At 42.6% G+C, this 53465-nt stretch overlaps 2 protein-coding genes across 4 annotated transcripts; one reads left to right on the top strand and one right to left on the bottom strand.

The window, feature by feature from the left end:
• The first annotated feature begins 3630 nt into the window (after nucleotides 1-3630).
• On the top strand, nucleotides 3631-30604 carry zfr (zinc finger RNA binding protein). Of its 3 annotated transcripts, none has more exons than XM_069683071.1 (20): nucleotides 3631-3718; nucleotides 3890-3971; nucleotides 8975-9257; nucleotides 10755-10893; nucleotides 11105-11323; nucleotides 15033-15277; nucleotides 15545-15748; nucleotides 17768-18086; nucleotides 19133-19323; nucleotides 19413-19532; nucleotides 19955-20100; nucleotides 20264-20420; nucleotides 20572-20774; nucleotides 20918-21068; nucleotides 21446-21587; nucleotides 24608-24705; nucleotides 25544-25639; nucleotides 27107-27218; nucleotides 28667-28764; nucleotides 28868-30604. In XM_069683071.1, the coding sequence occupies exons 1-20, from the start codon at nucleotides 3682-3684 to the stop codon at nucleotides 29048-29050; spliced, it is 3225 nt and encodes a 1074-aa protein (XP_069539172.1). In that variant the 5' UTR covers nucleotides 3631-3681; the 3' UTR covers nucleotides 29051-30604. The 3 variants fall into 3 exon arrangements, with proteins under 3 accessions (XP_069539172.1, XP_069539171.1, XP_069539173.1); XM_069683070.1 differs by having other exon boundaries at nucleotides 20572-20783; XM_069683072.1 differs by lacking the exons at nucleotides 24608-24705; nucleotides 27107-27218; nucleotides 28667-28764; nucleotides 28868-30604 and having other exon boundaries at nucleotides 20572-20783; nucleotides 25544-25632.
• A 1791-nt stretch (nucleotides 30605-32395) lies between these two features.
• Nucleotides 32396-44184, bottom strand: LOC138610332 (trichohyalin-like). Its single transcript, XM_069683069.1, has 10 exons — nucleotides 44050-44184; nucleotides 43098-43283; nucleotides 42702-42873; nucleotides 42263-42442; nucleotides 42031-42153; nucleotides 41760-41893; nucleotides 41644-41674; nucleotides 41465-41558; nucleotides 40882-40978; nucleotides 32396-40791 (listed from the first exon to the last, which is right to left on the bottom strand). The coding sequence occupies exons 1-10, from the start codon at nucleotides 44182-44184 to the stop codon at nucleotides 33829-33831; spliced, it is 8115 nt and encodes a 2704-aa protein (XP_069539170.1). The 3' UTR covers nucleotides 32396-33828.
• Nucleotides 44185-53465: the final 9281 nt, after the last annotated feature.

Raw genomic sequence — 53465 nt, 5'->3', positions numbered from 1 at the left:
CCGCCACCTACTGTACCGAAGTGTGTAACATCATGGTCTGATACTGTACTTCAGGTTAAATAAAGAATAAAAACAAAGGAATAATATTCCTATATTGTACGATACAGTCCTGTTTCTCTGAGAAAAATAATGAGCGCCTTGCAGCATTCTAATACATTTTCATCCATCCCTGAAATCCCTTCCAAATTCCATCCCCGTCCTAACCTGCCTATCTTGACATGTAATATGTTTCTCTCTGCGTTATCTTTCCTACACATCATGAAGACATGTTCAACATTTTCAGGTACATCACATACATCACACTTATCTGAACCACACTTTGGCATTAAATAAAGAGTTGATTTTAATCCAGTATGTCCAAATCTTAACCTTGCCACTGCCTCTTTTCTGCACTTCCCTTCACAAGACTTTATTTTTGTATGTTATAATAGTGCCTCCCTTTGACATCCTTGTCCCACTGCTTCTGCCATGAGTCCCTCACTGCTGTTGTTATTAGTGATTTGGCTTCACCTTTTTATAAAAGGAACTTTCAATATTTTATCTTCATCTAATTTCAATGCTCTCTTCGCAATCTTATCTGCTCTTTCGTTACCCTCCACCGCAACCTGAGCAGGAACCCAGCAAAACTGTACATTAGTTCCAACCCTTTGCAGTCTCAGCATTATTGTACATATTTCCACCAGTAAATCATCTTATTGTTGCTTTAGAATTCAGGCTGCTGAGTGCTGCAGCAGAATCTGAACAGATGACGACTCTCTCTGGCCTTACATCTTCTACCCACTGCAGTCCTAAAATAATAGCAGCTATTTCTGCTGTATACACAGACAAGCAATCATTAATTCTTTTACATATAACTATATCAAACTCTGGTATAAACACTCCTGATCCTACATGTCCACTTCCTGGATCTCTAGATCCATCAGTAAATATTTGAATATAGTCATTTACTTACTTTTAATATACTTTTGAACAATGTATCCAACGTTAACCATATTTCTTCTACTCCACTCCTTCTTCTGCTCTACAAGTTTCCTGTCCACGTTTGGCACTGGAAATATCCATGCAGGAACATTACCCCACACTCTACTTGGTCCATTCTCTAGTCTATTCAAACCATCTTCTTCCAACCAGATCCTTTACCTTTGAGTGGTTGTGAATATTCCCAACAATTACACAGCACCTTTGTTGTAGGTTGTTCCTCTCCAGCTCCCTTTAACTTAACCCCATATGCCAGCGACAACTTAGTACGTCTGAGATAGAATTGTAGCTCAGCTTCCACCAGCATTGCATTTGTAGGAGTTGATGTAATTGCACCAATACTCATTCTAAGAGCTCTAAACTGTATTTTGTCTAATTTTCCAATTCACTCTTGGCTGCTGCACCATACACCACACATCCATAATCAATACAAGATCGTATTAATTCCTTATATATATATCCAGTAGTGACTGTCTATCTGCTCCCCATTCATAACCACAAACTGACCTCATGAGATTCAGAACTTTTTTGTTTCAACCTGCTTAACATGATTCCTCCAGACACATTTCTCATCAAACCACAAACCTAAATATTTGACTCTTTTACTCTTTCCATATTTTGTACATATAACTTAAGTTGTAAATGCTCTATAGTTTTCTTTTTGTATACAGCCTATGGTTTAAAGCAGAGGTTACTAACTGGCGGACCGTGGTCCGGGTCCGGACCCAGAAGCTGTCCCATACGGACCCAGACCTACAGCCAAAAACAGAAGGATTATGATTCAAAACCTGACGGGCGCTTCTATTTTAAGCGGCGCAGCTTTTGTAGTCTTTAGTAGTAGTTTAGTGGATGAAACGTACAGACCAATTACATGCAAGTTAAGCCATCCCACGTGATACTACTCAGCCAATCAAGTCTGTGCATTCCAGGCAGTAAACACTGTGACTTTACAGCGCAGACAGAGAAAGACGGAGTAAGACGGAGAAAGGGAGAAATAGAGACGACTGTGCCGGAGAAAGTTGAGAAAAAGACGGAGAAAGGGAGAGATAGAGACTACTGCGCTTGAGACAAGCTAGAGCTCAATTCTCTCACTGAGCAAAAAAAGTGGGAGAGTTGAATATAAGAGGGGAAGAAAATGAACCTCTACAACTGTTCAATTGTAAAAATGTGTTGAGATTTATTATCTGCAAAATTGGTTGAGACTGTTGAGTCGAGATGTTAAACAGAAAAGGGGGAATTCAAACTTTGCCTTCCTTTATTTTATTTTTCTGAAGTTAAGCACTTTATTTGAACATGTACAATTTTCACATTTTCTTTATTTGCTCTTATTTTGAAATGCAGCCCTACTTTTATTTAGTAAATGAGAGAACATTATACATATTGGCAGTCATACATATATGTTCAGTTCTGTGTTACATGACAATAAAAATTGTCAAAAGGTTTTTGAATTGTACTGAATTCATTTGATTTGACTGAGGTATTTATTACATGCAGATGTGGATACAACTACTAGGCTACTTAGATATATATCACACTAAATAGTTAGCCATCATGATCTTCTGGACCTTTACTTCAAGAAATTTTCTCAAACTGGACCTCTTTAAATTTTAGTTGAATACCCCTGGTTTAAAGCATAGACTGTAGGTCTAAAGCAACAACAAAAAAAAACGCAGGAGATCTTCTTCTGTGGTTATCGGCGGACCGAAAACCAACAGCATTCTTGTACACTGCCACCTGCTGTTTCAGAATGTGTACGCTCTTTGTTAAAGTTCTTCTGTCCATACAGAAATTTTTTTCCTTTTATTTATTGTACAACAAATAAAATGAGGTGAGATGAGAAGAAGAATAAAAACAAAAACAGTCTACTTAACAAATTGATTTAATTCAAAAGTCAAAACAATATAATAATTTTAAATTTTTAACAAGTTTTGAAATTACTTTTAAGATATTAAAGGAGGTTAATCTGATGAGCCATCATTTTAATAGTTTTCTAGGATAATAAGTCTGTTAAATTTCAACAGAAGAGAAACTGGAATTATGCTCACCAGCCACTTCATTAGGTACACCTGAAAAATCTAATGTAATCCAATACACCAGCTCAGCCATAAGATTTGCTTTCATGTTGCCTGTAATGTACAGGCTTTTTTCTAAGCTGTAATAGGGGTGTTAATTCAATGATATTTCAGCGTCAAGCTCATCATTGGTGGTGGGGCTGTACTGAGCTGCATTATATTCAGGTGTTCCTAATACTCTGGCCCCCTCATGTATGTAAATAGAGTGGACAAAAAATTAATATGATTAAGTTCAGTACAACACCACCTTTAACTACGGCCTCAGTAATAAACATCAATGAATTTACACACTTCAGACTCTCAACAAAACAAAAGTCAACAAAAACTAAACTTCATAAAAGCAGAATCCATGGCAGTGCTGGCATTGAGCTACATTAGATTTTTCAGGTGTACCTAATGATGAAGTGGCCGGTGTGTGTATATACATATCAAAATTCAACTTGTATTTTGTTTATTTCTTGGTCTTGTAATGTTACTGTTGTGCGTACTGTTGCTTTAACAAAGTTGGTGAATAGAAAACATCCTCATCGCCCCTTCTTACGCGCATGCGCCGCCGTACCTTTTCCGGGAACGACATGTAATATAAGTAGGCTGGTCTGCAGTACGGGCGTCGGTAGAATATACGAAACCAATGATTCCCATATGTCCAGTGGTCTCCTTCACCTATGGTAAGTATTTTTAAAACGTGAACACCATTTAACAGTGATTCATAAAGACTCCACTAACTTCATGTCAAGCGATATAAAGATGTTGACGTTTACGGTTAGTCCTTGGAGCGCTCGGTTGAGCCTGTTGCTAACGGTTAGCTTAGCGTCATCCTGTGTATCTGTCCTCCGCAGTGCCCAGCCGGCTCGGTGAAGATGCCAAAATGGCTACCGGCAATTACTTTGGATTTACCCACGGCGCTGCCGCCCAGTACAGGTAAGGATACCAGAGATACTCGTTTGTCCTGTGACAATAAGCTGTATAGTGTTAATGAGCTCAGCCGTTAGCTCCGCTGTGTGATGTTCGGGGATGTAAAGGCTGAAAGGTTCCTGCAGCTGCCATTGTTGAGCTGGGGGAGGGGGCGGGTATCCCTCCGCTGCTGCAGTGGGAAGTCAGCGGAGGTTCAGACTGAAAATTACACTGCGTTAATAACACATCTGACTGCGTTGAAGCGTTTAATGAAGCTTAAATATTATGCAGTAAGCTGAAGTAATACAATCTTGCATTTAATGAGTAGCCACACACCAAAATACAACACAGCTGTTTAATGTCATAATATTATAGGCCACAAATAACACATCAGGTCAGCAGTAAAAGTCCACCGATGTTGAATTGTATTGATGGTGGTGGGCAAACTTGATTGCTAAAAAACGGTTTGCTGTGTTATCGTAGGTGTGAACTCACCTTGCATTGCCAGCCAACAGATTGTGCCCTTTCTGTGTGTGTTCTCAGACTGGATCAACCCTGTGTTTAAGAATCAAGGCTATACTACATAAAAGTGGTTATGTGATTCGTTGTTAGCCCATGTATTATTCTTTTAAGATGTGGATGTCCGGTTGTTGACTTAGCCCTGTCCACTTGGGACTTAGTATTCACTGGGGGACCTGATGGTTTGTTTGCTGTGTTTCATGCGGCACATTCAAAAGTGTTGTTTGCTTTATAGCGTTACCATTATTATTAGGCTACAATGCGATATCAGTTGAGCCTGTTGATTGATTATTCTTTCTCACATTGTGCTTTCATTCATGCAGATTTTCTTTCTGCCTGTCAAGTTGAGCCTCCTGAATTTGCATCTTAAAATGCTGTTCATTTGTCATTGCCATCGTACCCTCCATAATTCTCAAACAGTAAGGGCAGGAAAAAAGCATTGATTAAACAAACAGCCTGAAAGGTGTGTGAGGGAGATTTGGCTATCCAACCATCACTTCTCATGAAGGATCATTCATATTATGTTTAATTCGACCACACTGTAAGACAAAATAGTTCAGTTTGTCAGATCGGAGGTCAGGGTGATAAGCCGGCCGTCATTGAAATGCATAGCCTGGGCACTATACCAAGTCTATGAAAGTAATTACACTTTTCTAGTAGTTTTTAGTTATTAAGTGATTTTTTTAACCGAAAACCCAGCTGTTCCTGACCACACTCGCACAGTTGCACACATTCACACTGGGCAGGTTGCAGAGTGAAATCAGTCTGGCCTGTTAGCCTGAACAGCTGGGGAAAAAAGCTTTGCTCAGGGGCACCTTTGTCTTGTTAATGAGGGAGGGGCAGGTGCTGCTTTTAAACATTAGCCATCCGCATTTATCATGTAGTAACTACATTGGTGTCAGATATTTACTATGAGGAATCTCATATCTCTCAAATAAATCCGACGCGTCAATACTAGCAAGGTGTACAGTGCTTAATATTTTTTTTGAAACATTATTCAACTGAAAAACTTAAAGTAATAAATAAATAAATAATAAAATAAATGATATAATACATAATAATTTTTCTTTATTTTAATATTTATTTAAGATTAAAACAGATCAGATCCACTGTAATGTTAGTGCACTTCCACAACTTACTGAAAATTAACATACATTCAATATATAAAAATAAATAATTAATCAAAATAAATTAGATCAAATATAATATTCAACTTCCTCACTGCATTCATCATACAGGGCAGGCAGTGCAACTCTGGTGAAATGGTGACGCGATGGCATAGCTTAACGCTTGTCTAAAGTGTTGACCACTTTCTTGTATCCCTGGTTGTTAACAGTGCTAATGGGGCGCATGTCTTTTGCTAGGAAGAATGTAAGGGCATCTGTTATTTCTGTATGTCTATGTGAGCTGGGCGGGTAGGCTGCATTATAAAGGGTGGCCTTTATCGATGATTGTGTTGCGGTAGAAGAAGTCGAAGGGGCTTTACACTGTGTTCCAAATTATTATGCAAATTATATTTTTCTCAGATTTTCCTAAATAGTCGATGCAAATGACAGTCAGCATAATTTTCAAGTCATCAACCGTTAGTTTAATGAATTCGAATGTTATTGAACAAACCTCCCAATGATAACAGTATTTTTCAAAAATAAAAAACTTAAAATGCACTGTTCCAAATTATTACGCACGACAGAGTTTTATAACATTTTATAGGTTGTTATGAACTGAAAATGCTCGTCTTTTGAATTTGCAGCATTAGGAGGTCATATTTACTGAAACCAAAAGCTATTTCAATCAAAAACATTAACAGGTCAAGTTACATTTTAACATAGGACCCCTTATTTGATAGCAGCTTCATAGTTCTTGCATCCATTGACCTTGTGAGTTTTTGGAGAGTTTCTGCTTGAATTTCTTTGCAGGATGTCAGAATAGCCTCCCAGAGCTGCTGTTTGGATGTGAACTGCCTCCCACCCTCATAGATCTTTTGCTTGAGGATGCTCCAAAGGTTCTCAATAGGGTTGAGGTCAGGGGAGGATGGGGGCCACACCATGAGTTTCTCTCCTTTTATGCCCATAGCAGCCAATGATGCAGAGGTATTCCTTGCAGCATGAGATGGTGCATTGTCATGCATAAAGATGATTTTGTTACGGAAAGCACGGTTCTTCTTTTTGTACCATGGAAGAAAGTGGTCAGTCAGAAACTCCACATACTTTACAGAGGTCATTTTCACACCTTCAGGGACCCTAAAGGGGCCGACCAGCTCTCTCCCCATGATTCCGGCCCAAAACATGACTCCGCCACCTCCTTGCTGACGTCGCAGCCTTGTTGGGACATGGTGGCCGTCCACCAACCATCCACTACTCCATCCATCTGGACCATCCAGGGTTACACAGCACTCATCAGTGAACAAGACTGTTTGAAAATTAGTCTTCATGTATTTCTGGGCCCACTGCAGCCGTTTCTGCTTGTGAGCATTGTTTAGGGGTGGCCGAATAGAAGGTTTACGCATAACTGCAAGCCTCTGGAGGATCCTACACCTTGATGTTCGTGGGACTCCAGAGGCACCAGCAGCTTCAAATATCTGTTTGCTACTTTGTAATGGCATTTTAGCAGCTGCTCTTTTAATCCTATGTTTTTGTCTGGCAGAAACCTTCCTCATTGTGCCTTTATCTGCACAAACCCGTGTGTGCTCTGAATCAGCCACAAATCTCTTAACAGTACGATGATCACGCTTAAATATTCGTGAAATATCTAAGGTTTTCATACCTTGTCCAAGTCATTGACCTATTTCACGCTTTTCGGCAGCAGAGAGATCCTTTTTCTTTCCCATATTGCTTGGAAATGGTCGTCTGCTTAATAATGTGGAACGCCCTTCTTAAGTAGTTTTTCCTTGATTGGGCTCACCTGGCAAACTAATTATCACAGGTGTCTGAGATGGATTTCAGTGATCCAAAGAGCCCTGCGACACAATACCATCCATGAGTTTTATTGAAAAACAAAAAATGTAATATTTATGACACTTAAATACAATTTGCGTAATAATTTGGAACGCGGTGTACTTTTCTCTGTGTTTCCCTCCTTTATTGTTTGGTCATTGCAACTCGGTGATTGAATTTCAGGTGATTAAACAAATTGGTCAGATTCCTTTTGTGGAGCAAACACCACTGTGTAACAAATCTCGCACCGTATTTGTTGTCGCTCCTCGTCAGACTCTTTGAAGCAATATTTTTTTTTATAATCGTTTGAAGTCAAAACCATAATTGAACATAGAGCGCCTGCTATACCAACTGAGGCAAACCAGCGCCCCAATTTTTCCCGTAATTTAAGTGTGTGATTTTTGGTTAGTGGCGGCGGCAGTACATCATTGGATCAGATCACTTAACTCTCATTCTGAATTTAAGGTTAACTAGCGAATACTTTTGAACCGGCACCACTGGTTTTTGCATTATGAAGCTTGTAAAAATTAATAGGTGTAAAAAAATTCAAGGTGTGTTCATGTCAATGACAACGACGCATTTTAATATTTAATCACATTACAAGATTTTCAGCCAACTGTGGTCAGGTGAAGAAAATAACCCTGCTCACAGTAGTTTAATTCTCTTTGTGCATTCTGTGTGTTTTAGAAATGATTTGTCCTTTGTCTGACACAGATGGAACAGATGGTACCTTTCATCAACACCACCTAGCTTAACTTACTGTACAGTGTAGGCCCAAGTGTCAGAAAAATGCCCCATGTCTATTTTCTGGTCTGTCTATTTATTCAATGGAGAATAGATTCAAAATTGTGTTGTCACACCAAAAATAGGAAGCAAATCAGGGGCTTAAGAGGGTAATAACATTGACTGTATAAATAATGGACGTAGTCTCAGTGACGTCACCCGTTGGTTTCTGACGAAGCGTTTGGAAGACCGAATTGCGCCGCCGCTGGGGGTCGCCATATTGGAAATGCCAGAGACGGCTAATCCAGAGGCAGGCAAAGAGGCGAAGCGCGACCGAGCTACAGCCTGTGGCTGAGATCTATGGGCGGGCCGCATGAATCAGCCAGCTACTGCAGGGGGTGTGGTGAGGTGGATGGAGGAGGAAGACCGGAGGGTGCGGGATGGAGTGGCAATGTGCAGGAGGTCGGAGAGATAGGGAGGGGCGAGGTTGTGAATAGATTTGAATGTATACAGAAGGATTTTGTAGGTGATTCGTTGGTTGATTGGGAGGCAGTGGAGTTGCTGTAGGATGGGGGTGATGTGGTGGGAAGAAGGTGTTCTGGTGATGATCCGGGCGGCAGAGTTCTGGACAAGCCGAAGTTTATGGAGGGTAGTGTTGTACACACACACAGCAGCTGTTGCTGTAACTTCGGTCAGTTATGTGTTGGTGAAGTTGCTGATCGAAGACCACATTACATTAGAAGATAAGAACTCTTTGTGTTGTGTAGAGGTGATACTAATATATGATTTAAACCTCAGCTATAACCGACCCGTACCCCACTAGTGAACCTTTGTCTTTCTTCTTCTGTGTTTCAGTCAGCAGCCAGCTGCTGGGGTAGCGTACACTCATCCTACCACAGTAGCCAGTTACACCGTTCATCAAGCCCCTGTGGCGGCTCACACCGTAGCCGCGGCCTACGCTCCCACTGCAGCCACCGTTGCCGTAGCGAGGCCTGCGCCTGTTGCTGTGGCAGCTGCTGCTACTGCTGCTGCTTATGGAGGATACCAGCCAACACACGCTGCCACAGACTATGGCTATGCTCAGCGCCAGCCTGAAGTCCCCCCACCACCTCCACCCGTCACCTCACAGAACTACCAGGTACATCAACACATCTTTTTCAGGGCTCCACACAGATTATTATTGAAGTCTCAGAAGTTACGCTGGATTTGCATGTTTGTTTTAACTGCTATTAGAAAAGGGGTCTCCAACCCTGCTCCTGGAGAGCTACCTTCCTGCATGTTTGAGGTTTCTCTGTACTCTAACACACCTGATTTGAATGATCTGCTCGTTATTGACCAAATGAAGCGTCTCAGGGGATTGATAACGAGCAAAATGTTTGAATCAGGTGTGTTAGACCAGGGGTTCCCAACCTTTCTGACTACACGGACCGGACAGTAGCAATATTGTTTTTGACGGACCGGGGGTCGACGCGCATGCACATAAATCTCAGTCACACGCACGGAAATACAGACGGATCGTATCTGTGTTTATTCAGTGAGGAGACTGCATCTAAGTTTGTTTTTTTTAATACGGGACGAGCCGACACAAGGGACGGCGCGATCCATATGATCCATAGTGTGATCCTAGCAGTTTATCTGAATTTATAATGTGATCCGGCAGTGTGCAGTTTCTACTCATGCAGCGCAGTGACTGATCTGTGTGTTTCTCAGGGTCTGCCTGGGGCAGGATCACAACGCTATTAAGATAATAGTGTTGTGATCGGTCCCGTATTTCCGTGAAAACCCTTTTATAAAGCATAAAATACGTCTTCAAACTCTGTGACTGAGATGAGCCGGAGTTTATCAGAGTTATCATGCCGCGCGAGAGGAGACAGAAGTTAGGAGAGGAGCAGATATAACGCAGACCTGTGTGTGTTTTGATGCTCATACCTGAATCAATAACGTTGCTATACGTCCGTATTTCTGTGCACAGTTAAAGTATAAACTTCGTCTCCACAGGCTGTCATAAGCCCATATGCTGTGTAGTCCATATATTTCATTGATAAACACAGAGCTTTAGAGGGGCATCAGGCTTCTTGGTCAAAGTTTCATGGGATGCGAAGCCAGGGTTGCCAGGTCCGCGGTTTTTCCAGCTGAATTTGGCGACTTTTGAAGTGTCTTTAGAGGTGCGAGGCTCTGTGTGGCTGCACACTTCACACAGCCCATTCGACGGTTCTGACTCCGCGAATGTTTGGAATGTCACAGACACCTATTGGGTTTCGCGGCCCGGTGCTGAACAACCTGTGGACCGGGGGTTGGGAACCCCTGTGTTAGACTATCGAGAAACCTAAAACATGCAGGAAGGTAGCTCTCCAGGAGCAGGGTTGGAGCCCCCTGTATTAGAAGTTAATTGTGGTATAAAAAATATGTTTGGGTTTTTCGCTGAACACTTTCATGTGCTCTAGAGTTAACATAATGTTCATTTCCAAAGAATACATTTTAACAGAGCCACACGTTTTTAAGATTGGAGATTTTTTTTGCAGAATAACTTTTACATAATAAACTGAACGGTTTATAAGTGTCTCACTCTGAAGCCTTGAACATGTTGACAGGAGGAGGATTCCTCAGCTAACAGCTTCACTGTTTTCCTTTGCAGGACTCGTACTCCTACGTCCGCTCCACCGCTCCCGCTGTGGCTTATGACAGTAAACAATACTATCAGCAGCCCACCGCTACAGCTGCAGTAGCTGCTGCTCAGCCACAACCCAGCGTGGCAGAGTCCTACTACCAGACAGGTAAACACACTCTCAACTCATTCTGATTTACCTTCATCCCTTTCAAATATTAGACTCATTTGACACTTATCATGGTCTATGGGAGGGTTGTGAAGGATAGTTGTCTGACAAATGTTCATCTATTCAGATAGTTCTGCCTCTCTGTCATCTTCTGTACATTTAAAGAATACTATTGTGAGAGGTAATGTCTATTGATTTTTGTGTTTTCCAGCCCCCAAACCAGGGTACAGTCAGGGTGTAACATCGTACACACAGAGCCAGCAGACTCGACAGGTGACTGTGATAAAGCCAGCGGCTCCCAGTCCAGCCTCCTCCACCTTCTCCATCTACCCAGTGACCTCCACGGTCCAGCCTGTGGCTGCTGCCGCCTCTGTGGTCCCTTCATACTCCCAGAGCCCGACATACAGCACCAACGCTGTCACCTACTCTGGTAAGCTTGGAAAAGGTACTAACTATTGTTCTGGAAGAACAGTGAGTCTGTTTTTGGTGTTTTTAGAGTGGAACTCTTTACGGTTTTCTCCTTCTAGGCGAAATTAGATTTTATTTCATTTAAATTTCTCTTCCCTGATTCTTCTAGACATTATTATTTAAAATTGAAAATATTTACTGCATTCGTCTTATGTCTTGATGCAGACAGAAAGAATGTTATACCGTATTTCACCATAAGATTTAGCTTTTTTCAGAATTGGCTTTATTGGTCAGGTATGTACACATACAAGGAATTTGACTCCGCTTCGCTCTCTATGTACACTTAAACATTAAATATTAAAACTTAAACTAATATGTACAAGCCTACATTCAACACTTAATATTAAACTAGTATCTGCAAGCCTACGAAAGACAATGAATAGATGCTGAAACATATATGATGATATATGATTTAGAAAAAATATGTAATTATGTTACAGATGGGTTAATTTACATGAGGTAGATAGTTTCCAGTATTTACAGTAAAAAAAAACTGCATAGATTCGTGCCAGATGACGGATGATATTTAGATGAATAAAATGTGCGTCCATATGATGAGATAAACAATAGACAGTCTTATTTACAGGTGACGGGTTTTTCCACACTGATTGTTCTGACGCTCTGTGACTGTTCAGTGTCCGTCAGAGTGACAGCCTGTGGGAACAAACTGTTCCTGTGTCTGGATGTTTTGATGTACAGTTCTTTGTAACGCCTGCTGGAGGGGAGGAGTGTAAACAGTTTGTGTCCGGGGTGTGAGGGGTCTGCAGTTATGTTACCCGCTTCCTGACCCTGGATGACAGGTCCTGGATGGAGGGCAGGTCGGCCCAGATGATTTCTCCTGCAGCCCTGATTGTCCGTCGCAGTCTGTTCTTATCCTGTTTGGTGGCAGGTCCAAACCAAACAGTGATGGACGTGCAGAGAACAGACTGAATGATGGTGGTGTAAAACATGGGGGGGGGGGGAGGAGCTTGGTGATTTCACAAACTGTGGCAGGGGGTGCAGGTTGAAGTGGGTGAGGGGTGTGAAAACCTGCAGTAGAAGACGTTCAGGTCGTCAGCCAGTTGGGGGTTTTCCACAGGGTGGGGGGATGGTCTCCTGTAGTTGGTGATGTCCTGTAGGCCTCTCGACACTGATGCAGGGTCGTTGGCTGAAATCTGTTTTTAAGCTTCTCAGTGTAGCTCCTCTTTGCTGCCCTGATCTCCTTCATCAGTGTGTACCTGGCCTGCTTGTAAAGGACCACATCCCCACTTCTCTAGGCCTCCTCCTTGGTTTGCCGTAACTGCCGGAGTTTTGATGTGAACCAGGGTTTATTGTTGTTGTATGTGCAGAAGGTTTTGGTTTGCACACACACGTCCTCAGAAAAGCTAATGTACGATGTCACAGTGTCAATGAGTTCATCCAGGCCTGTGGCTGCAGCTTCAAAAAAAGCAAGCCTGTAACTCCAGCTTTGACTTGTCTGTCCATTTCTTCACAGTATTCACTACAGGCTTAGCAAAATTTAGTTTCTGCCTGTAGGTCGGGATGAGATGGACCAGACTGCAAAGCTGCACGGGGAACAGAGCGATATGAGTCCTTTTAAAACTGTGTAACAGTGGTCTAGGATGTTGGCATCCCTGGTGGGACACTTTATATGCTGCCTGTATTTTGGCAGTTCATGGCTGAGGTTTGCTCTGTTAAAATCCCCCAGAGGGATGAGCAGGGAGTCTGGATGTGTTTTCTCCACGTCTGTTATCTGGTCAGCCAGGTATTGTAATGCCTCGGTTACACAGGCCTGAGGTGGGATGCAAACACGGACCAGAACAAACGTCAACGGTGAATAAAAGGGTTTACAGTTAATGAAGAGAGTCTCTAAGTGCGGGCTGAACAACTTCTTCAACACTGTGACATCTGTACACCAACCTTCGTTTATGTAGAAGCATGTTCCCCCTCCCCTCGTCTTTTCTGAAAGCTCCGTTACACGGCCCGCTCGGTACAGCTGGATGCCCGGTAGATGTAGTGAGCTGTCTGGGATGTGTTCACTGAGCCAGGTTTTGGTGAAACACAGTGCACCGGATCTGCAAAATTCTGTTTCATGAGTTGAGGAGCAGCAGTTCATCTATCTTTTGGCCAGAGAGCGGAGGTTCACCGGGTGGATTGACGGGAGCGCAGTGCGTAATCCCTGCTGCCTCAGTTTCACGAACACTCCTGCTCGCTTCCCCCATCTGCGTCTCTGGCTAATCCCATATAGAGCTGCTGCACCTCCGACAAGAATCTCGCTGAAACTTTCTGGTTCAATGAAAACCGGTGACAAAAGTTCAGCAGAGGGCAGACCGATGTTTAAGAGGCCCTCTCTGGTGAATGTGACCAGAGAAGGGGAGTAGTAAAGCCAACAAATAAACAAAAACACGAAAAGTACTAGGCAGTACCGAGGCTGCCATCCGCGGCGATTGCAATTGCTCCACCATATGTTATTGTTAACTACTATTACTTTAATCTGCTGGCCTTGCTTCTCTGAAGCCCCTTTCACACATGCACTGTACTCCTGAACATTCAAGATTCAAGAAGTTTATTGTCATAAAAACAGCGGTTACACCATACACTGAAGTTACGTAAGTCAATCGATCGTGGATGACGATCTTTTTGACATGAAAAACACGTGATACAATTAGTCGCAAAATATACTTATCCCTCTCCCTGTCCCCCAGTCTGTGTCAGACAGTGAAAAATCTCCCGCTGTGAGGGACATGTGTGAAAGGGCCACTCTAGGTAATGTCAGGGTCAGACGGTCCTGAAATTGTCAGGAAAATGTCAGGAGTGCATGTGTGAAAGAGGCCTGAGTTATTTTTCCTCTCACACCTACACCTCTTCTGTACCTGCACACAGCACCTCTGTTTGTTTCTCTCTCCCTTCATGTGTCTGCTCTGTAAAACGTACAGCTCATGATGAATGTCAACAAAATTGCCACATAACACAACTCACATTTTGAATGTTTCTTTTGTTTTTCGTTTCGTTTGCGTTCGCGTTGTTACAGCAGTGGTTGGCTGCACTTGATGGAGGCTCACCTTTTTAAAGACATGGCTTGTTGAAACGATTAAAACTGACTTGGTTAAGAATGACACCGACACTACCCAGCTCCACTTAAAAGCTTTAAAACAGCGCCATAAGAAGGTCCATATTTAACAGGTGACGTGGCACCTTAATTGATGCATTTACAGGACGTACCAGAAGACGTCTCTCTCTGTATGTGTGTGTTTCTCTGAAAAGCATGTGTGCAGACAGGTCAGGAGGGGCAGAGCGCGAGGGAAGAAGGTTCAGTAATCAATCGTGTACGTAGATCATGGAAAGATAAAATACGAAATATGATACGTTAGTCGGCAACTATACTTGGGCAGCCGTTAATATACCTGGGCGGCCCTCTGATAGAACGTTTGCATGTGGATGTGAATACACAGTGCTTGTACATGAAATGGTTCCTTTTATTCATCAAGAAAAATGCAGTCTTTTGCGATGTGTTTATCACGATAATAATGAATTGCAGTTCATCTTTTATCCCCAATGCTAACATGATAAACTGAAATGGTGCACATGGTTGTTATGCATATAAACTTTACTTAGCTGTACTTTTTCACGGAGGCTTTAACATGAAAGGGCAGTGAGCAGATTGTAAGCATGCTTTGTTTGATCCTTTTCAGGAACATCATACTCGGGCTATGAGGCAGCAGTTTACTCTGCAGCCTCCAGCTACTACCAGCAGCAGCAGCAGCAGCAGCAGCAGAAGCAGGCAGTGGCAGCTGTAGCAGCCACAGCAGCGTGGACAGGGAACACCTTCACAAAGAAACCCCCCTTCCAGAGTAAACAGCTTCGACCCAAGCAGCCTCCCAAACCCCCTCAGATCCACTACTGTGACGTCTGCAAGATCAGCTGTGCCGGCCCCCAGGTGAGTTCATTACAGTCCACAGTTACAGCGTTTTGTTAAATGTGCTGAGCTATAAGCGCACACACATATTAAGCCAAGTTTTGCCAAGTCTTGCCAAGTCAAGGGCAATGGCTTTCAGTGATGTAAAATAATATAAAGTGAGAGCATATGTGCCTTCAACATGTCCATTTGTATTCTAAAAATAAGATATATTAATTAAACCAACAAGTACCTGTCAAACAGTTTGAATATCTGCTTTTTCTCCCTTTTATACACTAAATTCTTCAGACTTACAAGGAGCATCTGGAGGGTCAGAAGCACAAGAAGAAGGAGGCAGCTCTGAAAGTTTCTCAGAGCAGCACCAACAGCGGGAGTGGAGGAGGAGCTTTGGCACGAAATGCTCAGAACCAGCTCCGCTGTGAACTCTGTGATGTTTCCTGCACCGGCGCCGACGCCTACGCTGCACATATCCGAGGAGCCAAACACCAGAAGGTATGGATGTGAGTGGGTTTAGACACTTAATCAGTCAGGGCTCTGTCTCTTTTATATAATTATAGGTACAGAATATCTTGAATATCTTGGGGGCGGCTGTGGCTCAGTGGTAGAGTCGGTCGTCTCTAAATCAGATGGTTGGGGGTTCGATCTACATGTCAGATTGTCCTTTACTGACAAACATCAGTAAAGACGTTTTGAGTGATCGGAAGACAAAATAGTGTTGAATAAATGCACTCCATTTACCATTTGATTGCTCTTAAACGGACCACAATCACAACATCAGAAACAAGTTTTATTTTGCCTATTTAAGTGTTTGCTCTTAGTGCAAACACTTTTTTTATCATTCAACATTCATTTACATTCCTTACTTGCAAATCATGAAGCCTCAAAGCATTATCCATCTCTGTCTTATGCTGTGCCATGATGTGGGGGCTGGAGCCTAAATCAGCTCCCATTGGGGGAGACACAGAGACATTCACATTCACACCTACAGACACTTTAGAGCTGCCAAGTAGCTGAACGTCACGTCATTGGCAGGAAACTGGAGCATCCATTAAAAGCTAGGGCTGCCCCCAACTAAATAATTTCCTAGTCAACAAGTTTTTTTCATATTTATGATTTTTATTGATCAGAATGAGAATCAGAAATACTTTATTAATCCCCGGGGGGAAATTCGGGTGTTACAGTTGCTCAACATAGAGAAATATATGGCATAATAAAAGTAAGAAAAATGTCAAGTATGTGCATTTGAATATAATAAAATAAGAGATACTAATGACTTTTCTATTAGCCTCAGCTATACGACAATGATAATGGCAAAAGCAGTAATGATTCTGAATCTGGCTAAACAACCAGCACTGAATACTTTCCCTATCTCGGTATATCTTGGGCCCTCCCCAGCTTCGGCCCTCTGAACCTCAGTTGAGACTCCCCTGGTTTGTTTAGGCTGGTTCAGTTAACTAGTTAATAGCTACAAGCCATGCTAAAGCTAATTATCTACCTTGCTGGAACTTAACAACACATGAAAACATGAGCTTCACTGTGTCTGCTCTTCATCCTACTACTGTTTTTAACTCACTTCACATAACAAACCTACCAGACGACATCACATGCAGACATTACCCACAAAGCCACTTTCCTTAAAGGGAAATGCTCTGCTGGTAATGACTAATGCAACTTAAGGTGCTTTTCGACCAAAAGTACCAGGAACTTTTAGTTCCAGGAACTTCTCTTCAAGGAACTAAATGGTTCCTGTGGCCCATTGTTGTCTGCGTTTCCACCGCGGCCTAACATCCTGGGAAGATTGTGCAAATCAGTCCAATGACATATGGAGAAGCAATAAAAGTGCACTGCACTACACTACCAGTCCACAAGGCAGCAAACATAATGTTTAACAAAATATAATGACATCATTTATTACTACACAACTTATTTCCTAGTTCCTGGGGAAAACACCTTTAGTCTCTTCTCACTCAGTTTGTTAACAGAGACTGTGGAGTGAAGTGCTGGTGGTTTTGCTGAATAGAATTAGCTGTAGATTACCGTTCACAGCAAAAACACTGATTTCCGCTGGTTTGATGTGTGTCTGCTTCGATAGTGTTGGTGGTGTAACAGCTGCGGTTGTTGTCATTTCACGTTTTTACCGGTGTGTCCGCCATGTTGTATACCTGGCTTCTTCAGTTGCTGTGGTTACTAGCATTCGTGCGCATGACAGCCTCCTCTGCGAGGAGGGCTTTGGAGGCAGGACTGAGCGCTGCAGAGAGAGAAGGGGGGGGAACCTGGAGGTTGTAATCTTTCAAATGTTGAAGCAAAGCCCGCTCTCTTCTCCATCTTACCTACTGCAGCTTTAAGATCTTGCATAACAGAGAGGGAGAGGATAACACAGGCAAAGATGAAGTGTAAAAGAACACAATCTGAAGTCATATCTATATTTTTATGTCACATACCAAATTGGTGTTGGGATTATGTTTGTTGTGGATTATGTGCTCTCTCTGTACTCTGACTTCTCCTCTGCAGGTTGTAAAGCTTCACACTAAACTTGGAAAGCCCATCCCTTCCACTGAGCCCAGTATGGTCACCCAGACATCCTCCTCCACCACAGCTGCCCCCAGTAAGGCCACCACGGCCTCCCTGAACAGTTCCAGCACCTCAAGCTCTCTGTGTGGGTCTGCCTCCTCCTCCACTGCCTCCACCTCCAGCGTCCCCTACCTGAAACCTGTCAACATCGTCAGCAGTGGTGTGACGGGCATCAAGAACCCATTAGCCAGCAGCCTATCTGCTGCAGCATCTGCCTCAGCTGGGAAGAAAGTCAACACCCCCAAGATCAACTTTGTTGGTTAGTACCAGCATTTTTATGGTGCTCAGTCAGTCTCAGCTCAGTCTTAAGCTTTATTTATGTCAGACGCAGTGTCGCCGGGCACCAGGACGCAGAGTTTCTGTCCTGATTATATTCATAATTTCACTACCTGATCCAAGGAGATGGATGAATTTTTGGTTTTCCTCTTGCCAGAAGCTATCTGAATTTACTACTTCTACCAACATGGCTGTTATGCTTTAATTTTAGAGAGGAAACAGTAAACACTAAGGTCACAATAAAGTCAACTGTCTACCTATGAAGTCTATGATGCATTTATTCACGGCCTTATGGTCTGTCATTTTAAGAGAAAAATCCTTTTTCAGAGCCGTTTAATAAACCCTGAATATTTCATCTATTAGTTGTTAAGTGTATAACTTCCTGTGCTGTGTAGCTGTATTAAGCTACAAACCTTGGAATTCATTTTGCAATCAAATAGAGAAGTGCCTCTCCATCATGTAGACATGACTAGTATAACCTAAGAGCCGTAGGTCTGGGTACAGTTCTGAATTAAACCGGTACAGGTAACTAACAGAACCTTTTTACCTCCACCCTCTTTGTAATGACGGGATGTAATTCCAATTGTAAAAAAGTTACCCCAAACCTATTAATTTCAACCTTTTAAAAAGGATATAATTTAATTTGCATACATTTTACACAACAAAATAAACCCCTCCCTCTGAATTCCTAAGTATAACCTCCAGTCTGTCAGTCTAAACCAGTTTTTCATAAGTAAGGGTACTGTGGAGTACTGCAGGGAGTATTTCAGATGCCTAATTATATTACTTTAAAAATATCAATTGTTCTTAGCTGACAACTACGGAGTTACTGCCACTGTCTGACTGGCCTGGATTAAACATAAATCTGTACCCTGTAATACAGACATTATTCAGTCATTACCTCTAAAAGTATTGAGATCTGTACCTAACCCTACAAGTGTATTTACTCTCCTAATTTTTCTTTGTTCTTTAGGACTGTTCAGACCAAATGGTTTATGATTGAATCTTATTGTAATTTCTCAAATGCAGGTGGAAATAAATTACAGACCACAGTGAAGATGGACGAGGGCAGAGCGGAGGCCAAAGTAGAGTCTAAGCCTGCGATGCCCTCATCAGGTCTTCAGGACCCAAAGAATGACATCTCAGATTCTTTGTCTGCATCGGCCCTCGCTGCTCTGCAGAGTGACGTCCAGCCTGTCGGTCATGACTACGTTGAGGAGGTAAGTCTTCAAAGCATGGGCTGGAGCTCAGCTACATTTACTGAAAAATGCGTTTAAACCCAAGTGTGACATGTGGAACTCTTCTGTAGGTCCGAAATGATGAAGGCAAAGTCATCCGCTTCCACTGCAAGCTCTGTGAATGTAGTTTCAACGATCCCAATGCAAAGGAAATGCATCTGAAAGGTCGAAGACATCGCCTGCAATACAAGGTTTGTATCTGACATGTCTCCACTGAACTTAAAGAAATGCCTACATACTAGTGCAATAATCAGGAGGGTCGGAGAAGGAAACTAAGTTTTACAGTTTACACATTTAAGTAAAGTGAGGACTGTTCAGAGCTGCAGAGCTGAGTTAACCTGTTTGCAAGAAGTCATCAGTGATATAAGTCTTGGTCAGACTTCCAGGGTTAACTCTGGTTTGATAAATATGTAGCCTGTTAGATATTTTCATCATCCCTTTTCCTTCAAATGTTTATGACTCCTAAAATCTGGTAGCAATTAAAAGGCTTCTTTTGCTACACATTTTACACTGAGCCCCTGTGACATCAAAGTTTGCTGTGTATTTGAAGGAAGCTTTATTATTTCTCACTTATAAACTACATTATGCATTATTATTATTATTTGTTTTGCAGAAAAAGGTGAACCCAGATCTGCAGGTAGAGGTCAAACCCAGCATTCGAGCCAGAAAGATTCAGGAGGAGAAGATGAGAAAGCAGATGCAGAAAGAGGAGTACTGGAGAAGAAGAGAGGAGGAGGAGCGCTGGAGAATAGAGATGAGGTATTTTCTTATCAAAGTGTCTAAGTAATTACATTTCTAAAAACAACTCAAGATGCAGCTACGCTTTGGGGGGAAAATATCACGGCTTACCACATCTGGGATTTGCGTCTAAGTGATTTTACTCTTTCTGGGATCAATCAAGTTAATTTTATGTTATGTTCAGACGTTATGAAGAAGACATGTACTGGAGGCGTATGGAGGAGGAGCAGCACCACTGGGATGATCGTCGTCGTCTCCCTGATGGAGGGTATCCACAGGGGCCTCCTGGTCTACTGGGAGTCCGGCCTGGCATGCCAGGCTTGCAGCCTCAGGGTCCTGTGGTGGGTTTAATGATTAATGTTATTATGCAGTGTGGACAGTCTGTGGAATGTTTAATATATATCAGTGATAATAAAAACATTATACTTGTATAATAAATGACTAAACAGTGTTTCTGTTTTGAACCTGTTCTGATCCTTTTGTGTCTCTCAGCCTCCTCGTCGGCCTGACTCTTCAGATGATCGCTACGTCATGACCAAACACGCAGCCATTTACCCCTCAGAAGACGAGCTCCAGTCTATCCAGAAGATCGTGTCCATCACAGAACGGGCCCTCAAACTGGTCTCAGACATAATAACAGACCAGGACAAGGGCAAAGAGGAGGACAAGGAGAAGAAAGAACCTGCTAAAGACAGGTGTGAGAAGTGGGTCTCTTCTTATTTTTAATCCACTTGCACCAAATAAACCCATTTCTAGTTTGCCCTTTAAAAAGCAAATGTATTCATTTTTCAGACTGATGACATTATTTTATATTTTCCCCCTCCTGTGACTGTCTTAGAGCTCTGAAGGGAGTGATGAGGGTCGGAGTCCTGGCCAAAGGTTTGCTGCTTCGTGGGGACAAGAACGTCAACCTGGTCCTGCTCTGCTCTGAGAAGCCCACCAAGAGCCTCCTGACCCGCATTGTGGAGCACCTCCCCAAACAGCTAACAGTACTGTCTTTACAAAATACCACACCACAATTAATTTCTTCAGTGGCCACTTTAAGACTCATCATTGCCTTTGGTTTAGTTGTTTGTAGTGTTGGTTCTACCCAGCAGAGTATGTCTCTTCTAATTTCATGAAGCAATAATGAATTTGCAATACTTTGCATGAAATTGGCCACAGAATATGGCTATCCTGACTGTTCAGCTTAGAGCACACACATTCAAACTAGTTTTGTGAACAAACATCTATATCTGTTAAAGTGGCCATTGAGTGTAGATGTCACGAACCAGGTCTGCTCCCAAGTTCCTACTTTGGGAAATATGTTCCCCGTACTCACTTCGAAATCATGTTAGTGTATTAACATCAGCACCGTTTCTTTCAGATTGTAACACCAGAAAAATATGAGGTGAATGGATCAATCCAGGAAGCGGCCATCATTCTGACTTCCTGCACCGAGCCAAAGATGCAAGTGACGATCACACTAACCTCACCCATCATCAGAGAGGAAACTGGCCGGGACGGAGGTTGGAGAACCCCTCACAGCCCTTTCCTGTGCACCTCTTTTCTTGCCTTTCTGCTCTCTCTCTATGAAATCAGTTTCAGTATGTTGGTTGAATCCCTGAAGAGCAGCGTCCTGCTGGCACTCCACAAACATCGTTTTGTTGGGCTTAAAATCTGATCATCCTGGAAACTTGCTCTTCATTTATGATTCACTTCAGAAATCAAAAATGACGGGGCAACAAAGGACGTGCAAGCTCATCAGAACTTTAGTTGTGGTCTCTTTGCTGCAGGGTTTGTTGTGCACAGTCGATTTTATTTTTTTAATCCCACCTTTGTCTACAAATGAAACCATTAGAGGGATTTATCTTCTTTTACTAATTTGAGATGGGAGACCCCCTACCTAGTAATTTTGCTCTTTTTGATGATGTGGGACAGATCGCTCGACCTAAAATCTGAAAGAGGAAAGTGCCAGCAGTTCTGCTCTTAGGCTTTTTGCTCTGTAACTCCTACCTCTCAAATGCTCTCTTTATCCTTTAAACAAAGCATGATCAGTGTTTGCATTGTGTTAAGTCTAGTTATTCCCAGGTGAGATTCTATTTTGTTTCCTGTGTTCCAGGGGATTCTGTTTCCACTTTAATGTTAGTCATATTTTCATTGGGAGACTTGCATTACACTATCTTTCCTCCAAATATTCTTATGAGATGAGGAGTCAAAAAGTGCAGAAGGTGGAAGAATAGACATCAGGAGACAGCTCTGTTCTTCAAGCTTTAATTTGGCAAGAAGTGTGCAAACTTGTTGAAAGCTTTTCTCAAAACACGATTTGGCTGAAGAGATTGGATGTTCTTTTCCCACAGGAAACAAATCTTCCTTTTGTGTGCTGGTGATCAGTTCACCATGCTGAGTTCCCCTGTTCCTAAAGTGCTCCCCTGAGTTGATTGACATGTTTCCACACGTAAGACTCTAAATTGGGCCCACTGGAAGATAATATTTAGATCTGATGATAAAAGAATTTGTCTTTTGATTTCAATGAAAATAGAAAGACGAGGAAAAGTGTTTTGAAGATGAACCATTTTCATGACCAGTACTGTTTTAAAATCTGATGATCTCAAACTATTCTTAGGGGAGTATTGTTAAGTGCTCAGGTAAGAAGGCTATGTCAGAGGACTCTGTGGTTGGACCTGAGTACAGCCTCTGGATTGTTGGGGTCTTATTCCAACCTGCTGATGTTAGGTATGCATGCAGTGATATCCTAACCCCTTTTGTTTGCTGGTAGTTTCATGTTTTTTTCTCTTCTTCAGCACCCATTGCTTCCTCCTCTTTATATCTGTAGTGATATTTACCAGTCCAGAACACAGACCCCTTTACTTATCTAAACAAAAAGAAAACAAATCTCCTACATTGTCTCCTATCAGAGGTTAAGAAGGGCCCAACAGCTTCGGAAGGATTTTTGACCAAGGTTTTCTCACATCCCAAAAACTTTGCCACACCTACTACTGCCATGCCACTGTTTATCAGGTCATTCTCTGTTAGCCGTTTCTTCCTCTCTGCACCAGCTTCATGTCAAAGCCAGTTCAGACCACAGATTTGCAACAAGGAAAAAAACATTTCAGAACATTGAAACATCAGGAAAAGTTGCAGCAGTGTAAACTGTCCCGTCTCTGCTCAGACCAGCTGACGTCATCGCCCGAGACTCAGCTTTTGTGACAACGTGACAACAACCAGTCAGTCTGCAGTTTTAAGCTTGCAAGCCAAACATTACAACATTTTCAACCGATTAATTTCTAACTGTACAAAGTCACAATATTGTAATTTTTTTAGGTCGTTTTTAACTCTTATCTTTTAATCAGATGAAGGGATTCAGGCATGAGACATCTGGAAGTCATCAAACAAACAAGCAAAGCTAAAGTTAACGACAGCTCTGCTCACTGCCCCCCAAAGCCCTACTAAAGATGAGCACAGATTTTTTATTTTGAAAGTGTTTTTTCAGTGTTTTTACTGGTTTATGTCGCTGTGTCTGTTTGTTTTAGAGAGGAGACCTGCAGATAATTCATCTGCAGCTAGAAACCTCTTGAGCGATGAACACTGAAGTAATCTTAAACCAAAAACTGAGCTAACATTGTTAGCCGCAGCATAGCTCGCCGCTCCTGATGTTCTGTGTTGGTTTAAGAGCTCACAGAAACACTGAACCTTCAACAGATTTGATATTTGTACTTAAAATTAAAAGAATACAGCGTATAAGACAACTTTAGCATGTTAATTAGCTGGTTTGTTAGTTTAACTTTAGAATTAGTTAGTTTCTTTAGGTCCTGACAACATCAGGATAATGCAGCATTCAAATCGATCAATATTTAAAAAATGATTATGATCATATCTTTTGCTATTTCACCAAACTCTGTGTAGCTCAGCCCCACCCTCTGTGCTGTAGGCTGCAAACACAATCCAGACGGAAGGCAGAATCCTTCATGACTAGTCACATTAGTGTAAACTGACGGGTTACAAAATGTTGTAGTTCAGCGCATTGCAAGAACCTCTAACTCCCCTGGTTGTAAATATGTGGTCTGAACTGGCCTTATTGATCATTATTCATGGAACTCTTCCTCTGTCCTTGAGATTGAGCCAAAAAAAATCTGCTCCCATGCTACTAAACGAGGTAACGGGAAGCTTTAAACACAATAACCTGATAAAATGGTATCGGCTTCAAGATATTTGTGACCTAATTACATCCAATTTAGCTCCTAACACGTGAGTGTAGTTCTGTTCATTGTTGAGTCAGTAAATTCATTCACTCCTCTTACAGAATATAATGACTTAACATGCTGTACACTGTCAATCTGTTTCTATCCACTTACTCAGTGTGTAGGTTTGTGTAGTCAGTTTTTAATGTCAGTAACTTTTAGAAATCACAAAATAAGCAACCGACTGTAGGTTGTCCTGGAAGGAAACATTGGTATGTGTGGCAATGTGTTTGTTCTCTGCCAGCCTCGCTGACCTGGTCAAACACCCGTTCCTCGTCTCCTTTTTGACACTTGAAATCCATTTTTAGATGTAACCTCGGGTATGGTGAAAGACCCAGCGGACGTCTTGGACAGGCAAAAATGCCTTGACGCTCTGGCTGCTCTGCGCCACGCTAAGTGGTTCCAGGTTCGGAACATCATTTTACTTTCTTCTTGTAGCCTTATGAGATGCATTCTTTATTTGTTTATTCATTTATTTGTGTTTTACACATTTGGTTTTCATTTTATAACAATGAGGAAAACTGACTATTTGAAGAGAAAAAAAATATTCAAGGATGCCAAACATAACAAGGATCTGATTAATGTCCATCACATGTATAAGTATAAATCTAAGTTCATTTGAAGCTCTCATTTGAAAACAAACATTTACAAAGAACTGGCATCCTTGTATTCCCCTTTCAATTGTCCAAGTACTTTATTCTAGTTACATGTGATTCCATAAGGCTGCACAATAACTTGCACTGAGTTGTGCCATCAAGAAGTGCTTCCATGTTTGTATTGTTTTTATTCTCTATATTTAGTAGAATGGGGATTGAGAGAAAAATGAATATCTGAGTAGTTTCCTGTGATTCTGCTCTCTGAGCACAAGCACAGGCAAAGTCAAGCAGATTTCTTTGTCTCTTTCAGTCCCTATACTCTCCTCTCAGGTGGACTCTTGTACTTTAAGTACCTGTTTGTCAGAAACCTGGATAAACCTGGGGTCAGGGTTTAGAAGATGGCAAGAAAAGTCCTCCTTTCTTGTGCATCTTGCAAACTTTGAACTCCCTTACTAACTGTGAGGTACAAGACTACTGGGAATGGCAGCTGATTGCAAACTTTTATGGCTCATTCGCACCTTAAAGCATACTCAAGCTTCCATTATGCACAGTAGTGTTTGGACCTCTATGGCAGAACTGATTCACCTGTTTGGTCCATCTCTTGTCACTGTTTGTTACTGTGAAAACCTAACTCTATTGCATCAAAAGGCTAGAGCCAACGGTCTTCAGTCCTGTGTGATCATCATCCGAATCCTGCGAGACCTCTGTCAGAGAGTCCCCACCTGGTCACCCTTCCCAGGATGGGTAAGTCTGTTTGTTAAACAGAACAAAGAAACTGTTAGGACTCTATGCACCGTGTGACAGGGCTGACAGTCACGAGCGAAACGTGAAACCTTTGGGTATATTTCTTGATCTTTTAATTGAGACGCAGAGAGCAAAAACAGCCAAAGGATCTCAGTGTTTCTGAGTCACAGTTCTTGCACCCAAGAGCGGCTACTCTCACGGTACTACTTCCTCATTACGCTGGAACTACTCAGGCTCTCACAGCTTGCATTTGCACTATAAAGGAATTCTTCAAATATGCAGTACAAACAGGTTTCACTGGTGTGAACATTAGGTATTGAAATTGGAGGGTTACATTGAAAGTGGATGACCAGGAGGGAGCCAGCAATAGCAACAAAAGCTTGTTCTGTTGTTTAAACCCGTCGATGCATGCAATCACACTGAGCACATCTTTATAACAATATTCAAACTTTAGAGTTTAACATCAGCATTTTTGTAATGTTGATCTGTCACAACTTTTTTTATGCAGAATTTTTTGCATGTATGTTTTTAACATACTGCATGAAAGGGACCTCTGCTCATCAGGGTTTCTGGTATCTGGGTAATTGCTGTTTTTTTTACAGGTTAAATATGTTGAAGTCCGGTGAAAATAATATATATTTAGAAAAAAATAATATCACTGATTCATTATAACTCCGTCCCCTCAGCGCTTCAGGAATATGTTAAACCAGCCATCCGAACCATTATTGGTCATATTGGCAAAGAAATTACTGGCGAGGAAGCGTCAGCAGCAGCAGACCCTCTCATCGATGCCACAAGTGCACAAGATGCCAGCGTGTGATGATGGTGCTCCCCGGCTATGGAGGCTTGACTTACTCCAGGCCTAACTCAAGTCCTCATCAGACCTTTCAGTGAAATATATCCCATTTAATATAGGCTATGTTAACTAATATTACTATGTATAATGAACTGCACTTTCTCAGGGAGAGAGTGGTCATTTGAGCGCGAGACACGTTGTTCTGCTGTTTAGTGAAGTTTTGGAACCAAATTATTCTAGGGACCATTCAGTAACTTCCCTACTCAGTTGATTGGCAGGCTGTATCAAGGGCGTAGAACTATTTTTCAGCTAAATAAATGCAAATAATATTTGACCGGACTTTCACCTATTTGTTCGTAACATTGAAAGCTCCCAGGACACGTTGGATCGCCACAGATTCTTTCTAACAGAATCCTGCTCCTCATGTACAACGCTGGTATAATCTGCCTGTAAATGATAGAATTTAGGCTGCTACAGAATAAAGGAAAGTTTAGAGCTTTGATCAGAAACATTGCTGCAACTCATGCTGATATAATTACATACACATTTGCTACCTCTTTGAATGAAATATGTATGATTTCACCTCTGAACAATAACTTTAACTACAGTATATCACAGCTTTAACAACTAATGCAAACTTTTAAACCATCCTTCATGTACACTGTGTTCAGGCCATGGAGCTGCTGGTAGAGAAGGCCATCAGTAGTGCCTCCGCCCCCCTCAGCCCCGGTGACGCACTGAGACGAGTCTTTGAATGTATTTCATCTGGGATTTTACTCTCTGGTAAGATTTTCTTTCTTTATATTCCTATGCATTGAATTGTCCAAGCATATTTGCTTTCCTTTAAGTCAATGGATCAGTTGGAAGAATGGGAATCTAATATTGATGGTAGCTCAATACAACAGCACTGCCATGGATTCTGCTTTTATGAAGTTTAGTTTGTGTTGACTTTTGTTTTGTTGAGAGTCTGAAGTGTGTAAATTCCATAGAGGCCGTAGTTAAAGGTGGTGTTGTACTGAACTGAATTATATTGAGATGTGTCTCTAATTGTTTGTCCTCTCTATTTACATACATGAGGGGGCCACAGTATTAGGAACACCTCTGAATATAACGCAGCTCAGTACAGCCCCACCACCAATGATGAGCTTGATGCTGAAATCTCACCTCTGTGACAGCTTAGAAAAAAGCCTGTACATTACAGGCGACATGAAAGCAAATCTCATGGCTGAGCTGGTGTATTGGATTACATTAGATTTGTCAGGTGTACCTAATGGAGAGTGTATATTGTTCCACACCTGAGATGCTGTTCTCAGTAAGCGGCGGACAGCTTCCTGAGAGCATTTTACGTTACAGCTGCAACTATTTGTTCTCCTACAAGGGGAGGGTGAGGGGTCAACTTCGCCACTAGATGCCTCTAAATCCCCCACACTGCTCCTTTTAAGACAAAACAAATGTAGTTCTTTGATTGTGGAGCAATAATTTGGTAAGCTGAAAGGGAGTACAGATCTTTGTGTTGACACTGATTGTATTTAAATGCACTGATGTAATCAGACTGTCTCTGGGCAGTAACCTGACTTAGAACTTGATTTCCTTTTTTCTAAGGAATTTCTCCTTTTCTGAACAGAAAAAGGACTCGTCAGCAAAACCAATAAATGACCTAACAGCATGCAAACATCCAAATATTGCGTTACATTGCATAAAGTCAGATGCTTTGTGTCCACACTTACCAGTTATTTCTGCAAATAAAAACAAATAACATTCCTCTCTGCTGTGCACTTACGCAGTCAGCAGGTAGGTATGACTGCATGAAACGCAAGCAACAGGAGTAAAATAAACAGAGCGTCGATGTTCTTGCAGCCACTTAGGACACTCAGAAGAAAAAACAATAGGACATGGAATTCACAGAGGTTCACTTGCATTGCATTCAGATTGGGCACATTTCCATCATTCTAGGAAGATGACTTGACTAAGCAATAAAAACCCAAAGTAAAGGGTCCAAGACTTCTGATCCTAAGTGGTTAGGTTCTTTGGATGAAATGGTGTGAAAAGTATTGACATATATTCAAGACTGAGGGTGAAGTGACGATTAATGTCTAGGTATGAAATGTACAAACATGAAAAATATGTGGAGAAAAAAGGTGTCTCATAGACCTCTGTTGTATTGATCAAGAGGGCACAAAAACTCAATGAAATGTAAACTTGCATTATTATCGTTTGTTACTTTCCAACAGGTGGGCCAGGATTGGTGGATCCTTGTGAAAAGAAGCCGGTGGATACTCTCGTACCCATGGGAGAGCAGCAGAGAGAAGACATTACCTCAAGTGCCCAGGTACAAGCTCTTACATTAGAACAAATAATTAGCCCATGTGATCAATATAAACAGGAGAGATGACGCCATTGTTCGGAAATGTCCTCTCTGTGTTCCCGTACAGTTTGCTCTGAGGCTGTTGGCGTTCCGTCAGATCCACAAAGTTTTGGGTATGGACCCACTGCCGCAGACAAACCCTCGCTTCAACATCCGCAACAGCCGCAAGCGTCGCCGTGACAACAGCGATGGGACGGACAGCTTCGAGGGTGAAGGCAAAAAGGACAAGAAGGATTACGACAGCTTCTAAGCTTCACTAATTAAAAGTAACATAGTATAAAAAAGTACTAACATGTTGTAAACACTGTCTCCTGTGTGCTGGCTAAGCTCCAGTGATGCTGTTTTTGTTCATTTCCTTTTTAAGCTACAGAGGTTCCACACTCATTCTGTGTCACACAGACATGTCGTCTGTGTTGTTTTAGTTGTAGATTTCTAAAAGCTGAGCTTCACATTTCTGTGCACTAGATAAAAAAATCAGATTTTACCAGATGTGTAGCTGACAGCAGCTGCTCCTCTCTGAACTGTGTTTGATTTTAAGTTGTTTTAAGAGGAAGGTGGACCTCCATAGGATCAAAAACAGAGCCAGACATCTCTGTATCGTGGAACAGAAGTGATTTATGTCAAAGCCTTCTTTCATCTGTATAGCTGCATCCAGAGGTGGACTGTTGTTTTCTTTTCAGTATGAATAACTGTGCTTAATGCAAGTGATGTTTGATGCTGTGGTCTTGTTCTGTATCAACGCTAGGCTACACTTAAATATGAAAAAGACCTCTGAGGCATTGCACCAATATTCAGAAGACATTTAACTGTTGATAGACTTTTGTTTAGTTGTGAAGCCTAAATGTAGTTTTGTCTTTTCATTAAGTATATGTTTAATCTTTAAATAGATAAAGATAATTTGGTTTGCCCTGTTCACACTGTGTAATGTTATGGCTTTTGATATTTAGCTTTCCTGGTTAATAAGGAACTTTATCGGCTTGCTTACCTGTTAACTTGTTTAGGTGCTAAATTATGTTTGATACTGGAAAAAAGAATAAATATCATGACTTGAAATGGGAGGGACTGTAATGTACAGACGGGGGAGAAATTAAAGGAAAAAACAACATGAAGTGTCATAAGGTGTAGGTTCACCAGAACTAAAGGTTTCGACTTGAGAGGAGGAATGACATTATTCTAAAGATTTTCCCTAATGTGGTGTTGTGGTGATTGTTGTGGAGAGCGCTGTCTAAAACGTTGGTCCACAATCTCCTGAAGCTGTTTGGCTGGGTTGAGATCTGGATCTTCAGATCATTGAGCCTTCCTGTCCTACGCAGGCGGTCTTTGGCCCAATCCTAATCTCCACACTAACCAACACTCAGACTTGAGATGATTTTGTTTTAGGGCTCAGGACTGTCCACTGCCTTTGCCTGAGTCCCTGTGGGAGTTCATAGCCAAATTGGTGACATGTAAAACACTATGTCCAGGCCCCCCAATACATTTAAACCAAACAAGCATGGAGGCAATCGGAGAAGAATACCGCAAAGAAGTTTTAATGTAAGTGACAGCATCTGGCTGTTGCTCTTATTTATTTCAAGTTGTTTATATTCTCAGTTGTCCCCGAGGGGACAAGTGAACCCAAACCCTGACAGCATAACAAAGCTACCAGATTTCCACACTGTCGTGGGCCAGCATTCAGGTTTCTCCTTTAATTGGTCGCCCGCCTGTAGTTCCAGCCCTTTAGTGTCAGTCCTATTGTGAATGCTTGCTGTGCTCTGCACTCTGCTTTAATATTCCAGTAGCAGAATAAATACATTTCCATATTGAAGTGTTCTGTATCTTTTGCCGTCTGTTTTGTTTTATAACTTGCTTTCTGTTACACTGTTTGCCTCTCCCCAGCAACATTTCCGAGCTCCTTCTGGGAAATCCTGAGCAATCCTATAATCCCACCTGACCACCTAGCTCTTAGTACAACTCCTCCTCACCCTATCTTTAAGGCTGAGCCCTGACACAATGTGAAGGGAACTTGTGTCTGCAACTTCTTTTTATTACTCAAATTGAAAGCTTTGCCGTCTGGGTCAGCTCCCTCTTCAGCATGATGGTTAGGTACTAGGCCTGGTGAACTGCTGATGCTGCACCAATCTGTCAAACTCAGGATTCATTTTAACACCCTCCAGAACGCCCTCATATACTTGAGTCATTCACTTGAGACCATGTCCTTAGACTTGGGGATGCTGACTCTCATCCGCTCTCATCCAACAGCTTCACACTCGACTGCAAACCTCCCCAGTGCCTGCTGGAGGTCAGTTTGATAGAGCAAACAGAACCACATTATCTGCAAAAAGCAGAGATGTAATTCTGAGGTCCCCAAACCAGATGCTCTCCTCCCTCTGGCTGCTCCTTGAGATAATGCCTGTAAAGATTACAAACTGGATTGGTGACAGGGGACAACCCTGATGGAGGCCAAAACCCACTGGGAACATTAACTTTGAGAGCTGTGTCGGTATCTTCAGCCCACTTATACAGGGACCGGATTGCTTGAAGGATTCCCCAAGGAATTTCATTGCAAGCCTTCCAGTCCACAATACATTCATAGACAGGATGTAGGTTTGACAGTCGGCCGGGGCCTCCTGTTCAGCACCCTGGAATATACCCCCTCCAGGAGGCTGAGTAGAGCGATACCTCGAAATATGTGATGTCTTACACATACTAAACAAAAATACTGATTTTGAGCAATACTAACACCTAACAGACTGCTCATGAAGCTGGTGCTCAGAGTTCAGACCCCTTGTTATCAGAATAATGCACCTGCAAAGACAGAGTACAAGCATTTTGATGCATACAGGAGTGGTTTTATACCACAACAAACCAATATCCATAATAAGATGAATGAATGACATACTGTATAATAAAGTCAACACTGTTGCCAGTTACATCATGCACTAAAACTTAGCCTTATTACGCTGGGAGCTGAGAACATCAGACTATGAAGATGTATAACTATTATTTTTGCATATACACAGGACACTTCCACAAGTCCATGCGTCCAGCAAGACATGGCACACAAACTGCTGATTGTTTCTGGTTGTGTGTTGGATCTCTGATGACTGCTCAGGTTACATGTTAACTTCTCAGGCTATGGGACAGAGGGCTCGGGGAACTTCTGGGTCAAACTTCAATTCAGAGGAGGTGTGACAAGAGGCAGCTTCTGACCTGCAGTGTTGATAGTTCCACTACAATGGTGGCTAAAAGTGGTCTGCATGGGTTCTCTAGCGCTATATTAATAAAAATGACTGCAGTTGGTATTAAGACTGCTGTGCTGAATATCTTAAAAATACATTTCTAAAGGTATTCTTTAACATAAAGATCTCAGCAGGTCTATGTCTTAAAATGGTCTTACTGATGATTTGAATGTAATAATTTCGATTTCCTCTTTTTATTTTTGTCTGTCACCTTTTCTATTTTAAATTACATTGCACACCTTTAAGAAAGCACATTTTATATTTCTTTTTACCTGATCTCACATCATACATGTCTCATGTCATTCCTTGTCATTATTTCTATAATTGTTTAAAATGTATCTCCCTCAATATATTGAAATAGACAAACAGTGTAGTGTGCATTACAGTGGAGGCTTTATTACTACAGTTTGGGCTCAAAAAACACAACATAAAATAAATGACAGGTAAAATACTATCTTCAGAAATCCTTTATTTGCCACAGAAAAATAGTAAATTCAGTTCATGGAAAAATAGCTTTACAGAAAAGGTTAGTCTACATAAAACACTATTTAAGAAAAATAGGTGTAGTTTATGACATTAAGTGACTGCTGCTGCCTGGTGACGTAAATGGGATTAACTATTAAACACAAATATGTTTGAATTATCAATTTGATGTCACAGCTCAAAAATGTTTGGTAACTGACACAAATGAAATTAAATTGACATTGGTGACTAAATACTATCACATTATTAAAAACAACTTTGAGGATGTTTGGCTACACGATGGCTTCAGAAAATCATCCTCTCTAAAAGTGTTAGTCAACAGTTAGTTATAGTCTAACACATGAGTACATCTCATATGTAACATATGAGATGTACTCATGTGTTAGACTATGTACTTTAAACATTCCCACAGGTCTCCATGTTGAAATCTCTACATGAAAAATATATATCAAAAAAGAGCACGTTAATGTTAAGACCTGAGTTCAGCTCAACATGTTTTGGTAATATTTTATCAAAGTACACAATTCTAAAACACACAAAAAACGTCTTGTTCCTGTTTTAAGTAAGAACCTGTTTGAGCGTTTGTCAAATTCAAAAAGGATCAAAGTCTTATATTGAACTGCATCTTATTGGATCTTGTTGAATATTTAAAACACACCACAGTAAATCACCAGAATAAAATCTCAGAGACTGAAAACATATTCAGCCACTACATTACACAATGCAAACTAGACATTCACATTTTAAATGACGTGTAAGATAATATTTACAATATAAAAATATTATTCACTGCTTTAAGAAATTGTAATTAACATGGAAATTATGGCTTTTCAAGAAACAGTCAAAAATCATCCAATGTGGCCCTGTTACATTTTGTCGATGTGAATTTGCATGCAGACATCAATAAATGGTATAAAATAATTTCATCACTATTAAATCATTTAAGTATCAATGTTAATCATCAACCCAGTCTTACAGTAGTTTGTGAAATATTAATTGATTTCTGGTGTCCCATGTGAGGCCACAAATCAAGGTAGAACATTTTTACTGACATAATAACCAAGTAGTTTCGGACCTTACATATAACCAACCTTTGACAGATTTAGAAATAGAAAAAGAAATTCTCAGTTATATAAAAAAGAAGGTCTATGGTTTGGACTGAAATAAAATGTTAATGTTGACTCCTCTGTGAATGAGAAGAAAACCCTGAAGGCTGCCAGCAGGTAATATGTGAGAAGTGGTCACCCTGATATTAAAAAAGAAAACTTTTTTTTTTCTATTTCACAAAGTGCCATTAGACTGGGTTGCAGTCAGTCTTCAGACCATTCTAAAGTCTGCTGTGACGCTTTGATTTGCGAGTTGGTGTTACCTCCTCACTCTTTCTCTTGCGGAGACTTCTCGTCTGAGCAGACTGGGGGATCTTTTCTTCATCAGACTCCTCATCTTTTTGTACTTTAGCACTGCGTCGTCTGGGTGTGATTTTTACTGAAGGAACTAACCTCCCTCTTAAACGTCTGTTTCCAATCACTATAGGCTCCTCCTCTTCCTCGGACATATTCTGCTCATCTGTTGTCTCCGCCTCTTCATCTGTGTCTAATACTAAATTGAGGACACCCCCTTTTTCACTAGCTCCTATGTTATTCCCTATATCTTCTTCTCTATTGCTTTCCTCCTGATTCTCTGCTGGTTCATCAGCAGATGATTCAGTTGTCTTGTTGTCTTTATCCTCATCTGATTCCACTTCATCCTCTTCCTCCATGTCAATGGTTGCCTCAGACTTAGCTCCCTCATCCTCCTCAACGTTTTCCCTATAATCCACTCTTGGTCTTTTCCTCACAGATCTTCGTGTTGGCAGTTGGATTTCATCAGCTTTATCCTCTTCTTGGTCCACAGCAGTTTTCATCCTCCTTCTGAGACTTCTGCCTTCCACTTCTGAGGAGTCCACGGTTTCATCTTCTTTGCTCTCTGATGGCTGTTCCTCCAGTGATTCCTCTGTAGCTTTTTCTTCCATCACTTCTGACAAATCAGCTGTTTCCTCAACCTGGTCCTCTGCAGGACCATTAGTTGGAGGCTCTTCCTCCTGTCTAATAATGGAAGTTTCCTCTGTTTGTTCCTGAGCATTTACCTCTTCCTCGTCTTCGGGGTTTTCCTCTTCCTGCTGCTGAGTCTTCATCGATTCTTGGACTTTCTGTCTTCTTGATCTTCGGGAAGTTCTTGTTGATGGAGCTGGAGCTTCTTCGACTCCCTTTACAGGTTCATCTTCTACTACTGCCTCTTTTTCAGCCCTGGCAATGTCAGATTCCACTTCTGTAGATGTTTCTATGACTGTGCTTTCCTCTTCCACAGCTGCCACACTATCGTCCTCCTTTTCAGGCAATGCAGCTTCCTCTGCATCTCCAACAGCAGATTGTCCCCTTACCTCACTCTCAGCTTCCTCCTCTTCCACATCTTTCTTCTCCTCAGTTTCCATACCCATTCCCTCTTCCTCTGCCTCCTCCCCTTTTATCTCAGGTGCGTCCTGCCCTGCCTCTTCTTCCTCTTCTTCAGTCTCCACAGCAGGAATAGTATCATCTTCTCCCTCTTCCTCCAGCTGACACTTTGTGCGGGCTCTTTTGGATTTATGTGTAGGTGTGGCAGTAGCAGACCTCCTTCCTTTCCTCAGAATCCTTGTTTCAACTGCAGGTTCATCTATATCAGAACTCTTTTCCACCACTGTTCCATCCTGTTCATTTTCTTCAGTCTGTTGGTTTTCTATGGTTTTGGATCTCGGGGAGGTAGTAAAAACTACCTTCCCGCCACTCTGTAGAAGTCTTGTTTCAACCACTGGCGCTTCTTCGTCATTAGGAACTTGTCCACCCTCTGTACTTGGTTCTTCAAAACTTTCCTCAACAGGAGTCTCTTCCTGTCCCTCTGGAACAGCAGACTGTTCCTCTGTCAGGGTCTCTTGCTTTTTGGTCGATTCCTCTGCTGCAGCTTCTCCTTTTCCCATCTCAGCTTCTGGCTCTGTTTTATCTTCTTCTTGAGCGCCACCCTGGGCACCATCCATTTCTTCCATTTTCTCAACACTGTTATTGTCTGTCTCATCAGCTTTAGTTTCCTCAAATTGCAACTCTTCACCTGGAGCAGTTTGGTCTTCTTCCTCTGCCTCTGTATCACACTGTGTTCTGGCTCTTTTGGATTTCTGTCTAGCTGTGGCAGCAGACCTTCTTCCCTTCCTCTGAACTCGTGTTTCTACCGCTGGTTCATCTTCTGTGCTTCTTTCTGCAGCTGCCTCTTCCTCTTGCTCATTATCTGGTCTTTTTGTGGTTTTACTTTGTGGCGAGGCTCTCACAGTCTTTTCACCACTTCTCAGAACTCTTGTTTCTACAACTGGTGGTTCCTCCTCCTCAGAAAGGTTTCCCTCATCTGCAATAGGTGTCTCAGCACTTTCCCCAACAGCACTTTCTTCCTGTCCCTCCAAAACAGCAGGCTGTTCCTCCACTAAGGTATTAAGCTCTGTGAGTGAGTCATCTTCCACAGCTTCTACTTTTCCCATTTCAACTTCTGATTCTGTATTTTCTTTTTCCTGAGCTGCGGCTTTTTCTTCGTTTTCTTCCTCAAACTTTTCATCTTTGCTTTCCTCTTTTTCTACAGCATCTTCCAGCACTGCTTTGGCATCCTCTGTTTCAGCTTGAGTCTTTTCTTCGTCTTCCTCTTCCTCTGTATCACACTGTGTTCTGGCTCTTTTAGATTTGCGTCTAGGTGTGGCAGGAGCAGACCTTCTTCCCTTCCTCAGAACCCTTGTTTCTACCGCTGGTTCATTTTCTTCTGTGCTTCTTTCTTCAGCTGCCTCTTGCGAATCATCTTGTCCTTGTGTGGCTTTGCTTCTTGGTGAGGCTCTCACTGCGTTTTCACCACTTCTCAGAACTCTTGTTTCAATAATTGGTACTTCCTCCTCCTTTTTGGCCTCCTCGTCTGTTCCGGTTAGGATTGTCTCTTGTTCCGCCTCCTCAACTTCAGCCTCTGCAACTTCACCTGTGGAGATTGACTGTTCCTCCTCCACCATATCTTGTTTTGTGACATCTTTAGCAACATCGTCCAAGGTCTTTCCCTCATCTGCACATTGTAGAACTGTCTCTGTATTGTCGGCCTGTCCCACCTCTGCAGGGTCTTGGTGAGCTTGTGCCTGTTGAGTTTCATCCTTTTCTTTAAGTCTATCCTCCTCAGCTTGGTGTTCTGCCTGTTCCTCCTCTACTGCTGTAGACTCTTCTTCCTGAAGTTGCTTGCGTGTTAGTTTTGTAGTACTTCTTTGTGCGATGGGGATTGACTTCCTTCCCCTCCTGAGAACTCTGACTTGAACTTCTGGTTCTTCTTCGTCAATTTCTTCTTCACCCTTTTTCTGTCGTCTTCTTGATGATTTGCGTCGGAGTGTGGCTTTGACTGCTGGCTTTCTACCTCTCCTTGTTCTGGTTTCAATGATGGTGGGTTCCTCCTCCTCGTCAACACTTTGGGCCTCATCTTCTTTAGCTGCCTCCTCAGCTCTCCCGTCCTCTGTTTCTTGTGTTGTGACTGCATCTTCTGCTTTCTCCTCCAGCCCTCCCTTTTCCTCTACCACCTTCTCCTGCTCAGTTTGTTCTTCTTCAACAGGGGAACCATGAACATCTTTCTCTGCTAGTGCTTCTTCCTCTGTTGTTTCCTGCTTCTGCTCCTCTTCTCCTTCAGTAGTAGTTTGTTCCACAGAAACCTCCTCTTCCACAGCTGCTGGTTCTTCAAGGACTTCATGATTGGGTTTTTTCAGGTCCACTAAAACCACAGTCACTCTTTGGAGCTTGGGAAGTTGGGTTACTTTTACATCACTCTGTTGCTCATCTACTGAAAGTGTTGCCTCCTCTTTGTTAGGTGTGAGTGAAGCTGTGTCGGTGGTGGCTTCGTGTAACATTGTGTCAGTCTCTCCTTCTTGTACTAAATCATCTGAAGGTGATGTAACTTCAGCTGTAGTCCCCTCCTGTTCACTTATTGTTACAGTTCCTTCTTCTGACACTGCTTCTATGTGGATTGACTGTTCCTCCTTCAATATAGTGTCGGTTGTCACTGCCTCTTGAGCCACAGCATCTGAGGTCATATCCTCATCAGCACTTTCTCCAACTGTCTCAGCACTGCCGGCCTGTTCCTCCTCTGGAACATCTTGTTGAACAACATCATCCTCTGCCAAAGCGACAAGTTTTATTTCAACACCAACTGCTGGTTCTGCTTGTTGAGTTGCATGAATTTCATTAAGTCTTTCCTCCTCTGCTTGTTCCTCTTCTTCCTCTGCCTCTTTCTCCTCAACTGCTGTAGATTCTTCTTCTTCTTCTTCTTCTTCTTGAAGTTGCTTGCATGTTAGTTTTGTAGTACTTCTTTGTGCGATGGGGATTGACTTCCTTCCCCTCCTGAGAACTCTGACTTGAACTTCTGGTTCTTCTTTGTCAATTTCTGAAGCTTCCTCCTTTTCTTCTTCACCCTTTTTCTGTCGTCTTCTTGATGATTTGCATCGGGGTGTGGCTTTGACTGCTGGCTTTCTACCTCTCCTTGTTCTGGTTTCAATGACGGTGGGTTCCTCCTCCTCGTCAACACTTTGGGCCTCATCTTCTTTAGCTGCCTCCTCAGCTCTCCCGTCCTCTGTTTCTTGTGTTGTCACTGCATCTTCTGCTTTCTCCTCCAGCCCTTCCTTTTCCTCTACCACCTTCTCCTGCTCAGTTTTTTGTATTTCAACAGGTGAATCCGAAAACTTCTCCTCTGCCATTGTTTCTTCACTCTGCTCCTCTTCATCATCATCTGCAGTAGTACTTTCCACAGGAACGTCCTCCTGCGCAGCTGCTGTTACTTCCTCTACTTTGGTCTCTACCTCTGCTTCTTCAGATGTTTTGGATATTGCTTCTGTTTGCTCTTTCACTATATCTTGTCCTTCCTCTGCCACAGCTTTCGACTCCTCCGCCTCTCCTTCTGGCTCTAATTGTTCCTCGGTTTCAGGAACCTTCTCATCTGTCTTTTCTACAGATGTTTCCTTAACTGCCTCCTCTTCTTCTGCACTGTGAGATACCTCTTCTTCCTTTTGCTCTTCCTCCTGGATTTTTCTGGATTTGTCTTTAGGTGTGGCAGAGGCAGATGTCCTTCCACGTCTCAGTGTTCTTGTGGTCACTGCTGGTTCTTCATCACAGTTTTCTGCTTCTTCCTGAGCTTGCTTTCTGCTTCTTGTTCTTGGGGTAGCTGTGGTGGTCTTTGTTCCACTACTCAGTGCTTTGGTTTCTGTAACACTTGCTTCTTCCTCTTCCAAGCTCTTTGCCTCCTCTACCTCAGCTGGTTGCTCTTCATCGTTATCTACCACTGGGATGGCTGCCTCTATATCTGCCGACTGTTCCTCTTCCACAGGAACCATTTCTGTGACAGCATCCTTATCTGAAGCTTCTATCTCTTCTTCCATTTCAATGTTGCCTGTTTCTGCTTCATCTGCCTCCTTTTCCATAATACCCTCATTTCTGTCTTCTTCATCCTGCTGGTTGGTGCTTTTACTTGGGGATTTGATGCTTGCATCAATTGTCTTTCTCCCACTTCTGAGAACTCTTGTTACAACAACTGGGGGTTCCTCTGCTTTACTTTTTTCCTCCTCCAAGTTGGCCGATTCTTCCTGTTCTTTATCAGAATTGTCTTTCTGAAGTTCTCCGTCCTCAACAACCTCTGACCCTGCAGCTGCATCTACAGATTTTTCTGCACTAATTTCCTTTTCTCCTTCATCCTCGTCTTGTGAAATCAGCATTTCTGCCTCTGAAGCAACACAAGAAGCCACCGTCTCTTCCCCTGCTTTTGGATCCATCTCTTCCTTTTCTGGATCAACACTTTCTTCATCAACTTGTGTTTCCTCTCCCTCCTTGTCACTAAGATGATGGCAGGTTGTTTTTATGTCAACTAGAACGACTGTGGCTTCTTGGAGCATCGGGATTTCAGAGTCAATGTCCTTTTCCTGTGGATCTTCAGCTACAGGTACAGCAGCCTCAGGAAGAACTTTGTTGGGAATTAGTGTCTCGGAAGCAGCAGCCGTGTCAGGCTCCTCCTCATTGTCTGTTGCTTTCACAGATACAGTCTCTGTACCTCCCTCAGTCTCTTCCTCAGTCGAAGGTAAGACATCCTCTGCTGCTTCCTCTGCTTTAGGAAGTGTACCCTCTTCTTCCTCAGTTGGTATTTCTTCTGCCCTTTTGTCAGTATCCTTTTGTTCTACCATCTGTTTGTCCTCTGCTTTTTCCTCTGCCTCTTCTTTGTCTGCTTCATCTTCCCGAGCAGGACCCCCAGCTTCTTCTGTGTGCTCTTCATCTTGTTTCTGTCTTTTGCTTTGCCTTTTGGGTGTAGGTTTAGTGGTGACTTCGCGTCTGCCTCTTAAAGCTCTTTTCTGCACAACAGGGGGTTCCTCTACCTCATCATCATCAGAGACTTCTTGTTCATCCTGTGTCACTAACGTTTCTGTCCCTGCTGATTCTGCAACCTTTACTGGAGTGTCTTCCACCCCAGGCTCCTCCTGTTTCTCTGTCACCTCTTGATTTGTGGGTTGGTCATCTTCCAGCTCTTGTGTTTCTTCCGCAACATCCTCTTTCATGGATGTAATTTCTTCCGGTTCCTCTCCCTCAGTTACAACTAACTCTTCCACTATTTCAGTTGCAGAAACTTCCTCAACCCCAGTCTTTAATTCTCGATGAACCTTCTGACTGTGGCGTGTAGATTTGGGTGTGGGGGGGCTCAAAACAGTTCTTCCTCTCAGAACTCTCCCTCCATCCAGGGCTGGAGTTTCCTCCTTCACGTCCTCCTCTTGCTTTTTGTAACGCTGGGATCTCCGTCTGGGGGTTTCACTCTGTAATGTTTTTACGGCCTTAACAACTGCTCTTCCTGTTTTTGCAGCATCACCGTTCTCTAATGTAGCATGTGCTGTTTTAACTGCCTCATGTTGCATACCTGTTTCTTCTGATTTTTCATCAGTGACCTCAATGTCAGTTTCTGCCTCATTGTGTAAAACTTCTCCAGAGATAACAAGCACTGCAGTGTCCGTCTGACACTCTCCCTCTACTTCCTCAATCTCTGATGCCACATTCTCGACTATCACCTGTGAGTCATGGGAGGTGTTGTTTAGATCCTGTGTACCATCATCTTCTACTTGTGGCTCTTCAGTCGTCATATCCTCTAGGTCCTGTGTGGCTGCTTTCTCTGACATCAGAGAGGCCTCTTCTTCTTCAGGTGCAGTATCAACTACATCCTCTGCTTTTTCTTCAGGAGTCACACTAAGTATATCCTGAAAAACAACAAAGAAATTGTAATCAAAAACTATTTACTGTACTGCTCATATAGACAAATGTGAAACCAAGATTTTAGTCATACACACCTCCGTCTGCACCAGGTCAGACGCATTTTGCACTTCTGTCCTCTGTTGCACAGAAACTTGATCCCCTATGGGGGTTTCTGCTTCAATATCCTCGATCCTAAAATATGTCAGAAATTAATTTCAAACATTAAACAGTTTAAGGACATGCTGATTTGAAAACGCAGAGAATATTGTAATGAGAAGATGGCAGAAATCAAACACTGAAAGTTGACGCCTTCCAGCCAAAACTGTCTAAATAGATATTAAACTTGCTTCAGCTACGAGAGAATTTGCGGCTCTACTCTTGATGAGGGTCCGAGCATCGCCCTGGATCAGGAATGTATTTATGTAATTCCTTGGGCCAAATCATTTTGCTTTTTCAGGGTCTTCCGTGCTGGAAGACTTGCAAAAATTAGCACACACATCAGGAGTGGTTAACATTTTTCTATGTTATAGGTCTTACACAACCCTAAAACAATTCTATGAAGTAGCCCCCCAGCATCACATGGACATACGAAAGTTGAACTGAGAGGTGATGTGAAAAAGGATCTCCTTATATGAGTGCATTAATGATGTTCTACATGAGTGATGTGTTCATACAGACCTGATTACTCGTTCTGTCTTGTCCTCTGTGATCTTCCTTTGCTTGGATCCACTGCTCCGACCCCGGGCTACAACGGGCACCTCACCTTCTGAAACTATGACAAGTGTTACAATATAAATATTACATTACAAAACATTACATTTCTTTACAGTCTAGATGTAAAAGAATGAAATGTTCACCTTTGGCAGCTCTCAGTACTGTCACCTCCTCCTACAAATCAAATCACACAGACAATTGTTACATGTGTACATAAATGCGTCTAAAATTGAATAAAAAAATTATAATTATGATGTACCACAATTTCAACTGTGCATTCCATAGATGCAGTTTCTTCCATCTGTGTGGTTATTGCCTCCATCACAACATCCTTTTCAGTCACTTCAGTGATCACAATGGATTCCTCTTTGAACGTCAGACTCTTGGACACAGCTGAGAAACAGAGTAAGACATGCAGTGTCTCTCAGATCGTTCACTCAGATCGGACCATCTGTAAGGTGTCAAATCTATTGAAAAATCCCGGGTGATTTGTCGGCTCTAGCTTTACAGAGCAGCTTGTTCTTTCTTACCACTCAGATCCATGGCCTGGATCTTGCTGGCAATCTTGGTTCTCTGTTTGGGACCACCGATGCCCTCGACCTCCCACAGCAGGTCTGCATCCTCCGGGTACTTACGTAGGTACTTTTCACATACTGTGAACAAAGGAGTACTTGTTTTTATACTGGAAAAGACACTTTCTTTCTCACACATTCTTTCTGTACAAATCAGTAAGCGTACTATCTGCAGGGGGGGCTGACGTACCTTTGTACATGGATTTTGTGAGGGGGTACCTCAACCCCAGACAGCCCTCTCTGAAACTGAGCACAAAGTCCTCAAGCATCTGCAGGCCAAAGTCTTTCCCACGCTGACACTTTCGAACAAATATGGAGTCCATCACAGGGAGCTGATAGCTTCTGGTTGAAAAAGAATTACACAAGCTGCCTGCAAAGAGAACAAAAATAAGCATGAGGACACTGTCAAAAAGGAATGGACCAATCATTTATCAGACATGGACTGAACCAGGTCTTGTGTTGATACAAGATGCTTTTAGGATTAAGAGACTGAAATTAGCATTGAGATCATTTGCAAACATCTGTGCTCCAAAACCTTCAGAGAAATTTGTCAAAAGATTCTTTATAATGGACACAAGACAACAGTTGGGGTATATGTATGGATGAATTGCCTTTAATCTCAAGCTTACCTGAGGGTTTGACTGAGTAGAAGCCGACAGCCTCTCCGTTGTTCCAGAGGATTTTTGCATTGTCTTTCTCTCCGTGGCAGAGGAAGGGGAGCTCCTCAGAGCTCATCTCCTTGGCTCTGTAGATGACACGATTCAGGATGTATAAAACTATCCTCTCTCCAACTGTCTCTACCTGAGGGACACACACACAGAAAAAGATCACATTATTCTTCATAGAATAGCATCCTGTCAGATGTATGTTTGATTGTTGTATTATATACAAAGCTTATGAAGTTGCACATTTCCTTTCAAGGTTTGTCCCAATTATGTTTCTGCTTATGAAAACAAGATTCAGTTCTGGACCAGTAATGATCAATGAGATCACTGTATTCTCCCATGAGAGTAAATTAATCGTACCTCCACAGGTCCGTCTCGTGCAGCGTCTGCTGTCTTCAGAAGGTCGTCCACAGTCCACCACCGGTCCAGCAGGAACAAAGCCACAGCAGTCATCGGGTCAGAGGGAGAGAAGAGGGCCAGGATCTTCTGTTTGTCACTGGATCCATACAGAGGCACGAAACCCACACTGGAAATGTTTATGGAGACCTGAGGACAGTCAGACAGATCAGTACATAGAAACAATATGTCTAAAACCAACTTCACAGATTTACATCACTGACACCATCGTCCCAGAGCCAAACTCAGAGACCGAAAGCTAAGATTGCAAAGGAAAAGGGATTCTAAGAGGGGACAGAAATATGTTTAAAGTGGTACAGCTGTAGTATGGCAGTGGGATAAACTAATAAAGTTGTTCTCAGTCAGTCAGTCTGCTTCTGTCTGGAAACAGCTGTGATGGATCACAAATGACAAACTAGGAGCCTCGCTCTCTTCTAACAACTTGAGTCTGGTCAGTGGAGTTCTTCTGCCACTCCAAAAAACAGTGGGAGAATCCTGACACCACGTCACATGACACAGTCCACTAGCCTCAAAACATTAGCTCCCCATGCCCCCCCACAGCAGTGGCTCGGGCCCTCAGCAGTTGCCCTCCTACCCATCTACAGTGAGGTCTACAAGAGAGAGAAATGTCACAGTGTCTTATCCCACTGTACTGTATAAGTACATCAACAATGACACGAGTGAGCTAATGTCCAGCATGCAGGTGGTGTGTGTCACCTGTGTGGAGTCAGACAGTCAGACAGAGTGAGGTGTGTGTTACCTGGGTGGAGTCAGACAGAGTGAGGTGTGTGTCACCTGTGTGGAGTCAGACAGTCGGACAGAGTGAGGTGTGTGTTACCTGTGTGGAGTCAGACAGGGTGAGGTGTATGTCACCTGTGTGGAGTCAGACAGTCGAACAGAGTGAGGTGTGTGTTACCTGGGTGGAGTCAGACAGGGTGAGGCGTTCAGGTGTATCAGGGTTGCTGTAGAGAAGGTTGTTCATGTAGTTTTGGGCCAACCGTTCCAGCTCTGCCTGGCTGACATCCGCCAGCAGATCCACGGGGAACTTCATCCCTACACAGCACACAGACAGATCATTTAGCAAGGACCTTTCATTTCACAGCTGCTTGCTGTAGTTTTTAACTGTAAAAGAAAACTGTAGGAACACTGCATTTGTCGGGGACTATTTTCAGAGGTGGATTGAAATACACGTGCAGGGTGGTGTCTGTAGGACATGTGAATGTGCATGATAATGAAGAAACAAGTTAGCCAATGCGACAGGGTCGCTCACTGATGTGTTTTTAATGGAAAACAATTGTGGTGGTTGCAGCTGAGTGTAAAGCAGTTGGGATGATGGTCAGCACCTCCAAGTCTCTGTTGGAAAACAGTGGTGGGCAGTGAGTCTCTGCCTCAAGTGAAAGAGTTCAAGTATCTCGGGGTCTTGTTCATAAGTGAGGTAAAATGGATCGTGAGATTGACAGGTGGATCGGTGCAGCATCAGCAGTAATGCGGCGGTTGTACTGTACCGTCGTGGTGAAGAGGGAGCTGAGGCTGAAGGCAAAGCTTTCTCTTTACCAGTTGATCTCAGCCCAGCCCTCACCTGTGGTCATGAGCTTTGGGTAGTGACCGAAAGAATGAGGTCACAGATACAAGCAGCCGAAATGAGTCTCCTCTGCAGCATGTCTGGGCGCAGCCTTAAAGAGAGGGTAAGGAGCTCAGACATCCAGAGGGAGCTCGGAGAAGAGCTGCTCCTCCTTCACATCGAAAGGAGCCAGTTGAGGTGTTTTGGCATCCTCAATGCCTCCCATCCAACTGGGAGGAGACCCCTAAGAAAACCCAGAGCTCGCTGGAGGGATTCTGAGGCCTGGGAACGCCTTGGAATCCCCCAGGAGGAGCTGGAAAATGTGACTGGGGAGAGGTACGTCTGGGTCAACTTGCTTAGCCTGCTGCCACCGCGACCTGATCCCAGATAAGCGGAAAAAAATGGATGGATGATGGATTGATATGAAAAGACACTCTGAGGTCTACCGTCCTACTCAATGTCACAGTTACTGTGATTGTAAGAGTGACCATGTTTCCATCAAATACTAAACTGGTATCTAGGAAGAGGATGTATTTCTGTAGAAACCAGACAGCGTAAGAAGTGGAAATCTACTCCAGTTTCACTCTTTCCATCAAACCCATCATTTATTTTTATTGATGGCGTGTATCAAATTTAGTTTGTTTTGTTAATTTCATTTAAACATTAAATGAGCCTCAATGTATGACTCGTTTTTGTTGTTGTATTTGTTGTTGTTTTTTGTTGTCATGTCATAAAAGCACATTTTGTCGTTAAAGCAATTTATGTTGATCCTTCACATCAAAATTCATTAACTGTGTTTAAGAATGTTTGCAGTGACATTGTAACACTTTTTTACTCTTCCATTTAATGCCTTAACCAGATAGATACATATCCACATGCCTCTGAAACAAACTAGTCCGTGAGTTCCTCTGTGGTAAACTTGACCTTCTCACGTGACGTTTGTAACCTGAGCCAATCCACCTGTCACAGCCAATCCCCGTTAATCCTCAGAGATCTCTGCTCAGACCAATTTACTGTTCAATTACCTTAGATTAGTGTGACAAAGACACAAGCTGAACTGTTGTGAAGGTGAACAGTGGCCTTGAATAAGCACCTGGAGCTAATGTATCAGACCACTTGCCTCCGAGTTGAACTTTGACCTTTTAACCAAACTAAAACCTGCAAAGACACAGCAGGCAGACACGAGCTGAGATGAAAACACAAGGCTGCTTCACATAGACACAAAACACAAAAACACACTGGAGTCTGGAGATTTAAACGTATTCTCCCCGACACTGACGGATATTTTGTCCACTCTGTTTTCACTTCTTTCTCTGTTTTCAGACGTATTGCTGCTACATTTCAACCTGTCTCTCCCTCTCTTTACATGTGTGTGTTCTCTCTCTCTCACTTTACATGTGTGTTCTCTCTCTCTGTCTCTCTCTCTCTCTCTCTTTACATGTGTGTTCTCTCTCTCTGTCTCTCTCTCTCTCTCTCTCGTTACATGTGTGTTCTCTCTCTCTGTCTCTCTCTCTCTCTCTCTCTCGTTACATGTGTGTTCTGTCTCTCTCTCTCTCTCTCTCTCTCTCCCTCTTTACATGTGTGTTGTCCATGAGTCTGGTTCTGCTCCAGGTTTAAAGGTTTAAAGAAGTGTTTCTGTCTCATGGTGGATTCATGTTGGTCTCTGTTAATAATATAACAAAAAGTGCAGTTTACAAAAGTTAAAAAATGTCATTGAAAATAGGAATATTCCTATTTCCTATATTTAATAATATCAAACTTACATTTTTACTGATCTTATTATAGTATTATTATTTCGGGTATTATGCATGACTGATATCTTTTAAATGAACATGTTAAAATGTTCTCTGGTGCTGGAGAGCTACCCTCTTTTGAGAACACTAATCTAGCATACAGTAGTTACACACATCTGATATCTTCCAACTTATTTTGTCCAATTGCAAATATATCACAGTGACCATCAGGTATGTGTTAATGAGTAGTGATATATTAATGTCTGCTGTTATTGTGACACAGACGATGCTCTTTAAAACATTCAACGATACCAGTAATAACGTAATAAGTGCACAGTGACCTATTCTATCAGAGTGTGTAGTGAATGTCATTAGATTTTCTGAATCGTTAACAGATTGAGTCACATGACCCCCCAGTCACACACATACACACACACACACTTTCCATCCATTCCTGCAGAGGTAGAGTTATGTAAAAGCAGCCGTCTGATGTCGGTTACAGGAACATCTGAGTTTGAGTCCCTGCAGGGCAGGGCTGGGTGCGCTGAGGGTCAAACAGGAGGTCCTACACATGCACACACACCCTGCACTGAACACACACCCATTCACACGGCGTCAGCTGTCAGCACACACGGGCCTGACATGAGTACATGTATGAACACAGGGTCTGATTCACACGTCCACTTCCCTGCTTGGACATCTGGAGCCTCTCAGGAACAAACTTCAGTCTTCAAGTTAAAATCAAAATGGATGTTTATCATCGCACATGTCAAACATTTATCGTCACTTATTTTGCCCAACAATAACTGAGTAAGTTGAGTAGGTATTCTTGATTTAGAGTTTTTCATTCCCTAAAAAACATTAAAAAAATGTTGATGACTCATCTGGCACTTGGCGATAACTTGGCTTAACTTTTATTGCATCCAATGAAATGCGTTCTCAAAATGTACAGGTCCCTCCCCCGTGACCTCAAGCTAACTAGCAGATTAGCAAAGAGGAAGCGCTGCGAAGCGCTGCGCAACGAAAATCGCGCGCAAACCAGAGCACTTCCGTTCACGCGCATTTCTCCGCGCCGGTCGACAAGCGCCTCTGCTCCTCAGCTGTCGTTTACTCACATTTGGAGCTGTTTTTTCATCATGCTCTCTCTCTCTTGCTCTCTCTCGCTGCTGTGTGTTTTAACAACCCGCCCCCACCCCCTATAGCCAGCCCACTTTGTGTCTCTCTCTTTCTTGTGTGTGTGTGTGTGCGCGTGCGTGCGTGTGTTTCTGTGTGTGTATCTTCATCTCTCTCGCGCTCTGTTTAGATACTGACAAATATATAAAAGCACACAAATATAACATCGCATTTGTCAATCGTGGTGTTTTATTTGAAAATTGTTTTAATTCTCTTGTTGTTTCATGTGTGACTTCCTGCCAGGATTGATACGATCGCCCGCGGCTCACGCAAAAAATAGACCAGACGCCGAAACGATCGCTGCACGGCGCGATCCGGCCGCGGAGGTGCGCACCGCGGCGCGTCTGGTGTGAACGACACAATCGGTTAACATGGGCGCCGAAAGGAAACTGGCTCCGCTTCGCAACTGTTGGCGGCGCGTCCGCGTCCGGTGTGTCCCCGGCGTTAGAGCTACGTCCCACTTCGATCTGTCAGTGGAGAAGATGCAAGATCCTTGCTGTTTTTTCGGTAAGTTAAGTGTGTGTTTGGGTTAGCGGAAGTGGCTACGGCTGCTTCACTCGCCATTTTCTACTGCGCAGTCTCTGGCTCCATGACGTCACCATCGCAAGATGGCAGTGCCTATCACATGGGCTATTTTGGCATCAATTTCGTACAATGGGAGCAGATGGAGACGCGTTGTCCATCTTTTTATACAGTCATTGCTCCATCCTAATAACACAGAAACAGACTGCGATGCATATAAAGTAGATGCTGTTCCAAATCCAGAGAAAAGCTGGGACATGAAAAACTATTATGTAACAGCACCATGTCCACATGATCCACACAGTTTAATCTCCATGCTGTTTGTTCTGTGTTTTAGCAGTGATGTGATTGGAGCTGCAGCAGTACACCTGGATCTGATGTGCAGCTACGGCAGCAGTGTTTAGATTATTATCAGAAGAGCGTTTTTGTGTACGACGAGTCTTTTAACCTATCCTGAAACAAACCTCTGTCCTCGCATAACTTCTGAACACAGACAATCACACGGCTCTCACACACGCCTGCAGAAAAACTCACTAATAAAGATCTGATGATTTATCATCAGCTTCCAGCAGGACCGGTTTCCTCTGCATGTAAACTAACCTGGGGGGGATGTCAGTGTCTACACATGTACACCAATTACATGGAAACAGCCTGAGCTTTTCACACCTCAGATTAACCCTCTGTTGCCTGTATTTGCTGTGCCTTAGTGTTAAATATACCCATGTACGAAACATCATCAGAAACATAATCAGTCGCTCCAGGAAGTTGTGATGTTGCGTTCCTGCGATTTCATGCAAATTCAACCAATTGCTGCAACTTTTCCACAAATTTGACCAATCATCCTGTTCCCCCTGATCCTTTGAGGTCTGCAGTGTTGTAAAAACATTAGAGGGCATCTTTTATTTATTTTTTTATATGTTTTGAACGCTGCATGATTGACTTTTTTGTTGCTGTGAAGCAGACAGCTGATCCCACCCTGAGAGAGTATTTATGGAGACTCTATACAGTGAATCCATGGTAATAACAATCACTCAACACTCAATGTCTTCTTGTTTATTTATCAGGTTTTACAGGTTGAGAACTGTTAGCCATCCACTTAGCCACTTCTTTATGACCTGTGTTTAGTAGATTGACCAATCAGAGGCTGTGTTACTGATGTGTGTGTGATAGTAATCGCTGTCTCCTTCGGAGGTTTTATACTAGGCAGCAGCTGAAGTAGAACAGCATACATGTAATAAATAACGCCTTTATTCTACCTTGCCTGCTCATATGGACAGCATTGTGATATGTATGCGCAGTGAGAAATGAGCCTTTCCTGGCTGTTGACTTGAGTATAGTTCAGCTTTTGCACATTTAATTTGTCAGTTTGTAACAGAAATCGACAGAAGTGATGTCAGAAGACAGACAGCTCTCTCAGCCAATGGATGGCTTTGCTGGAGTGTTTGTGCCAGTAGCTCACAGTGGATGGGTGATGTGTCAGACTTTGGAAGAAAAGCCTAAAAACATCACAACTTGTACTGCAACTTAAGAAGCTGCTGTGAAATCAGGCAGGTTGGGCCAAACAATCACAGAAAAGCTGTGAAATCCTGGAGGGACTGAAGGATAACGAGGGACTCTACAGTTCATGTTCCTCGAAGGTTTTAACCTTCAAAGCCCCTGAGACTCCTTCTCTGTGTGTCAGAGCTGGCTGCTGCCACTCATCCATAAACCAATCAGACTCTGCTCTCCGCCTGTCCTCTGCTACCAGCCACAGACAACTCATCTCTTTGTGCTCATTTAAATGTACACTGATGTGACACATGCAGGCTGTTACAGTTTCAATCAGTCAACGACACTAATTATCCACAGGAACTTGTACAACTTATAAAGGTCGTCGTACAGCTCATTAAACAGCTGTAACACCGGCAGCAGATACGTATGTACAACTGGCAGCAATTACTAATGTAAGATCTGTTCTGTGAAAATAACAAGGCTTCAGATATCATAGTTGTAAAAAGAAGTGTGATCCTATAGAAGTCTATGAGAAAATGCTCCTCCTCCTCTCCTGATTTATTCCCTCAGTAAACATGTTCCTAATGAGTTTATGGTCTCAGTCTCTAGTTTCAAGTCTTCTTCAACACAGCATGATGTTCATTTAGTCACTGATGCTCCCATTTAGAGTCACACAGACCAGAAAGAGGGGGAGGGTTTAGGGCGGGGCTACAATACTCAAACACATCGCTTTCAGAGACTTCCTCTTCTTTGACACAGTCGGGGGTTGGATGATATGATGTTTTACTATGTGACAGACGAAAAGTGTCCAACGACAGAGAAGAAGCAATAACAGGCCCATCTCAAATCACCCCTACTCCCTCTCAGATTCACACATGCACTGCTCTCCTGAAAGTGTCCCCACATTCTCCGGCTGGACGACATGAGTGAACGCAAACTGACGAATGTTTCCCCCCGACTTTCTGCAGACTTTGTCCTGCCAGCCTCCTGCTAAAATGTCTGCAATAAGTCGATGTGAGCCAGTGTGAATGCAGCAGGTGATAGTCAGGTACATTCACAGCGAGCGAGTGGGCGGGGTGATGACCTTTATATCATGTAACCGATGTGAAACCAGAAGAGCAACACATAACAGGATGATTAAAAACATCTGAGGTTGAAGAAGAAGGATCGTTCACAAGACGACGACAGCAAGACGTCTGCAGACTGCAGAGATTCTTCTTTGTTATATATTTTAGCAGCTTCTGACTTTCAGGTCAGGAACACTCTATTGGGACCAAACTGATCTGACTCCGGCTGCAACACTGAACCAGCTTGACCACTTCTCCCCTCCCCCAACCAACAGGGAAAATTTCTCACTGTGAGGGACGTGTGTGAAGGACAACTCTGGAAAATGTCAGGGGCAGATTGTCAGGAGTTCATGTGTGAAAAGAGCGATACACCCTTCAACACCGTCAATGCTCACATGAAGGATCGGCCACATCAGGTGTGATCACAACACTCAACTTATGCTAACATGTTGTGTAAGACGTCCTGTGAGATGTTCTGTACAAAAGTAAACAGCTCAAACTAAGACAGATATTTAAAATTGTCATCTCTCTGTCACAATCAGCCAATCAGCTGTCGTCATTCAGTGTTTTAATATGACAGTCACCAGAGTTATTCATCACCAGGGCCACAAGTACAGACCCACATCCATTATGCAGACACACACACACACGCTGTCAGTGAGCATCAGCAGCAAAGCAGAAAGTCGGGTCGGCCTTTTGTGAGTGAGAGACAGAGAAAAAACAGTGTTTGTGTGCAGAAGCATGCTCGGCTCTGCTGAACGCAGCCTCGGGGGAGGGGAGTAGTGAATACCGAGCATACATCCACAAACCACACACCCCACTCATGCTTACTACTGACTGCTCTGTATGGAGCATGGTGGCTAACACACACTCCATGTTTGGTCTGAGAAAGCTCCTTCAACATGTCTGTTATAAACTCTAAATCACCATATTTGTGTTGTTTAACTGAACAAACATCTTTTCAGGTTGTGCTGATCTCTGACTACAGGTCCATTTTGGAACAACACGTGATTCCTTCATATGAGGTTTTCCTGGTCTTCCTGATCTGCCAACAGGGTCTGAGCTATTTTCCCAATTTTTGATTGACGCGTTCATGTATCACAGGGTCAGAGTGATGCACTTTTAGTGACCCCCTGTGAGGCACAGATGTCCACGTACACGACTGACTTTAAAACAAGTTTTGACTTTGTATTAGGAAGTTTGTTTCTCTTCCTCCCACAGCTGATGGAAAGTTGTTACTTTTTACACAAACTTTCTTCCTTTTAACACTCTCGTTCGAATCCTAAAACTGCAACCGTTAGTCAAAAGGACAAATAATTTGATTTTGTGCCTTGAAACTCGCTCTGTCTTTGGCAAGTTTTTCGCTCCATCGTCTTTGTATGAGCTACAGATTCACATTTAAAATATATGTTTGATGCTGTCTCGCCCAGGAGTCCCTTGCTAAAGAGATTTGGTATCTCTCTGGTATATAAAAGATTAAAATATAAATATACGAGAATAAAAATATACGACTAAAACCATCAGCTGTTCTCTAAACGAGTCAAAGTTCAGAGAAAAGTCGTCCCTTAATGATCACAGACTTAAACCTTTAACTGACTTTTCAGGGGACGACTTTGAGCAGGGAGAGAGCGGGGGAGGGGACGCACTCACTTCAGTTACATCACAGATCCTTTCTGAAGGGTCATTCTGAATCTGCTTTGTTTAAACCTGAGCAAAAATACAGGTAGATGGATTATATTCCAGAAGATGTGTTCATCATGCAGCAGTGAAACAGGCTGTAATGGCTGCAACATAATCCTTGAAGGATCAAAGGTTGTCCACTAAAAGTTCTTGTTGTTTCCACTATTAAACAGCTGTTTGACTTTTAAACGTTTGATCTTAAACATCCTGATTGCAACTGACTATGTTATGTTTGTCTCCAGTAGTTTAGTTTTTGACAGCGAGAGAGAGAGAGACACACACACACACACTTAAAGTTAACGCACAGACTTCTGGAACATGATGTTCTGATAACAGGAAAAGGGGACCCTCTGGACTCCTCCTCCCTTCAGTTCATATTCACTTTGCAAACATGCAGAGCAGATAGAAAAAAAGTTTTAAGACTTCACAGAATCTTAAAGGAAAAAGAGGCTCGTTAAAACTAAACACAGAGACACATAATGAGAGCGCGCGCGCCAAGAAGCGCTGAGTGCGCACTTTGTCTTCTTTAGCGCACAAACTGAGCAGCCAGCAGAACACAAAGAGCTCAGTCTGACTGAGAGAAACCGCGCTAAACGTAAAGAATTCCACAGTCACGGTAGATGGGACTGGGTGGGTGTGAGAGTGGGGGTGTGTGAGAGAGAGGGGTTGGGTGGGTGTGTGCTCTCCTGCAGCCACGCTGCGAGTGATGAAGAGTCCCGGCAGAGTCCCAGCAGCAAACAGGAGAATAAAATAAACTTTTCGGACACATTTCACTGTCCCCACTGAACAATAAACTCATCGAGTCTGTTCTCTGTCCTAGAGGAGTGAAATAAAGAGGAATATTGCGGATAAATCCGAAAAGTAACTCTTTGCGCGTCAAAGTACTAAAACCATCCAAATAAAGTAGTGCGCAACAAATCCAATCAAATAATATCGATTATTTGAGAAACAAACGACTTCTTCACTTTTTTAAATAAATCGCACACACAGCACTTGTGTTTGATGTATGAAGTGTGAAAGTTAGAGAGTAGCAGCTTGATGTTCCTGCTCTTTGAATTCAGAACATTTTGTTCCAGATATAAAAGAAGTTGTTGCGTGCAGCGCG

This window comes from Semicossyphus pulcher, unplaced genomic scaffold (genome assembly GCF_022749685.1).
Source record: "Semicossyphus pulcher isolate SPU_LCO1_2020_fin unplaced genomic scaffold, fSemPul1.0.p SCAF_6, whole genome shotgun sequence".
NCBI classification, from domain to species: domain Eukaryota; kingdom Metazoa; phylum Chordata; class Actinopteri; order Labriformes; family Labridae; genus Semicossyphus; species Semicossyphus pulcher.
This window is presented reverse-complemented; position numbering and strand designations above follow the sequence as displayed.

What these genes read in the sequence shown, in the direction of transcription:
- zfr (XM_069683070.1), top strand. Translation starts at nt 3,682, where the DNA reads ATGATTCCCATATGTCCAGTGGTCTCCTTCACCTATG. An exon ending in AGTGGTCTCCTTCACCTATG is followed by an intron (nt 3,719 to 3,889) that starts GTAAGTATTTTT and finishes TGTCCTCCGCAG; the next exon opens with TGCCCAGCCGGCTCGGTGAA. An exon ending in GGTCACCCTTCCCAGGATGG is followed by an intron (nt 25,640 to 27,106) that starts GTAAGTCTGTTT and finishes CACTGTGTTCAG; the next exon opens with GCCATGGAGCTGCTGGTAGA.
- LOC138610332 (XM_069683069.1), bottom strand. Translation starts at nt 44,184, where the DNA reads ATGAAGTTCCCCGTGGATCTGCTGGCGGATGTCAGCCAGGCAGAGCTG. An exon ending in CCAGGCCATGGATCTGAGTG is followed by an intron (nt 41,894 to 42,030) that starts GTAAGAAAGAAC and finishes TCTGTTTCTCAG; the next exon opens with CTGTGTCCAAGAGTCTGACG. An exon ending in CTGACCTGGTGCAGACGGAG is followed by an intron (nt 40,792 to 40,881) that starts GTGTGTATGACT and finishes GTTGTTTTTCAG; the next exon opens with GATATACTTAGTGTGACTCC.